This window comes from Xiphophorus maculatus, chromosome 21 (genome assembly GCF_002775205.1).
Source record: "Xiphophorus maculatus strain JP 163 A chromosome 21, X_maculatus-5.0-male, whole genome shotgun sequence".
In the NCBI taxonomy this organism is placed as follows: Eukaryota; Metazoa; Chordata; class Actinopteri; order Cyprinodontiformes; family Poeciliidae; genus Xiphophorus; species Xiphophorus maculatus.
Genome location: NC_036463.1, coordinates 13641302 through 13711141, shown reverse-complemented (window position 1 = coordinate 13711141; position 69840 = coordinate 13641302). Strand labels below are relative to the sequence as shown.

Here is a 69840-nt window from a genome sequence, read left to right as displayed (position 1 = left end):
CAGGGGTCTGTTGGAGTCTGGGAGGCCAAAGGGAACGCAGCAGTTTCTAAACGGTGTTACTGACTTTCTTTGTGTTTCAAAATTTCTTTTTAGTTTCTGTTCATTCCGAGAGGTTTGGCTTCTGTTTCTGAAAGCATGTAAGCACTGACGGTTTTTAAATAAAGCTGAAAATGATGGTGGCTTTCTGCACCAACGCTCAGACGAGACTCCTTGTGGTGATGAATTGAAACAAGAGGTTGTTTTTGTAGAAATTTTAAATGAAGAGACTGGAAGTGCATACAGCTCAGGAAAGAATCACATTTTAAAAATCACGGTTTTAAACATCATCACAAATGGCTGCATCTTGAAACTAGCTTAAAAACACTCAGACTGTACCCTGATCTTGATTATGGAGCTTCATGTTAATCCTGTATTCACCTAACATATTAAATTAAGACATAATCATTAAGCATCAAAACATTTTCCAGGGGAGGGTGGGGGGGGATGCTTCTGTAACTATGGCTCAAAGATCAAACATAATCCAGATAGTTCTGGCTGTGTGGTGCTAAAAAGTGCTTCATGTACAGATGTTTAAAACATCTTCATATGGTGTTCATAGAAAAGTCTCTGTTTAACAAAACATCAAAGGTTTTTGAGGTTCTGGCCGGGTACTGTAGAGCTGCTGCCTCATTCACTCAAAGGCACTTGAGATACTGGCACTTGATGCGTTGGTTCATGAACAGCAGCGGAAAAGGTGAGGGGGGAACGTTAGGAAAACTCGTTGGTAAATCGCAAGTGGAAGTCACGGATCTTCTGCAGCACCACCTTCAGCTTCTCGGTAGGAGGTAAGATGGTCATCCTGGATGGAGGAGAGAACAAAAACCTATAAATAGTGCAGATGTTGAAGGAATGTGTTTGTGATGCGCAGCAGAGTTTTTCGTGATTTTTGTAATTATGCTCTAATTTATGTTGAGCTATGATGTACAAAACCATGAAATACACTGAAGTTTGTGGTTGTAACAAGACAAAATGGGAAAAACGTTCAAGCTGTCTGAATACTTCTGTAATATTAACATGAAGTGCAAACCTGAAGTGGAAGGTTCCATCTTTCTGACCGAAGCCACTTCCTGGCACCAAGCAGATTCCCTCCTCCTCCAGCAGCTTCATACAGTAAAACATGTCCGGGACTTTGCCTTCCGCCTGCAGGTAAGCACACACATGCATGACTGCTAACATGTTGGCGTTGGGTCACCAGTCAACCAGGGGAATGTAAGAGCAGACCTTGGCCTTGTCGATGGCTTTCTGTGGGAGAGTGATGCGGGGGAAGGTGTACATGGCACCCTGCACCGGATTGCAGGTGATCCCTGGTACTTCGTTGAAGATCTCCTCCGTCAGCCTGGCCTTCTCTGCCAGCGTGGCCAGCACTGCTGTCCGCTCCTGGAAGGGAAGCAACCGGGAAGAATGAGTAGGAGTTAACCGATGACCTGAAACTGAATCCATCTTTTCCCACAATAACTATTCTGCGCTGGCATCTCGCTGGCTGTAATAGATCCTGTAAAATGTGAGGCTGAAACTCGGTGGATCAGAGTCGTTTGTTCTGAAGGTTTCACAGATGCTCGGTTGGATAAAGTCAGGAGATCTTTGAGTTTTTCCATCAAAACGGTGCTGTTCCAGTTTGCTTTGTGCCATCAATGTATGTTAATCCACTGAGCCACTCTAACATGAAAATAAAACCTATTTTAAATTGCTCCACTTGATCCCTGAAAATAAAAACAATCCTTCCCATTTCAGACTCATGCACTGTTTTGCAAATTGACAATTTCTGGCAAGACTTAAAAAGAGAAGTTTGCAGATGCCCTCTTTCAAAACTGAACAGGCTAGAGATGTTTCATAAGGAAGAACGGGCCAATGGTTTAGTCTCTGTGTGCAGGCAGAATGGATCAGAGGCTGAATAGAAATGCTCACCACAATTTTCAGATTTTTATTTTTTCCAAATGTTTAAAACCAGATTCAACCTCATAATATTATTTGTGTTGGTCTATCACTAAAATCACCAGAAATACAGTGGGTAGCATAATTGTACCTTAAGAAAATGTACTGAAAATATTTAAACATTTCTGCCACTGTGAAAAACGCAAGTTAGTCTTCGGTGTTATTCAACAAGGAACAAAAACAGAAAGTGTTTTTTTTTTCTTTTTAAGAGAAATTACTGACTGACTGTCTGGCCACGATACTTTAATCGGGTCACTTGGTGGCATCATTCCCCCACTGAGTGAACGCTGGTGATTGTTGGCCCTTAAGTCATATAACTTTGCTAGGGAGAAATATGTTTTCACTTTACACCAATACTGTAACCGTATGTTACCAATTAATGATTCTGAATACCAAAGAGCAACAAAGTTCCAACATTTCTCTCTGTAAAAGTATGAACAGCTCTTCCACAGTCTTCACAATAAAAACTACACTTGGTTTAACTTTAACTCTTCCTGCAGCAGTCATATGTCTACAGAAAATATGGCACGACTGTCCTCAATGATTTAACAGCTCTCAAGCCCAGCTGAAATGTGCAAAGCATGTTTTCTTCTCCTTTTTTGCTTTATTGTAAGAGGAAGCAGAGAAATGCAGAGGTTTTTAAATGCAGAGTCATAAATATACTGTTTCCCTCTTGGAAAATTGCTGAAATATGCAGGATTTCAATGCTAGCACAAAAAATCCCTCCAGTCTGAGTCACGTTGCCAGTGAACTCAGCAATGGCCACATAATGAATGACTTCCTCTCACTGTGAACAACCCCTCCGCCTGTGTGAGTTCAGCAGGAACAGGTTAGCATCATTACTACACTGTACATTATATAATGTGCTGCACATAATCCACTTTGCAAAGCTCAGGCTGCTGCTTGAAACCAACAGCAAGAAGCAAAACTCCCGCACAACGAAGCCGATTACTGCCTTGTAAAGACTTCAGCTCACTCAATGCAAGCTTTGTGTGCGCAGATTATACCCGTCAGTTCTTGTGCGTATTTACATAAGTGAAATGTGTTTGCTGAAATGTTTGCTGCTGCATCCGGGTGTGCAACGTGTGACTAGGAGACTTTGTTTTTTTTTTTTCACCTTCGTAAACAAAGTGTAGGACGGTTCATCGGGCTGTGGGGGGTTCACCACCAGGTCCAGGAGGGCCTGTCCCGGAACGGGGGGGCACAGACGCACCGACACCAGTTTGGTGAGCTGGGCCTTCACCTCCGGGTCCATGTTGATCACCTCCATGTAGCCGCCACGGAACCCACACCTCATGGAGGCAAACAGAGAGAAGGCAAACACGAGGATGACTACACGACACATCTGCGTGGAGGAATCACTCCACCACCTGTAGACCAGCAGGAATACGTCTAACAACAAGAACAACAGAGGATGCACCAAGCACAGCAATACTGGAGATAGTACTCTACAGCAGGGACAAGGAAAACTAAAATATAAAAAGATTTTGTTTGGAAATGTCTCTCTATCACACAGACACTATACACCAGACAGGTCTGAAAAGAAAATGCAAATTTAACAAAAAAGATAACCCAATTTTAGGTTTAACGTCCAAAATATAAGCCAACCTTTATTTCAATTACACAGATCAATAGGTCGTTGAGGCAATGTGAATAGGAACTATTCAAATGTAAAGTACAAAATATTTTTGCTAATTTTGTTTTTGGCATTTAGCAAATAAAAACAACCTAAAACAAGAAACGTTCAGTCTGAGAAAATTTTTGCCTGTTATCTTTTTTCTAAGTGTGTAAAAATCTCTGGTTTCAGCAGCAGCTAACTGCTGATAACCAAATACATTTAGGCATTTAATAAAACATTAGATTGCACTTTATTACAAAACGGTACAGCTAGAATGTTAAACACTTTGGAGTGTTTAATATTCAAGATTCATTTCATATACAGAAATGAATTTAAAACCTTGAAAACACCAAGCATTTTCAAGGATTTCAAGCATCTGAACGAACCCTGACTATAAAGACAGAAAAGCTAGAGAATTCCTACGTATAATAATTCATAAATGTTGTCGCTTACTCTCCCATGTAGCACTTAGAGGTGGAGTGGAAGGAGGCCATCTCCACGGTGCTGGAATACTCCGGTCCCATCTCAAACAGAACCTTTTTGAAGGAGTGAAACTTGCAGCCCTCAGCGTACACGTTATCCTGGTAGACCTGACAGAGGAAAATGGTTTCAGAACAAACTCTGTTTACACAGGAATTAAATGAACTGGAAATAAATTAATACAGATGCGTGAATGGGGCCCAGATATAGGCAGAAAATAAATGTCTTTCCTCTAAATCGATGCTGAGCTCCTTGATTTTCCACCTAACAGTTGAGATCATTTAAAACTTTGTTTGTGCTTTTAGATGAATTAAACTTTTTTTCTTTTACCTCATCGGCCATGAGGAAGAGATGTTCCTCTTTAGCGAATTGGATCACATCCTCAATACACTGTCTGCTCTGCACTTGACCTAAAATTAAAAAAAAAACCCAGAACATTACGTTTAGAGTAAAGACAGTAGAAGAGTGAATTAAGATGTTTGGAATATTTCTATTGCCAGATAGATGTATTTTTTTTCTTCACAAAATAAGTATATGCAAAACAAAGTTTTCTGCCAGTAAATGTGCAGGGTTCTGTGTATATGTACCTGTGGGGTTCCCGGGGTTGATGATGCAGAGCACGCGGGGCTTGCAGTGCTGCTTGGCTTCATTTAGCGCTCTCTTGAGCTCTGCCACGTTCAGACTCCAACAGTTGTCCTCGTCCAGATAGTAGTTGATCTGCACAGCGGCCAGGTCCGCCAGGGCGGCCGAGTACAGAGGGTACTGAGGGATTGAGATCATCACCCCGGTGCGGTCTCGACCCTCGCCGCACACCAGCAGCTTCAGAATGGTCTGAGATTTTGGAGAAGTGTTTTACCGACTTGATTTTGGATGCCATTACAAGCAGATCATTTATGAAGGAACCTGGAGTCGGTGTAGACACTGAGAAGCTCATGTCGATCTACGGCTGTTCAAACCCGAAACAATTTTCCAAAGATTTCACAAATACAATAAAGCCTTTATACATTTCAAATTGTGTTTGAGATTTTTGCCAGTGGTGCCCCAGCTATTCATGCTACCCTGGATGGTGAGCCCTATGGCCCACACCAAAAACTTTCACTATTCAGAATGTAGAGAGGAGTTGCAGCACCAGAAAATACCAGAATATCTGCAGATTTCAACAAGTCAAATGTGAGGCTTTTCAAGACTTTCTGATGCCACTTTGGATGAAATTGAAGCCACCCCCCAAAAAACTATAAATATAAAGAAATGTTTGGGGAATCCTGCTGTATTACAATAATAGCAGCATATATTATAAAATTTCTGCAGTCTGTTTGTAGTTTTTGGTAGTCACTATGTGCTTTTAACACTGAATGGCTCTCTACAGCTGCCATAGCTGCAAGCTTAAAAGTTAGGGTTTTTTTGCACAGAATCCACCGAGCCTCGTACGGGTCGGCTACAGAAGTGACTGGAAATAAATTTGCACTTATCTATGATAGTCACCAAAAGGTTAGCTAGTTAGCAAGGGCCTATTAGCAGCTAGTCATCGGCAGCATCAACCGCATTGAGTCACAGAACACAATGAGGCACGAGACTCAAACTTATGCCTGACAGAAATGTTCTGTGAGAGGAAAAACGATGTAGAATATACAAGATTTAAATAGTGATTAACATAATTAAGATAATTGTAAACATGAATTTAAGACCTTTTAAGGACATGTGGACACCCTGCATACCATCCTAGGGGTGTTTGAGTCAGTGAAATAATTTAAAACCTGACACCGCTGCCTGAACACTCTGCGCCAGATATGCCAGTGTTTATTTCTGCATGGGCTGGTTGTTATCTCTTTGTGCTAGATTATATCTTAAAGTTACTCAGCTGTGTGAAATGGTTACATAAAAGTGAGGGTGATAAAGGTCTGTGTGTGGATTAAAGTCGAAGATGTGCAAAGTACAGCTCTGTAAATATATAATTAACAGGCGTTCAATGTATGCCAGTTCTGTGAAATCCGTGTCGCTTTCGCAGGATTAGAGGAACAATACGTCTATTAAGTCAGCTCCGCAGCATGCCACCAGTCTGTGAAGGAGGAGGTGTCAAAGGCGTGACAGATACCACAATAGCATCGCTGGCCCCGGTGGAGAGGTAGATGTTGTCGGGATTGGAGGGGATGCCGCCGTCTCTCCTCTCGATGTAACGTGCCACATCCTGCCGAATGCACTCGATTCCCTGGCTGGCGCTGTAGGCCCCTGCAGGACAGCAGAGTGAACTTTGAAAGTTCTGCACAGATAAGCTGACACTGTTTAACACACAGAGACTGACTGTGACGGTACAGAGCAGCTCGAAGACGTGACCGACTGGACGGAGCACAGGGGTGGGCGGGGAGTTGTCTGACCTATACTGTGACCCCCGCAGGCGTCGAGAATACGCCGAGCTCTCTTCTTGGCGTCCTCTGGAAACTTGTTGTCTTCCAAAAGCTCCGGGTAAGAACAAAGAACCAACACCTGAGAGAGAGATGAGGATATGTGGTTTAGCTCCGGGCTTTGCAACAAATGTTGTTTTTTTTGTCCGTCAATGAGCGCTCCACATTATCAGCCAAAGTGCAAACACAGCAAACAATTAGAGGATGAATCCAGCCAGTGAGTCTAACCTGTCTGAAAAATGTGATTGGTCTCTGACCCATAGCTTGGGCATCGCCTATGTTCGCCTTGATGACTTCTGTGAAAGGTTTCTTCACACCCTGCAGCAACAAAACCAGAAAGTGTAAAAGTCAAATTAATGAGGCGGACCTTTGTGGATGCAAAATTCAAATCTGTAGAAACTTGTACTGTATTCATACTTGTACTTGTTATGACTGAGTGGCTTGGAAAAGTTTTGACACCATTAGAACTTTTTCTTCCTTTTGCCACATTACATTGAGAAACCTTATTGCATTTTATTGAAGCTTCATGTGACATGCTAACACAAAGCTAGCAAGCTGTGTTTGTCTAACCTTCCGACAGGACTTCAGCCCTAAACGAGCCACGGTTACGACAGCATGGACTAGATCAAAGCATGTTCATGCAGTAAAATGGCCCAGTTAAAATCCATATCTTAATCTAACTGGGAATTTACGCCAGGATTTAAAAAACAGACTTCACAGGTGCTCTTCGTCCAATCTGGACTCAGGGAGTTGTTCAAAGAAGAATGGGGGACTTTTTTAGTATCATGTGAAAAGCTGGTGGAGACAAAGTCCAAAAGTTTTGCAACTGCAATTTAATGTAACCTGATACATTAAATTGCAGTTGGTGGTCCTACAAAAGACTGAATCAGGAGAGCTCATGACAAAAGCCCACCACACTTTTTATTTGTAAAATTTATGTTTTTTCTATCGTAATTATGCACAAATAAAATGCTAGTGGTGCACAAAATAAAATAAAAATAAAAACAAAATAAAAGGCACAGCTTATTTTCAACCTGCATCGACCCGTCGCTCCCCCATTAGAACGCCCCCTCTTATACTTTACAGTCTGGTTTGATGTGTGTTAAATGACTGCTGAGTCTTACAAAAACACAATCCACCCACAGTTGGTGGGTTGCATGTTCACCAAGACATGCTGGCTTAATCTAATCACAAGACAGGCTTCTGTCTTTTCTTCGCTTCCTCTGGCCATCTTCTATTCATCAGCACACCGGCTCTCTTCGTCTCTTTGACTTAAACGACACGCCCAAACTCAGGGTCTGTTTGCTGGTTCCGGCACGCTGCAGCTGCTGCCGTTTCTCAGATGACGTCAACCAAATCAAACCGACAGCACACTTTATGGTAACCGGACCAAAAAGGTCAGAGTGTCAATCAGAAACGTTCGAAGTCAATCAGGCGGTCAGAAGAACTTTGATCATCATGGATGTTTACACAAGTCCAGCTCCAGCCGGGTGTAGAGTACAGGACTTGAAATACATGCAATGTTGTCAGTTCATGTCCAGGTCATGCAAAGTTTAGAAAAAAGAAAAGAAAAGAAAAAGTGTTTGGCTCTTTTTGAAAGGATTCTGTGATCACAGAGAATCTTCCTCACCAAATAATGTTTTCTTTTATCTTTTTAAAAAAAAAAAAAAAAAAAAAACTATGGCAAGGCTAGCTTCACACCAAATCAGATCTAAGTAGCTGGGTGCACCTCGTTTGCTTTTTAGTCTCTATCAACAAAGTGTCTGGTTGTTCTCCGAGCCGGTTACTTCCTGCGCTCTCCTGCTCAGTCAGCACCAGGCACTGACTACACAGGCCTGACCAGCACAGCCAGACCAAGTGGCCCAGAGGACAGAGTAGAGCTCACGAACAGAAACCTTTTTCTTCCTTGCAGAAGTATTCACAACCCCCTTCCTTTTTTTCACATTTTGTCCTTTTACAACCACAAACCGCTGCGTACTTTATTTGGATTTCTTCAGAATTGGTTGAAGTGTAAAGCCTAACGTGTTTTTAACCAAATATATATATATATAAAGTGTTCCATGCATATGAATAAAAATAAAATTCTTATAAAATTTCTACTGTTTATTTATCTTTCCAAAACAGCTGGAGCTCTGTCAGATTGAATGAAGAGCATTTGTTCACATCAGTTTTCAAGCTTTGCTTTCTTCGTAGGATTTCAGTCTAAACTTTTACACTTTGGTCTGAGCCATTCCACTTTTATTATCATTGTCCTGCAGAGAGGTAAACCTCAACCTTGATCAGGTTTCCTCCCAGAACCTCCTGTAAAAAAAAAACATCCACACACCATGATGTTGCCATCAAAATGCAAAATTTATTTGCATTTTGCAAATAGTCCAAAACTTTGCAACATTTGTGGCAACGTGGTGTAACGCTCCAAGAGCTCCGAATACTTTTCCAAGGCATGACGTAAAACTAGTTCTCAAAGAGAAACTAGACTTGCGTATGCAAACTGGAAAATACGCATTGCTAATTTTCTCATGTGATTCTCCAAGGACAATGCAATCATTAAGATGGTAATGAAATGAAGCGGAATTAGGCATCAGGTCACTCAAAGAAATGAAAACAGAGACGTGTGGAGTCGTACGGATACCAGAAAAGTTTACGTTTCCCATGCTCCTGCTTGGATGACACCCAGCTATTGTGGCAGAAAACACCAGACTTGCCAGAAGCTGAGATCCAAGCCTGAATCAGCTCATCAGTGTCATGCCAGATGTCTGCGTAAGGATTTATAAGGGTCATCAGCACAAATGCATTCAATCTGCTGAGCCACCGGTAAAAGTGTTCCAGTAGCAGATCTGACAGGAAGCAAATCCGACTGCTGCAATACAAACCCTCCGACCCCTCTGGAAAACAAAAAACAAACAAAAAAAAACGCTTTAGATTTAGATTTTAAGATATCTGACACAACCCACTTTGCTTCTGAGGTAATTATTTTGTCAGCTGTGCGGGACATGATTCGTCCCAGTTATGAGCATAGAAAAACAAGTGGACAGCCGAGAAGCGCAACACTTTCATCAGAGCTGCTTGTTTTGAACCTCCAGAGCCCAGAGGGCCCCAGCAGGCTCTTTCTTCTGAGTGGGTCAGCCCAAAGACACAAAAGAGGACAGAGAATGCTCATCTTATGTAACAAAGCTCTACAATATACACGTCCTCGGAATCCTGCAGGCAACTCAGACAAAAGGAGAGCTAAATGCACTCAAGGCCAGTCAGAGCTGTCCACTACAGCTGATCATGTGTCTCAAGAAAGAGGAGAGAGAGAAGGCGTGTAAAAAACACAATCACTTTTAACCTGCTTATCTTTCCTCCAGTAGATCAATAACGTCCCTGTTGGAATGTAATATAAACAAAACACAACAGGGGAAAAAAACGACCTGCTGTCCCAGTCCTGTCGCTAATCGCAGAGGAAATCGGCAAAAACTAAACTGTCTAAAAAACGAATGATAGGTTTTCACATTTTAATCAGATATGGAACAGAACATGGACATTATGGTTTGTTATGTTTGTCCACGATCTTCAGAAGTTGTTTTTTATTTAAAGCTACAAGCCAAACGTCTGTAAATTCAATCTAACTCAACTGAGAGGTACTTTGCCACAACAAGCCGTCATCATGTTTTTTTTTCTATTTGTTATGCTTTTTGGTTGTAAATAAGGATGGGAGGTCCACACAAAACAAGTTTTCACACCAACGTGACTCTGGTGACATCGCTTAAAAGGCATAAGACAGCCAACTATATATGTTTGTATGTTTCATTGTTTTTTAGTTGCAGTTTTACTTTAAATTCCTCTTTCAGATGTGTTTACTTGTCTTCTGTGGAACTGCAGTAAAATGAGGCAAGTGCTAAATAAAATCAAGCAAAAATAACAGGCTGATATGTTTCATGCAGATTATACGTGTCATTATTTTTTCCACCAAAAAAAAACAAAACAAACGTGCAAACAGACATATAATGACGTCAGTCCTATCCGTTAACACCACCATGGGCACACCAGCATACTATGGAGGGTAGGAAGTGCCACGATTTTGTACATAAATGAAACAGAACACTACAAAGAAATATGTTACTACTTAGTGAAAAGGGATTTTAAAAAAATACACATTCATAAGTAAAATATGACATGTCATTATTTAAATGTGAAAAAACAGATGAACTATGCCACTATTAAAATAGTTATTTCATGGTCAAATGCTCCGGTACATTATGAAATTGATTTCATCTGTCAGCTTTATAGTGCTGCTCCAGTCAAGATGATTGGTCTATAGTAATAGTTACTGTTAGAGAAACAATTATATACATAGTTTTTTACATTTGGAAAACTACACTTTGAATATCAAACTTTATTTCAAGTTGAACAATTATGTGGGGATATTATTTATTTATTTATTTTTTATGTCTTGTAAAAATAATTCTAGAATTGTACAATTATATTACTATATATGTATAATTGTAAAATTATATAACAATTTCTCGGATAGGTGGCACTTTTTGCCTTCCGTACTTACAGCCCACACAACCACCATCATTCCAGTCAAACCCAGAAGGAAGAAATAAGGGGAAAAAAAGCATTGCTTGGTCCAAAGGAGAGAGATCATTCATAAAAACTGAAGTAAGGTGATTTTCCAAGTGCATGTAGGACCATTACTCTGGATAAAAACATGTTATGGCTTTCTCTAATTTCACAAGTTGCAAATATACACAGAAAAAAAACAGTTAAATAATTAAATAAACAGATGTGTAAGGGTTAAAAGTTGTTAAGAAGATCATTATTGTCACTGCTTAGTTTCCGTATTGACAGCATAATCTCTAATGCTATAATAATCAATTAGTAAGTAAAAAAAACAGACCTGCAATACATCAGAATGTACATCGAGTCACTCAGAAGTCTCTCCACTGCTGCAGCGTTTTCCATTACTTTTTTTTTTTTTTTTCGTCTGCGCAACCGAAGAAAAGCTTTTTATATATATAATTATTTTTGGTAAAACACTGCACTGAAAGTGCATATTTTATCACTGTGAGTGAGTGAGTGAGTGAGTGAGTGAGTGAGTGGTTGGTTGATGGAAACCATGCTGGATAATATCTTCACATGTGAAGGTGGAATTCCCAACAGGTGTGTAAGAGGCAGTCAGTTGTAGAAAAGCCTGAGCATTATAAAAACACTCAAACGCTGCATTATGTAAATGAAACCCACTTTTATAGTGGGTTTCCTTTGTTTCTGTCGGACACTTCGGCTCTGTTGTCAGTTTACCTCTCGGAGCTCCTTCTCTATCTGCACCGCCCGCTGGACGATGGGGCCGCGGACCGCGTACTCCACCCGCTTCACGTTGGGGTTCATGTTCTCCACGGTCAGCACCTTCCCCCGACACGACACCCCGTTCACTGCCTGCTGGGACATCCTGGCTGCTTTGTGCTCAGCCCGCTTTCTGCCAGTGCCTCAAACTGGAAGGCTTTTTCTAAAATTGTTTTTTTTTTTTTTTTTTTTTTTTTTAGAAGTAGAAGAAGAAGAAGAAGAAGAAGAAGAACAAATGAAAGTTATCAACAATTTAACAGAAGTCGGTCGCAGCAGAAGAGGAGATAAAATTATCGGTCGCTGCAGAGGAAGAGATAAAAAGAAAATTATCTTTTGTTACCAGCTGCTCTGCGGGGAAAACAAAGTTCAAGTCAGCTCGGACTCTTGGAGAGACTTCGGAGCCTCCCGGTGCTCATATTCCCAACCGGACCGCCACGCCTCCGTCCGCGGGTTGGCTGGACTTTCCTCCCTTCAGTTTCTGAACGGAGCCTGCCAATGGTGCGTCCAAAGGGCTTTAGGAAAATCTAACTTTACAGACGTAACGTTGACAAAGTCAAGGAAAAAGAAGCAAGTTATATATCCACGCCCGCGGACAAACACCGATGCTTACAACATAAGTTGTTTTTAAGTCACCCGAACAAGGACGAAGGCTTTCCGTTTCAACGTCTCCATGCCGTCCCAGCGCATTGAACGCGGCATGAGATCTGCTACAGAAAAACATCATTTTCACATGCAGGGTGAACGCTTTGCTGCGTTGTTCGGTAACCTAGAACATTTGGTGTCGTGAATACAGGGGTGACATTTAAGGACAGCCTGTGTATTTTAATGAAAGGTGGAGCAGCTTATTCCGAACAATGATTTGAATGCATCGTCCATTTGCTTCATTTGAATACATTTGCATGGCAGTTGCTTTTTTTATATATATATAATAAAAGAAATATACATTATTTAACAGATAAAAATAAAATCTATACTTTTTAAATAAAAAAACAGCTGATTTTAAGTTCCATCAGCCAGCAGCCTTAATGTGCTACAGATGGCTCTCTAGAGTTACATTATCTACACTGAGTCACATGAGGTGATTTGGTCATCTGGTTAGGATGCCTCCACAATAAGGCCACGCTTTCCGTTCTTTTTAACAGAATGGATTCTAATAGAAATGAATTGAAAGAAAGAAGTCAATAAATGACACTCTGACCAGCTTTTCCGGCGAGATAACAGAATCAGACGGGGTCGATATGTTACAAAATGGATTTATAATGTACTCATTATTTATATTTAAGCATCCATCCATTTTCTTACACCCTTGTCCCTAGTGCTGGTGCCTATCTCCAGCGGGCGAGAGGCCATTTTTAATCAAATTTGATGAAATGTAATTAGTGTGACTATTACATTTTATTCCTTATTAGATAAAAAAAACTGAAGATGATACTTTTCAGTAAGGGATTTGCTTGGACCATGACCAACGTTCTCCCTGTGTTCTATAATAAGCAGAGTTGTTAATTAAAACTCATTGCAATGGTATGGCAGCATCTCATACATAAAGTTACATGCAGTCTATAGCAGGGTTGGAGTTTAGCCAGTTGTTTATAAAGCAATAATTTTATCCAACCCTTATTTTACATAATCTTGCTGTATTTGCACCAAAGCTACTTTCACATGTATGATTTGAACAATGTATTTGTCTGTTTAAATTTTGTAAAGTGCAAGTGTTCAATGTAAGACACTGCATTTAAAAAAATGTTACTTATTAAACTATATATGTGTAACCCAAGTAAATATAACACCAGTTCCTGTAGATACAATATTCCAGAAAAACCCAGCAATGTTTGACCTCTCTGTAGTTCAGGATGAAACTTCTGTTCTTCATTAACATCCCTGGCAGAAACAAGTCAGTACTGGATCTTCCTCTCTGTTAGTTCTCCACCACATGATTTTAAAAATCTTATTGGAGAAAAATAAATAAACAAATAAATAAAATACCCTACTTCTTGTCCATTCACTTTCCTTGAAATACCACATATAGCTGTAAAGAAGCATCACAACAAAGGTAGTTTATCCATTTCTGTACTGTAGTGACACAAATTGTCACCACAGTACAGAAATGGATACAGAAACAATACTAAATATTTTAGAGGTTTTGAGAAAAGACCTAATTTTAAATACTTTTAAATTGCAGTCCTCAATTTACCGAACCCTGAAATAACTGTTAGCCATATATAGCATGAGCACATGAATAGTGACTTTAGAGCTATAAAACAAAACTAAAACCAGAAAAACAAGTTGCTATAATAATCACATTATCAAATCGGCATTTGTGCGAGAAGGACCCTGCAGAGACATCTTGGAGAAGTCTAGGGAAAGACATTTGATATCGCCAACTAAAACAGGGCACGTCCTAGCATGTGATGTCCGGCTGACGTTTGAGTGTCACGCAGCAGGCATTCTGGTAGCATCAAATACCAAGTTAACATAATAGGTTATGGTCAAGGTCAGCTGTATGAAAAGAAAAGTAACAACTGAGCAGCGGTAAGGAGCTCAGAAGCCAAAATTGAGCATAAACTGGTTTCCATTATGACTCAAAACCAAGCAGGACTGCTGAAAGCCATGTTGCAGTTCTACAATCTGAGTGTTTACGATTCTGGTGCAAAATATTTCAAGTTGAGGCTAAAACTAAAGCTGTTTCAATTACATGTAATGCTTTCAAAGTCCTATTTTCTTCATGTCTATCTATGGCTACGCTGGCAGGCACTTCAAAACAGACTGAAGTGTGACATCTGAGCTGTACTCACTAAGTGTGATGAAAGAGTAAAATGAAAAGAGGAGGAGGGGTCGAGGGGGCTCATGAGGAGCTGAACTGCAGCAGAAACCAGGTGTTTAAATACACTTTATCAGAAGACACAGAATGTTTTTGTGCGATTTATACTTTTCCTGTTTGCAGGAGTCTCCATCAGACTCGCTACCATCAATTAGCTGCTGCGCATCTGCTGAGTTCGTTCTACAAACTGCTTCTCAGTGCAATCCTGGTAAAAGCAAAAAAACAAAACAAAAACGGTGTTAAAGGGTTAATAGTGACGTTGTGATGACTTCCTGAAGGTGTAGTTTCAGAAAGAGTCGGCGTTTATAAAGAGACAGAGGCCCAATTCCATGTCCTTAAATCAGGACGTAAAGTTTCTGTTAAGTCATATTTGATATGTAGCTTTTTTATGAAAACTGAAGGTAACATTACATTACTTGACTATGCTATGAAATTGCATTATGTGCCTGGAAAACACACAATACTGCCCGCCTCAGATGACTAAGATTGTATATAATCTTAGTAATCTGTAGGAACGCTATCCAGATATTTTTTTTCCCAATTGTTTGAAAAAAAAAAATCTTTAAAAATTCACCAAAAATTCCAGATATCCAGAAGATATCTGAGGAACTCCATATCGGGGTTCATCCTTGGCTGCCAAGATTGGTACCAGCCTGCCTTAAAATACTATGTACTCAGCAAGGAAGAAGCTGTTTATCCAAAATAACATAAAAACATATTCATTCGTAAGCAAAGTCAAAAACTAAAACAAAACAAAAAAAAAAGAGATAAAAAAAGAAGGAAGTCTCGTGGTGCGTGGTTTGATGAAACTAGACATTGTGACCATTTGGAGAGACAAAAACATAAGCGTGCAAGTCAGAGAATACCATCTCTACTGTGAAGCATGGGTTTTGCTGCAAGAGGAATTGGTGCACATCACAAAATAGAAGGTGAGGAAAGAATCAAAACATGAAAATATTGACATTACAAGACATTAAATAGATGTCTAAGGAAACCATCAAGATACAAAATGGGTTAAGGACGACAAGGTCAGTGATTTCAAGTGGCCAACACAATATTGGGCACATAGAAAATTATGGGCAGAGAAAATTGAGTTACACAATTACAACAATCTGCTGTATTTAGAGAAGAAACAAATGGTATAATAATTATAAAAGTGAGAAAAAGAAGGAATTTTTGTACAGTGTATTTAGTTCCTGGGATGAAGTGTGTATAATCTTAGTAATCTGGAGGAACGCTATCCAGATGGGCTAAGTGGGTTTGCAATATTGAAATACAAAATGAATTTGTGAAAACAATGTATTTAAGTCTTTATTTCCCCAACAGGAATCAATAAAAATAAAACAGTGATGTTTTACAGTAAACGCAGTACATTAAAATGTTCAAGTCCATCACATTTCATCTCAAAGCTCACCGACGTCATTTGTGGGTCATTGTGCACCAATTGCAATCCAATGTTAAAACCAGCCACAAAATGAAGGCACAGAACTCTGATTATCAATGTGACAATTAAATAACTCTTTGATCATTATGTGAATGCAAAAATATTTTTCTTTCAGTTTTTCCTTCATGTCATCTTTTAAAGATGTTCTTTTCCCCCCCTCCAAAGTAAGACAAATAAATAAATGTGATTCAATTCTGAGAGTAGAAAAACAAATACTGACAGAAGAACGGAGATCAGGTTTTGACAAATGTAAATTGTACATTGATTTAAAGAGAAATAATTTCATATCAAAGGAAAATAAATGTACAAATTGCGCCATTACAATATTGAAGTGTACATTTTTTGAATGGTAAAGAACAAACATTTTTCTAAATTCAAAATACAAAGCTGTAAATCATTCAGAAATCCAAACATAAAAAAAAAACTCTTTAATGTATCCACATACATTAAAGAAAACCTCTTTCCGTATCAAGAGAAATTATTAGATGAAGTAGACAACTTCATGTTCATGCCGACTCACATTTCTAGGCAAACTGGACACTGGAGTTCTCCTGAGCTCAAGTGAAAACGTTACATTCAACAGAAATGATTGCCTCCCAGCAGGGGGCAAAGCTGGAGTGTGTAGGTGACTGGAGAAGAAGAAACATGGGTGAACTAAACAAACTGGACATCAAACCACTATTGGCACGGGGCAGCCCAGTCTCACCAGACAACGTGCAATGAGAACGTTCCTCCGTATTTCGAATGTTTTGGAATAAAAATCTGAGAAGGAAATGTGTCACCAGGCCAGGCTGTAGCCGTGCATGGCCTGGTGGGACATTAGGCCATTAGGCATGATGGGCATTAAACTGTGTTTAATGCTTAACAGTGCAAACATGTTTAGAAGTAGAAGTAGACTATATGCGAGTATCTCAAACTAAAATGTAAACCAAATCATGATTTTAAAGATGTACTTTAATTCTCCTTTCCCAATTATTTATGAATGAGGGTAAAGTATTTAAGAAAGCACAAACAAATGGGGGGAGGGGGATTAAAATATGGTGAAAAGCGCCCACCAATGAGTTTTTACATCACATATTACAGTAGTTTTGGCCAACTACCGTTGATACTGTCACCATTTATTAAAGCCTTGTCCGGCGCCCTACAAAGGTACTTAAACCTGTTAACATTTTGTCACATTAAAACCACAAACAAATGCATTTTGATAGGATTTTATGTGATTTACAACAGAAACTGAATGAAAACGATGAACGTCTTTAATGTGTGTACAAATAAAGTGTGGTGTGATTTTGTGCTCAGCTGCTTTTAATCTAATAGCCTTACACAAAATTCAGTGCAGCCAAGTGCTTTCAGTCACCTGTTGAATAATGGGACTTAATAAGAGAATATTAGATAAGAAACAGCATCATGAAGATGAAGTTGGGAGAATCTGTTGACAAGGCAGCTGTAAGTGGTGCTCTCAACTAATCTTTTCTTTTATGAAAGACTGGTAAGAAACTGTTATTGAAAGAATGTCCTTGAATTTTGGACATGGCACTAACATGTGTCATGTTAGTGCCACCACTAACATGACACATAGTGGTGGCAGCATAATGCTTTGGGGATAGTTTTTGTCAGCCGGGATAGAAAAGCTGGTCAGATTGATGGGGAGATGAACGAGCCTAAACACAGAAAAATGTGGGAAAAAATATATATATATACATATATATCAATGCCATGAAACCCGAGTCTGAGGTCGAAAATCAACTTCTGAACACACAGCCAGAGCAACAAACCAGTAACTCCGAAAAAGCATCTGCATGTGTCAGAATAACTGAACTCGAGCTAATTCGTAATGAAAAATGTGAAAAAGACTAATCTCTAGATGAGCAAAGCTGGTAAGAGATAAAAGCGGCAACAACAGCAAAAGCTGGTTCTACAAAGTGTACAAATATGAGCCAAAGGTCAGATCTGCATTTGTATATAATAAAGAAAAAAATGAAACATTGGCAACCATTTCTCCTTTTCTATCCACTACATAGTTAGGCCAACACAAGGTAGTGGACATCAGATGAAATCCCCATAAAATATAGTAAAGTTTGTGGTTTGATAAAAGATGAAAAAAAAAAATGTAGTAAATAATTTTGCAAGGCACTTTAATTCCTTAGTGAGTCAGAAGCTTTATCTCTGTGGTTTATTACTTTTAGAGAATCTACGTATTGAATTTCTAAACCAACGTAGTCATTACACGTTCTGTTGTGAGATCAGATTGCATGAGGCCTAAACTGACAGTCTTCAGTGATGCATTGCAATCAAGTCTGTTTTTAAATGTGTTTTGTCACTTTGGAGTGCTTCTGCCCCCTGCAGGCAGCAGAGCGCAGCTACATGAGACCACAGCATGGCTCCTTGTTGTTGGTCTGCTCCTCCTCAGGGGCCCGCAGTTTCAGCAAGGGAGGATCTCCGCTGGCTGGGGTGAAGAACACCTGACTGGGAGACGACGACTGCTCTGGAGTCGGGATCGTTTGGATTTGTGGTTGAGGCTGAGGGGTCGTCGCGGCGACAGGAGGCTCCTCCACCTCGGCGGTGGAGGGCAGCGGGGGAGGAGGTGCAGGATACTTATTGAGCTTGGCAGCCGCGCGCTGGCGCTTCAGGTCGGCCAGGGTGTGGTGCGATTTCTCCCGAGTCATGCTGTCCGCGCCCTCGCCCTCCGCTTGCCCGGACGCAGGACTGAGCTCGTAGGTGCCGCTGCGATCCATGCGGCCCCCGCCGCTCCACAGCTCGCCAGGCACAGAGGAAGCCAGAGACACGGACGTCTCCCCGTTCCCCACGCTAGATGACGCGATCTTTCTGTCGGCAACCTCCAGTTCCTCCAAGCGTGTCGTTGCTGCTCCGGTAGCGACCTGAGAAAACAAGAGAAACCTTTAGTAAACTTTAAAAAAAACCAACTAGTTCATCAAGTCAAACGGGGCTTAATCTGAATCATTGTGACGAATCTATTATTGGAATAATCATCGACTAATTTAGTAATCGATCAATAGTTATCTGGAGTTTACAGAATCAGAGTATTTCAGTGCTGGATACTCGTCTTTGCAGTTTGTTAAAAGAACATCTTAGATGTACAAAATCAATTTTGCATTTAAGATAAAAAACAAAAACCTTTAAAAAAAAATTTGCTCTACGCAGAGCTCCTTAAATGACATAGCTTTAGCTTCACTCGGTTCAAATAATGTAAAAAGAGATCTCTTATTAAGCACCGTTTGCTACCCAATTATTAACCAATTAATCCAAATAATAGTCACCAGATCACCTCTGCAACGTATTGATGTTAAGTTGAGCGGAAATGGCTGAGTTTTTCATGTTGTTGGGAGAATTTCTTAGCTTCAGATGCACATTTTCCTCCAGATTATCAAGCGTTCACTAAAGGAATGCTGTTATGTTATTGTACTTCAGGCAATACGATATTTATTTTCTTATTTAACAAAAGAATTAAGTTATTTATGTTTACTTTTAAATGGATTTCTGTTGAGCAAATAAGATGGAGTGGTTAAATTAAAAATCTGCAGAATGTACCAATTTTTAAATTTGATTAATCATCAGAATAATCGACAGATTAATCGATTACTAAAGTAATTGTTAGCTGCCGCCCTAACGTCAAACTCTGTATGAGATAAAGGAGCCATTTTCGGTCACCATGTGAGCATGCTGAAGCAGCTCAATGTCAGTCTGTCTGTCCTCGTCGTCGTCCTGCGGTTCAGGTGTGGTCGCCGGCTCCTGCCAGACGATGGCCTCCCTGTGGTGCTCCCGGCGGTACAGACTGGAGCGTTCATTCACGCTGACCCGACGCACAACCTTCCTGTGCGGGCAAATGTTACGGGAATCAGGTAAAACACCTAACTGCTCCCACTTCTGAAATAAATCCCTGCTCTCTGAATTCCCTTGTTTACCCTCTGCTTCCAGTGCTGGACACTCGTCTTTGCAGCGTGCCCTTCTGCTTGTCCTGACTTTTCATGATGGCGTCGTGTTTGTTCTTCAAGTCCGTCAGTTTGGCTCTGACCTCCTCATCAATACACACATCTGCAGACGGAGCAACACGTCACACATCTAGCATCAAGTTATTTCAGAGAAATATAACAAAATGACCACAAAAAGCCTCTGATCTCACCGAGCGGCGTCTCATCTAAAACAGACTTGGAGTTCAGATTGGCTCCGTGAGCCACCAGCAGCTCCACCACTTGGATCTGGAAACAAGTGAAAACAAATGACACCCATAAGACGGGTCAAAACAAAGTTACTCAAGGTCGACGGCCGAACGAACCTGTCCCCAGCAGGCGGCAGCGTGAAGCGGCGTCCATCCGTCAGAGTCTTTCAGCTCCAGCTGAGCCCTTTGGTCGACTAGCAGCTCTGCTACAGACATGTAGCCATTGGCAGATGCTATGTGGAGCTGAAATGGAAGGAAATAATTAAAAAAACAAAGCTACTGCAGTGCTGGATGCTTCTTTTTTGACTGAATCTGCAGATCATGGATGTTTCACATTTTGTTGAAACAGTCCAGTTTGTTTAAACCCTCTTTTACTCTTGTTACATGGCTTCTGTCTAATTTAATTTGAGTTACTTTACAAAAAGGTTCGAACATCGAGTATAATTTTTCCTTTTCAGAATAGCACTTTGTGTGATTAACCTAATTATTAATGTAATGCTTTCCTGTAAATGACTGAGTTATGCATTCTGTATGACTGATTATTTTCACATCCATTTGTTTTACCTTCTGTTGTCTAATCCTACTGATTCTCTACAGGTTCAGGGCGCATGTGCAGTGAACGATTGTCTAGACTACACATTTGTGGACTATCACTTGTGTGCCATGTCTTATAATTATTTTCATCTGCATCTCACCAGCGTCGCCCCATTGTTGTCTTGTGCACTTAAATCTGCTCCGGTGTTAATCAAAGCCTCCACGTCAGCAAGCATGGCCAGCTCTTTCGCTCCTCTGCATTCATCTATCCGCTTCTGAGTTATCCCTGTGAAGGAAAAAAAAATTGCCAAAATGTTGTGCTTAGCAGTGATTTAGCATAAATTATGTGAAACTTTCTCTGTCTCCCCTGCATTGCAAAAGATTTGACATTTTACGGACCCTGCTCAGCCATAACCATCTCTAGCAGCTCCAGCGTAGCCTCATCCTCACAGAGGTCATAGGCCATGTTGCCGTCTGCGTTGACGGCCAGCAGGTTGGCTCCACTACAAGGAAATAGACATGCAAATTGTTCAGGGTTAGAGTGGCACACCCTCGTGTATAAAGCAATGCTTTCAAAGTCAAACTGCACCCATATTTGCATTGGTTTTGCATACTGCATATTTTAGGTCTCTCAATCTGTTTATCCTTTGAAAATGAAGAATAAATAAATACAGAAGAGAAAGAGAGAGGAGTAAAAGGCTCAAAGAAATTGGAAAGAAAAAACATTTTTCAGAACGGAAGGGAAAACTGACGCACGCCTGAACGAGGAGCTGCACTAGTCCAGTGTGTCCACAGGTGGCAGCAGCGTGCAGCGGCGTCCACAGCTCACTGTCGCAGGCGTTCACAGAGGCACCAGCATCTAGCAGGCACTGAACTATCTCCACAAAGTCGTCAATGCAGCACTGAGAAGAAAAAAAGCACACAGAAATCCTAAGAATGGTAGCTCCATGACGATTAAAAAAAAGATACAAAAAATAAAGCACTGGGATAAAAAGCAAACAAGAAAATACATGCATGGATAAATCATTGCTAGATTTTGAATGAAGATTAAGCTTACTTCAGAGGAAAGATTTGCATGAATGGCTCAGTCTTCTGCTGTGCAAATACAAAGTTTTTCCTAAAAACTCAGCTGTGACTGATTTTATAAAGAGTTCTCTGTACTGACAAACACTCCTTTCATGAGTGAGAAGAGGCCGAAATTTACATCAACTTATAGGGAGAATAAATTACAAATGGTTTAAATTGTTAAACACACGCCATTGGAGTTAAAAATCACAGAAATCCCTTGACGTCCTCTAAATCTGGCTATTAAAGTCCCCAGCCTGCTAAAATTTCTGGCCTTTGAACCAAAGTGGAGTTGAATAATCTGTCATTATATAAACAAAGTTATCTGAAGATTTAGATATAATAAAAACTTAAAAAAGGACATGATGGGTGCAAACATCACAGAGAGACACAACACTGGAAAGTCACAAACATTTCGAAAACATGCAATTTTTGTTTGTTACAGAACCTTTACTGTTACCCTAAAGCAAAGTAGATCTGTGTGCATATTTGGTGGTTTGAGGAAAATTTATGAACTGAATTACCCACTTAAGCATGATTTTAAGTTTTTAAGTTTTGACAATTCCAGCAAACTCCTGAACCAGCTGCCTCTGTACCTGATGCAGGGCTGTCAGTCCGTCCTCATTGACCAGATCTGGGCTGACACCGCTGTTGAGCAGCTCTCTCACTAGAAAAAGCAAAGGCACACATAAAAACACACACACACACAAGATCCCACTGGAAGAAAGCCTGTACTTAATCAGGGTGGATTTATTTAAGGTATGTCTGTGGGTCCTACACAGAAACAAATTTGTTCCTGGATAGAGATCAATACCTTATTCCAAGCAGCCAACAATAAATCTCTTGAAAACAAAATTTGGAGATATTGCAAAAAATATTGCAAAAAGGGAAATGATCTTGATTTATTGTGAGGTAGAATCCCTCAAATAACCAATAGGGCTTGTATGTGACAGACCAAAACAAACTAATGCAAAACCGGGAAAAAGGAACAAAAAATACACCCAGTTTTCAATCTTTTACACAAATATAAAACTGGTATTTGTGTAAAACCAATGTTATTTTGGTTCCCCTGACTAAATACCATTGAGAACCATCATTAGCTACAATTAAACCTCCTAGCATGTTGGAGCATGTTCATCTACTTTGTACTTTCAGAGATTGAAATGTTTAAACATTCTACTTTGCAGAATAGCTGAGTCCAGTCTGAATTGATTTGCGAGCATTTGTAAACATCAATTTTCAAGTCCTAAGAAGCTTTTTTCAATCAATTTAGGTCTGGACTTTGATTAGGAGACACTTGGAGATACTTTGATGTAATGAGTTAGTATTCCAACCAAGATACTTATTTGCATGTTTTCCAAGAATTATTTTTAAGCTATAGTATTACATAAAATCCTTGTTAGATACATTAAAGGATATGCAGAGTTTCGCAAGGCAGTGTGTGTGTCTTGACTTCTCACCCTCCTCAACGTCATTGCGGGCCGCTGCTTCCAGCAACGTGATAGAGTTGGGAAACTTTACTTTTGTAGTGCGTTTCTTCTTCTTGTCCGCTTTGGCCCTGGATCCTCGGGACGCGTCCTTTTCCATCTGCGCCCACGCCTTCAGCTGCTGGGCGCGGCGTTTCTGGGCGTGCTTCAGGCGCTCCGTGGCACTCAGACGCCCGACCGTGGCCATCTCAGCCAGCAGTTCGCCGTGGTCTGCTGCCATGGCGACCAGGGTTCTGGCTATTTCGTGCCTGTGTTCGGCTCGTTCTCCGAGATTAGTTTCTTTTAGTGATTTCAAAACTTTGTATTAGTCTTCTCTTAGGTCAAAGAACTACATCACAATGTTTAGCAGAACATAAAAAAGGGGTTAGATTTTTAGTACATAAATAAATAAATTACAAAAAAAGGAAGTGATGAAAAATAAATTAAGTCAAGTTGCTTTTTCTCTAAATATCTCCATGATTACAATTGGGGTTTTTATCAATGTTTTATATAAAAACTTTTATTGGACCAAAATGAAATGCTGTTGACTTATTACCGAAAGGAAAAAGTGCTAGCTTCTGCAAACTTTCAGTCCTTTCCATTTCACCTGTAAATGATCTTGCAATAATACAATCAAGGAGACAAAAAGAGAAGAGAGATGGAACACAAACTCTCAGCTTTGTGGACTCGCTCTCTTCCCCAAAGGGTTTAATTTGGGGCTGATAATGTCCAAGAACTGGACTCAACAGGGGGCGGTGATGTCAGAATCCACTGGCGATGAACAAACATGTGCATTATGCAGACAGAACTGGGACGCTCACTGACAACAGATGCAGGATTCAGACCATGTCCTCTCCAGTACCAGATTATTTCATAAATCCAATTGAGGTGCTCAGTAAACACTGCATGGCTTTTTCTTGTTGATGAACATTCTTCAGGTGAAGTGTTGACAGTAGAGAGGCTGTAGTTAGCTGCTCCTTTGTGATCCAGTCTGTGGGCAGGGAGAAAAAATGTGAGTGCTACGTTACAGTAGAATGCATGAGTTCTCCACTTCTAACATTGTTATCTTTAACCCCTGAGTTCCCTCATCTCCCTTGTCTCTCCTAAAGAAACTTGATAAGGTGGGATGCTTTTCATTAATGATTGACACTAGCTGAAGCTTGCTTGCGATGGCTGTCCCCACAGGGACGAGATCAAGACACACAAAGTGGTTAAAATCTGCATAGCAACACTCCGTTTCAGTGCAAGTTCTAGCAACGCCGGACATTAATATCTCTCCCGTTGCCTTTCGTTAACTTCCAGTAGAGATACACGACTCACGCTCGGCTCTTTCCAGGCTACTCATATATTATTCAGGCTTTGGCCTGTACACACTGAGAGGAAGGTCAACTAGAGGCACTCACTAAGATAGAGAGAGTGAACGGTAAGACACTAGTGCGAGGACACAGAGCTACCGCAGCAAGCAAGCAACACCTGAAATGTGAGTGAAATAGTGCGCTTAAACCACACTAGCTCAATAAATCAGTTGAATAGCAGACAAATAGGTGTACTGATAATGATAAGATATATCAGTTACAAACTTCCTCTCAGATGCTCGTCTTCCCGAGGTTTATCATTCCTGCAATGTTTTTCCTGAACGTTATAATTCATAAAGTTTGGAGTGATTTACAGCTAAAAGCTCCAATGATATTTTCAGTGCATAGAGATTTACCAACACGCCGTCTCCTTCACCGTTTTGGTTGGCCTTGTGAATAGTCTATTTTAAAGTATTCAGAGTCATAAATCACTCTGCAAGGATTTCCTTATGTTAAAGGTCAAAACACTCGAACCAGCCACTTCAAAAAAGCACAAATAAGAGTGAACTGGCAACAGGTTACAAATGAAACGAGCTGAGAGGAAACAGTTGTGCTCATAAGTTTAAATACCTTGGCTGAATTTGAGATTTTGTCCATTATTCAGAGAACATGCAACAAACTCAACAATATACAAGAACTGGAGGTTTTTTTGGCAAGAAGATAAACTGTTCCACCAACTATCTTATAAACTTGGTGTTCAGTTAAGTTGAAATGGGTAATACCCAGCATTAAGAAATGAGTTATGTAAACATTTGATGAGAGTAATTTGGGGTTTTTTCTGCTGTCAGTATGATTTAAAGATTTTAAACACTAATGTTGATTAGAGAGGGTTTTACCCAACCAGTAACCAGGAGTCAGAAAAATATTTTGAACATATAAATCTTCTGGAAACTGAGCAAAACTGTACTTCCTGGCAGCTAACTAAATGCATTCAAAATTTTTAAAAAATGTTAGATGTTAATAAATCAAAGTAAGTGTTTGTTTTTTTAATTGGAAAACTCATGTGCAGTTAGATGTTAGGATTTTTCAAAGAAACTTGATTAAATGCCCCTAAATCTCCATGCACTGAGAATGTGCCTATCTGCCCAGACCATAGTCCATTTTATTTATATTTTTAATTTCATGTTATCCAGGTGAGAAATTCAAAGTCCAGTCCCTAGAATGACAAGGTGAATTACAAATTTTGCAATCAAGAGTCTTTCCACTAAAGCTGACTCGAGTTAATTGAGTGTGTATCTAAACAAGGCTCCAACCAACCAAATGTCCACAAAAAGGTTTAAAATTGATCAGTGGTTAAAAGTGTATCATAATTTCCTCCTTTCTAAATGTATTTGCTTTTGTTTGGAAATGTAAGGGATGTAAACAACACTACTGCAAGACTTTCTCTTGACAAAGCAAAGCACTGCGATAAAACTGTTGTTTCACGGCAACCTGTGGTCAAAAGAACTGTCAGGTGGTGACCACAGCAGGAAGAAGCTCTGTGGCGACGATTTGAGACAACAGACTGGTTTCACCCTACTTACCAACTATTTAAAGTTCTGAGTGAACAATATCAGCCACACCAGAACAGTGATGGGCTTCACCCATTTGTTTTCACAAATAAACACATGTTCTTCTATCTAACTTAGCATTCTGAATTGCAACATGTCATACCGCTGTTAAAATATCTCAACTTTCATCTTTTAAAAAATGATTATTAATAATTCATAAGTATATCGCTGTTTGATTACCTTTTTTTTTTGGGCTAACTTCTTTATGAAACATTTCAATAAAACTATGCTAAATGACAAGATTTCAGACCGAAACCTAAAAGAAACAGCACGTTGGACTATCTGTTTATTATACCTTTAATCTGTTTCATTTTGTTACTTTTTGTTCATTTGAACAGCAGTGTCACAAAAAACACAATTTAGAATATTTTTGACAGTAGTGAAAACACAAAACAGCTACCAAAATTACTCTAATAATGCATCAGTGACTTACCCAGGACGCCATATTTGAACTAAAAGAAAAATCTAACACACTAAAGGTTTCCTCAGTAAAAGACTAGTGACCAAAAACAACTTGTACAGCCTGTCTGACCAAAATAAACAAAAACATTTTTGTTCTGTTTCTTTTGTCTATCAACCAGTTTATTGCATTTTTGCCCTTGGCACAGCCAATGATTAGGTTTACTACTCTTACACTGTCAGGTTGGACTTGATGGCTATTCATTTAATAAATGAAGTCATCTGAAAACTACAACTTGTATTTTCTCAGGCTCTCGTTGTCTGATGCTTGATTTTTTTTTGATGAGCTGAAACATTGAAGTGTGACTTTTCCAGACTTCACAAAGGATAAAAAGTGATTAATTAATAGAAATGTGTTTACAATTTGTTCAAGCACAATGAAAAGAGGGCCTACACCACACAGGGATTTGTCCAGGTGAGTTTAGAATCCAATACCTTCTTAGCATTTAAAGGGCATAGAGCAAGGCTCCAAATGCAACACAGCTCTATCTGCGTGAGCTGGTCTCAGCCAACATCTCTAAATCACTGTTAACCAAACAGTCTCTAGAGTGACAACAATCTCATTAACAACTTAAACGTCTTCTGGGCAAAAGGGAATTGTCTCTTTAAAATCTCCTAACCGTTTGCTAGGAAGCTTAGCTGTTGCTGTTATGTCTTATCTAATGAGCACCTCTAATAAATCTCTAATGGAATTGTCCACCATATGTTGAAAGAATGGAAAGCTAAAATTTATTGAACACAAACACTAACTTTGACACAAGAACTAACAGTATCAGTCTCCTACAATCCTTTCATTACCACAAACACGCAGTCTGGGCACAAGAGGACAACGTTTGCAGATTAGCGACCTTGGCAGAGTGAGATGGACAAGTCAGATCTCAGCCAAAGCCAATCAGTGGAGGGTATCAGAGGAATGAAGCTCAGCCACAACATTGCAATGTTTACTGTTGAGCTGACTGAGAAATAAATCTTATCCCAAAAAGAGCAAACATTCATGGTTTAATTTACAGATCCTACTCATACTGCAAATTAATGCGAACAGCGTAGAAACTTAGGAGAGCCGTTTGCAAATTAAAGCACAACCTTTCCTAAACTGAGGAAAACCCTTTCCCCACACCCACATACGTTTTTGTTGAGCCTTTCACTCAGCAGCACCATCAACACAAAAACTGAAGAAAGTTTGTGTCAGAATACCTTGGTAAGTATAGTGGCTTTATTTGTGACCAGAAATACATGGATTTTTGAGTTTCTGATTGACCAGGAGATAGCCATCCAATTATATTCACATCCTATGCTCAGTTTGACTGATGTAATGAATTTGGAAGGATAAATTCAAAGTGTTTCTACTTATCCACTACCCCACTCAGCTCCAGACCGTCACAGAAGCTGGACAGAAATCAAAGGTTTTGTTCCAGTGTGTAAACATTAGCATGACAGAGCAACACTGTTTAAAATCAAGTTTCAGTAACAAACTTTATTCCAGTTATTATTTATGCGTTTGCCTGCCAAAAGAAAAAAGAAAGATAACGCAGTTAATAAAACAGAGAAGAAGGAAAAAAATCCTGATTCTCCATGACTCATGGATTTAGGGATATTTAGGTTCTTTCATAACACTTGTGGAATTTGTTGTTGGTAAGATTATAGGAACCTTGTGAGTTTCTGAGTCAGGCAAAGACCAGTCAGAAGGAAAATATAAGGTTCAGTCATAACAAAAACTCCCAAGAAAAGAATTTCATACATGCAGAAAAAAAAGTGTATTTAATGTGTTTGGAAACATTCTGCAGCATCACTCTGACATTTATAGTCTTCCGACCTTTTTTAATTAGATGACCTAACAGGAAGGGGCTGTCGGAGAACACAAAGTTTCTCTGAACAGCTATAATGAATAGAGTAGCATAAACACACACACACATAAAAGCTCTTATGTCCTTCTGTTAGGTGGTACCTACCTCAGTGCAACAACTTGATCACTCTTCCAAGAACACGGCTGAAAATACAGCCGACACCTTTGCTCAAACTTAAAGCCGACTACCCAGAGTGCTAAGAGCTTCATCCGTGGTTTATTGGCACGAAACAAGCCCAAACTGGGCTGTGTGCTGCCAACAACCTAGTGAAGTGATTTGATGAAGCGCACAGACTGAAGCGCAACAATGCTGAGTCAATGTGGCTTGATGGTTCGGGAACGATCCAGCATAAAACCCGAAACAAAGCCAAGTGGCCAGAACGGCCTGCCAAACACACAGAAAGGCTTTTTTGTCACTTACTTTGCAGCACAGACATCAATTACGGAAGAAGTGGAGCTTGAAACAGCTTGCTGAGTAAATAAATAACAATGGGTGTCTCTATTTGCATCAATTTAAACCAAAATTGATGAGACAAAACATATGGGGTTTTTTTTGTTTGTGGTTGCAAAATATCTGTACATGACTTGATTATAATTTTGCTGCCAGGCCTGAATGAAGGAGAGGCACAGAAAGAGCAAGTAAGGAGGATCTACAGTAAGCTCTGTCATGCGTAAAGATTTGGGTTGCACCATATAATCACCCAGAAATCTCAGTAAATCTGCCAAGTAGCCAATGGCATGGTAAGAGAGAGGGAGAGAGGCATTGGATGAAAGGGAAAATAGTCTGACTAAATGTGGACAAAAAAATCTGGAAACGTTACTTCAAAAATGAGATAGAAGTGAGCATCTGGCTTTTACACACCCAACAGAGAATAATGGATACAAAGAGAAATTTGAGCACATGCTTTCTTGAGTCATCTGGACTTTTATCATTACAAACATAAACCATATCAAGATTGCTAAGAAATATCTTTCTAGTAACTACTTCACAGTCACACATTCAGCTACAAACAGGATTTCCTCAAAAACAACCCAGTATTTCCACTATACAACAGCTATTTCCTTTATAAGCTCATGCAGGGTTCAAATCCACTAAATCTCGTGTGTTGATATTTAATCTGGCTATTTCATTATTTCCTTCCAGAGCTGTGTTCCTGTTGTCACATTGTGCATCACAATCTTAGTCTGCATTATAAACCCTACAAATATTTGACTACATTTACCATAGAAATGCTGCTGAAAAAGTACTTTGCCCATACGCTGTAATACTCATGAGCAACACCTCGGTTTAATGTGTACGAGTTAAACAGGGTTAATAAGTCATTGACGCACAGTGAGAGCCAAATACTAAAGAGGCGTGTTCACTTTGATATTATCAATGTTTTGCACAATGATTACTCTCACAATAAGTACATGCTTTCAGGTTTTCCAAAACGTAATCTGATACGCACAGATGTTACGTTTGTGCCTTGCAACAGTATTCATACACCTTTAATGTTTTCACATTTTAATCACAAACTGTAATGTATTCAACTGGGATTTTATGTGAACAGCCAACACTAATTAGTGCACAATTGTGAAGGAACTAATTACTTGCAAATCAGCTCAACCTTAGTAACAGTGGACATCTAGAGTCAGTTCAGAAATACTTGATACCTAAACCTAAATGCTGTAGTGAGTATAATCCAAGTGTCTTCGTGGATTTGTTGTGGATTGTAGTGCTGTCTAGTATTATGATAACTCAGTGTTCAGGCTGCAGAGATGATATTTTACAGTAGCATCTCCTGGACGACACCTTCTGCTGTTGGGAAGCACTGCTAATCCACCTCATTTGTTTTTGCAGCTCCTCTTCAAATCTATTTGTGAAAGCCGGGCAGAGAGACTTTGGAGTCACGGACATGATCTTTGCCTATTATGATCGATGAAAGAGTTGGTTTGAACATCCTCCATGCAGAAGTAATAAAAGCAATCTCTGCTTCATCTGAAAGTTCAGTGGAGAAAACCTCTAAGAATCCCTCTGTGTGAACTGGAGTAGTGATCTGGAACCAGGAACCTGTGCTGGTGGCTACTATATGCTTAGATCTAGAAATGACATCACACTCAAACAAACTGTGTTCCTGTTCCATGTTGGAAACCAGAGAGAACTGGTGACTAGGCTAACTACTGTTAACTTATACAAGGTAATCGTGTTTTTACTTCATTCTTTCATTTTTAAACATTATAGCTACATGTTTACTAAGGAAGGTTGCATAGCACTGTATGGGAAAGATAACTAAGCTGCATCTGTTTGTCCAGTCATTTGTTCCACTGTAGCTCTATGTTTATGTCCTTGTGTTTTATACCCTCTAACCCAGGGGTCCTTAACTCCAGCATCCTGCAACTTTTAGATGCGTCTCTGCTTTAACACACCTAAGTCAAACAATGAGGTTATTAACTCTAGAGACCTTGACCGCCTCCGGAGGAGGTGTGTTGGACAAGAGACACATCTAAAGTTGTAGAGCATTGGCCATAAAGGACTGGAGTTTGGCACCCCTGAACTAATCAGATTCTTTATAAGTATTAAGGTTGATTCATCTTCCCATCAAATGTTACCAGCTTCCTTATCCCACAGCATAACTTCGCCACCACCATGTTTCCCTAAATGCGTAAAAGTTCTGAGGTTGTGACTAAATAGTGGTTGTGATGTGTCCAGAGTCATGTGCCGTGTTATTTTCTTTGTGTGTTGCTGTTGTTTTAAAAGAAATATGTAAAATTTACTTCCCACTTAACAATTGCACACCAATTTCTGTTCCTCTCACATTAAATACCAACAAAACACCCTGAAGTTTATGGCGACAAATTGTGAAAAGGCACAAGTAGTATTAATGTTTTGCAAGACACTGGAAATGGCAATGAAAGTAGAGTTTAGTTAAATTAAAAATACCATTTGAATAAACAAATAACTTTATTTCAACCAGTTTGAAGCTTATTAAATTAAAAAACGTAGCATTGTATGGTAATTTTATAATCTAATTATTTGATTACCAAGCCCACACTCCTAACAATACAGAGGGAACCTTATAAAATTGGAGATGTCTACTGAACTATGACCTGAACTTTTATGTCACTATGCTATGTGAAGTATAGTTCACTAATTTCCGGACGATTTTAATTTTAAGTAGTCGTAGAAATAAATTAAGCATGCTGGGCTTTTGTTTTTGACTTAATTCCACTTTAAACTTTAATTAGAAGCTCTAATAGAAGCAGCAGAGGCTTAACATCAACCTAAACTGTGTTGGAGCAGCAGCAGATTAGCTAACGCTCCGTAGCGGTTCACCTATACTGACTCAACAGGTAGCTGTCGGTCTGACAGGTAGAAAGTAGTTTAACTCACCCGCCTTCATTCACAGCAGAAGGGCTCTAACAGAGTCGACATTTTTCTTTTAATTATGCTATAAAAGCTACTGAAAGCACCTGCTGACTGAGTTTATTGAGTTGACTGTGGAGAGAGGTCACGTAATGCTAGCGTTACCTTAGCTGGCTGCTGCAAAACCAGAAACAAACCGCTGCGGAGATGAAACATTATTTCGTGCTCTCGGCGACGACTTTATTTATTTGAAAAGGCGTGAAATGAAACCGAACGGGACGGGGCCACTTCCACTTGAACTTTACAGAAAACGCAGAGGTGACATCTTACCTGTTGAGGTGGCTGTCAGCAGCGGCGGCGGCGGCTCCTGTTCAGCTTTGCGGCTGTGAAAACCGAGTCAGCTGCTGTCCACCGCTCCAGCTCCTGCCTGCCAGCCCTCAGGGGAAATGCCTCACCATAACAACCTGACCTGCACCCTCTCCTCCCACAGCGCAGCTTCCACTAGAGGGCGGCAGAGTCTTCGGGGGGAAATGTTAAACTTTCATAGAGTTCATCGTACATACAGTTCTATTCACCTCCAACATCCCCATTCAGTTCAAACTTTATCGGCAGACATTTTGTCTGTTTATGAAACATAAAAAACCAAAAACCACACCATATTAACCATTATATTATTTTATCATTACACCTACTGATAAACCAACACAAATTAGTTAATAATTAGTTATTGTATTATAATGACCTTCGAGGTCTTCCATGAACAGCTGTAGTTTTACTGAAATTGAATGACACAAAGGTGTACTCTTAATTGCATATTGGCATCTGAAGGACATTTATTGTACTGGATCTTTAAGATAAAGAGGGGTGCATATGAATGCAAGCCACACTTTCCATATTTGCATTTGTAAAAACAATAATTGAAAACTTTGTGTGGCTCTTCTTCCAATTCACACTTATGCACTACATTGTGGTCAGTATTTAAATACCTTGACGTTTGTGTTTACTAAAGGATCAAGAGCGAAAATGTTCAGTTATTTTGTCGTGCGATTATATGTCTGACATTGAGTATGTATTTCTTTTCTTCTCACATTGTGCAAGAAAGAAATTCTGAGCAGAATTTGACATTTCTGTGTAATCTCTTTCATGTTAGTCTCAAAGTTCCAGGAATGTACACTCAACAAACCTTTTGTAAACAAGTGGGTGTGATAGCCTGACATGCCTCAGAGTAAAAGCACACCACTTGTTCCTCCTCTATCCTCCTGAGACCCGGGCTTTTGTTTGATGTGCATTTTTTATGTCTCCTTACTATTTGGGATTAGTATGACCTAATTTTAGTTGAAATTAAATTTTAGCTTTCTATGTGCTCTTGAACTATGTCAAAACCAATGCCCTCATATGAGGACAATGGGTCTGTTTTTGCATATACATTTCTCCTTGTCATTTGGGATCATAAGGACCCAATTGGCCTAAAAATGAAATTTCAGCTTTCTACAATAAGTGGTTTTCTCAAAACCCAATGTCCTCAGACGAGGACATTGGGTCTATCTGTGTGACGATAAGACCATTCAATCAATGTTATTATTTACATCTGTGTTTACAAAAATGTAATGTCCTCATATGAGGATGCAGGGTCTCAGGAGGCTATACATATAACCTATGTAGAAATGTGTTAATGTGACCTGTAGAGAAGCACACCAAACAGAGGCAGAACAAGAACTAAACATCAATTTCACAAAGACAGTTCTCTTGTGGGATTTATTTATTTATTTTTTTGCTAATTTGCTAGACATTTCTGCTGTTGATTAGGCTCTAAAAATATATAAACAATTTTGATCCTTTATAATTTGACAATGTAGTGAGCCAACCACTCTACTGAAACACAGCAGGAACTATTGCCCGCTGTGGAGCAATCAGTAGAGTTTTCCTATAGGACTTAGAGTGTCATTATCAAAGGTTGTTATACACACAGATCATTAGTTCATCCACCAAACTTCATAGCACTATTTAGCTATCAGGTGCAGCTCAACAGGCGGGTGGACAGCTGTGAAGACTGGATACACTTCCAGCAGATCAGGTTGTCAATATGATAAGAGTCCCAGTATTCCAGCACGGGGTACTAAAGTGTCATCCAGCCTTTCTGGCACTCCTGGTAAAGAAGCGACAAAAGCGTGTTTTGTTTTTTTTTTTGGAGTAGAAAAAGGTTCCATTAAACAGAATATTTCAACCTCTCATTTGTGAACATTTGCTCTGTATGAAGCAAATGCTCACAATTTGCTTCCTACAGAGTAAATTACAGAACAATCTGCTCTGTAGGAAGAAAACTGTTCCTGTAGAACAAAAAGCTTCCTACAAACTACAGCACAAAAGCAAAATGAACTTAATTTTATCAGAATGTCAAAGCTTTATGGACATTTCAATTAGCCTAGTGTCTTGTTTCCTTGGGGGAATAAATATGACATAACAGCGAACATTTCACATAGCCACTGGCCACCAAGAGTGCTAAAAGAAAGAAACTCACTGTTAGAAAAGTGTAGGAAGGACATTCCTTTTGGGCTGAACAACTAGTAGACTCTATCCAGACACCAACTAGTTGATTGGGATTGATGCTAATAAAGAGAACATTTTCTGTCATGGAGAAGAGGATCCGCCGTCATTCATTTTGGATATACTTTTCCACAATGGACGACATTGTGGAAAAGTACATAATTTCCACTGTTAAGTATGGTGGCCGATCTGTGATGCTGTGGGCCTCCTACTCTCCCAAATGCCTTGGGAACCTGCACTGTAAATTCTCTCTAAAATGTACATTTCCCCGTGTTATTCAGATATCAAACATTCCCCAAAGTTGATCTGCAGGTTCATTCTTGTTCCTATTTTTCAGTAGGAAAAGAAAAAGAATGCAGCAACCTGTCGGAGACAGACGACATAATTAAGACTTTCTTTCACTTTCCCCGTCCTCCTCGGCAGGCATTTAAAGCCTGCCGAGGAAGGATTTGTCCCAACACAATCAGCCTAAAGATGAACAGAATTGTCCCTGATGCTGTTCTATTCACAGGGCGTCCCATTCTTCCCCTGCTTCACTCGCTAATCCAGTGAAAACCAATTAGCTCCCACTCCGGCAGACAGGAAGAGAAAGCCTGACAGTTTTTATCAGATAGGTGTTTTTGGAAACGAACACGTCTCTGTTCATGTGTAACACATTCGGTTCTATGAGCACAAAGTCATGTAAGAACAAAGTTTCACCAAGCAACTTGGTCAAAATTGGATGCAGTGAAGATGTAAGATGGCAGTTGAACAATAACCACTAGAGGGGGACAAATTGTCAGCAAAAATGTGACAAACTGAGAGAAGAAAACTGCAGATTGCAGCAGGTGGTTGATGGAAGCTTGTTGCTTATTTTAGCAGCCAAGTTCAAACAGTATGCATATTACTTCAAAGCTGAAATATTAAACGGTGAGTCCTTTTTGCCAGCGTCTCTAAAGAAGACATTTTTCCCCCCCAAATATGTGTAGAGTAAACTAAATTATGGGCAGCTATGGTGCCAGTTCATTTAAAAAAAAAAAAGTCTGTAATTAGCACCTTAAAAAGTAATTGTCAAGTTTATCTCCAGCTAACATTTTAAGTTTTGTTTATTCTCCTGGGGGATTTATAATGTGAGCGAGTTTCCCCATCAACTGGGTGTGGAATCATTGGTTCATGTATAAGGATGAGGGTTCTGCCAAGCACAGCACTTAGCAGCCAGTAAAACATCAGAAACCCCAAACATGCTTTTGAATGGAAGGCCTGCCCAGTAGCCGCTTCCTCTCATGCTAAGAAGCTCTTCCCGGGTGGGAGCAGTCTCCAACCCCCCCATGGGAGCTCCTTGTAATCCAACTTGTTGTCTCTGGCTTGCTGGGAAGCAAGACTTTTACACATTAGCACTACATTAACCTGAACAAAGGACCTGCATTCCCGAAACTTTAGCCTCTGAGCACTGGATGACTTTCTGCACAGTCCTAGAGAGCCCCACCTACCCTCCCTGCTGTGGAAAACAATCCTGCTGGCAGAGTGTTCAGCAATTGGGCCAAATTATGTTCAGATGATCAGGTAGACCACAATTAAAATATATTTTTATATTTAATAACTTTTGAGAGTCTTGCCTTTTCATAATTTGAAACGCGTATAGGGGGAACAAGCTGACTTCTTACTATTAAAATGTGTTAATCCCAACGTTAAAATCTAAAATAATTTCATTCCATTTGAATGAAACGACCATTGAGCTGATAAAGTGTATCAGCTCAGAATATGCATATATTAATTTTAAAAAATGTATGCACCGAAAGACCTACGCACTACATGAATTCCAGGTAAGCAAGAAACACATGGAAGTGGTAGCTGAAGAAGACCAGGATGGACTCTACAGGTCAGATTTTAGTATCAAAGATGTTAAATTTTCATTTTTGCTGTTTGAAGCAAATAAATTTTTCTCTGCCAAAACTCGCCCATCTGCTGAAGTGTTGAATTCTTTTCCCTCCTGTGACGTCACCAACAAAGATAAACAAATCTGTTTTTCTCCCTTAAATGCGTTTTATTTTCCAAATAATTTTGTGATTTCGGGCTGTGGAAATTCTCAGGTCATGCAGTTGTGTTATATTGTCAGTATAAATTTCTAAGTGAGGGGTGAAAAAAAAAAAGAACACGGATAGTCTTTTAATGTGTTGAATCTTTCAGTGTTTGTATATTAGCCAACAATTTTGTATATTGCTCACGGAAAATAGTTGATTAGCTTTAATCGAGATTACTAATCTCTCTACGGAACCTCCCGCTCCTTCCCGCACAATCTGTAATGTTTGACTTCAACAACAAATTAAAGATGCGCCTCTTAAGTTTAAGTCAAAATGAGTCCTTTGCGCACTACCAAAGTTTCTCAATAAACAATGTTTTTGTCCCTTAAAAACACCGCCTTGTTAAGTCATTGGTGCGTAAATGTCCCAGGCGTTGTTCCAAAAGGAATTCTGCCACATCTGTTCTGCAAGTGGCTTGTTGATATTATCATAACGGCATTTTACTGTCTTTCTCTGTACTTTTTTTGTGCGCAAACCCTCCCCAACCCCCCAGGGCGATCAGCCACTCTGCTCTCAGATAACGTGCTATTTCCCCCCAGACCCCCCTCCACTGTTACGCAGCGGGATTTACATGAAACTGTTAATTGTTTGCTCTTCAAATAGAGTCAGCCTGGAGCCAGCAGTGTTCCAGAAGTTAAGGACCGACTCTCCGACCTCCCTTATCCCTCCCCCCTTTCTTTCTCGCTCCTGACCGATCACTCTCCCCCTCTTCTCCGGGGTTGCATCAACATGACAAAGCACTGGCCGGAGCAGAGCCGCCTGGCACCAGCCGCTCTGTGCCACAGTGGAGAACACCGCGACCATCAACTTGACTTCTACAGAAATGTGCAGCGGGGTTTTCCTTCCTGCGGTCTAGCCCAGCAGCGGCCTCAACAACCGGCTGAGATGGCCCCCCAGCAGCAGCAGCCCTCTGCACGCACCGAGCACCGTGGCGGTGCCACTGGACTCGTGGATCAAACCATTCCAGCCCACTCTTCGTACCAGGACGGCGACGACGCCAACGCGAAGCTTCGGGAAGTGACGCGGGAGACGTGGAGGACTGAACGGGAGAAAAGCGGTTCTAGCAGTGGGAAGAAGAAGAACTACCAGCGGTACCCGAAGCCACCCTATTCCTACTTGGCTATGATCGCCATGGTTATCCAGCGGTCCCCAGAGAAGAAGCTTACACTATCAGAGGTAAATGGTCTTAAATATTAAAAAAAGGGAATTATTTTAGATTGGCATAGCGCACAATGTCTTTTACGCACGGCTCCAAACCTTTTACGCTTAAAGATTACTGGCTACTTCTTTTGGTTACACTAAAAAAAAAACATGCAGGCATCTCGTTTACATTGAAAGATCTGACACTAAACAGTCACCTCTCTGTGACACTTGGGTGACCACCATTCCTGCCACTCATGGTTTGCTTTGATAAGCTTGGGCCCTGTAAAGCCAGACACTGATCTGCATCAGTACAGAGATAAGATATACAGTACAACCTTAAAAAACACACACACACACACACACAATTATTTTTGACTTTTCTGACTGCAAATTAGTAATTTTCATTATTAGTATTTCTATTTGTACGTCATTATTTTTGGGGGGTGGAGAACGGAGAGACATTCCTGTGCTGCATCAAACATGAAATGAGATGGTTTTTGTTATTATTCCAGATCCTGAAGGAGATCAGTACCCTGTTTCCATTTTTCAAAGGGAACTACAAAGGGTGGCGAGATTCTGTGCGACACAACCTCTCCTCCTACAGCTGCTTTGTTAAGGTTTGTATATGTAAGACTCTCATACTTCCACTTTCAGAGACTTCAAGGGGCCATTCTAGAAGCTGATGTCATTATGTTTCCCTTTAAGGAAACTTTGTTCCATTTGCAGGAGGTCAATATGTGTGAAAAGCCTTTAAATAATTGCTATATTGCTGCAGCAACAGAAACCCACACTTAGAAGTATTATCTCCTAATTTGGAGGCATTTGTTCAGCGTTAAGAGATAACTAAACAAAATTCACAGTGACACAATTAGAGCCACCTACAAAAATAAATGTAGCAGTAAACATTACATTTTGTCAAATGCCATCATCAAGAAGGATCATATAAGCATATATGATGTTTAGATATCATATACAAAGGTTGGAGTGAGGTGGAGCTTTTGAAACAATATATGGGAAAACACTTTGTAGCTTTTGTTGAGCGGTTATATCTGGAAAATCATGCTAATTCAATAAGTGGCACACAGCTCTTACACAACTTCACCAGAGGAGCCAATAAAAATGGTTGACATTGTTTGACTGGTTTATGTATTTTGCGGCCATTGTGATGAGTTTCTTTTGTTGAAACTAAGCCCATCGTGCCAGACTGGGTAGTCAGGTCAAACAGTCAGCAATGCATCTTTCTTTTGAACTGCAGGTGCTGAAGGATCCAGGCAAACCTCAGGGTAAAGGGAACTTCTGGGCTGTGGACCTGAACCGTATTCCTCTGGATCTCCTGAAGAGGCAGAACACAGCTGTGTCGCGCCAAGATGAGACTATCTTCGCTCAGGATCTGGCACCCTACATCCTGCAGGGACACAAGCCGGAATCTGAGCCGCCCCCTCCTCCAACTGAGTGTGTGACCTCTCTCCCGCCCGTGTCATCAGGAAATCCTTCACCGTCGCAGGGCGACTCATTCAGGCCCAAGCTGGACTCGTCCTTTGCCATTGATTCCTTACTGCAGAGCCTGCGGCCGACGAGCGCTACTGGGGATGTGGTCCGAGACTGCTGGGGTGAGGTGGAGTGCCCTAGGCCCTCGCCGCCTCCACGCTCTCGTTACGCCTCCTCTGCCAGCTCGGTAAGCCCTGCCTCGACCTCTTCCTCCTCCTCTGATGAGGAATGGAAAGGCTTGTCCCACAGTGGGAAGCGTGTTCCTCCCAATGGTGAAGCAGGATCTGAGGGTTATGAGGACTACAGACCGCCATTGCACAAATCTGCCAGACGGGAGAGTGTTGCTCCTCCGTGGGAGCTTCCAACCTCCTATGCCAAGTATGCTCCCCCAAATGCAGTCGCCCCACCTAGCATGCGGTTTAACGGAGGCCCCTTAATGCCGCTGCACGGCGGACTACCACTTTACAGCTACAGTAGCTCTCCCATGGCGCCTGCCCACTTCATAGGTCAGTCCTATTGGCCGATTCTCCCCAGCAGGCGAGTCTCGGTTCAGCCCCCTCCTCTGCTCATGGACTTGGACAACATGCTGCAGTCGGTTCCTCCAAATAAGAGCGTGTTCGATGCACTGCTGCCCGTTAATCAGAACACTTACTCACATCACCAACCGCAGAGCCAGTACACCCTGCAGAACGGGACTCATCTCAACAGGTATCACCAATACTGAGAGTCATTCACACACCAAACAAGGAATCCAAACAGGAAGTTAACAATAAGCTCCAGACAATCTCTTTGATAGTTTCTTGCTGGCCAGAAGCTGGTTTTTCTTGTTTTTTTATTTACATGTTGGTGTGTTTTAAAACAAATTGCAATTCTGCCTTCAGCATTGAGTTTCATTGAAGCAAAACTACCTAAAAAAAAAGCTATGCAACGCAACAGATATCTACCTCAGTGTTTCAATGAAACGTTGTGCTGCTACAGACTCTTTGCACTGCAGATCTTGTTTGCACAGTTGTTTAATACAATGTCTTGAGGATTGTTTTTAATGCTGTCTATCCATTGTGACTATTGAATGTATTACATGGTGACTCGTGGAAAAAAACCAGCTGCGAAGTCCAAAATGGCAAGTAGTTCGTTACTGATGGCTATCAGGTTTTTTCCACGTTGCATTACACTCAGGCTGATTTTAGGATGTATGTAAAGGTTGTACCTTCTTTGTTTACAGATGTCTCTCTTTTTTTTACTGTTTGCAAGAGAAAACAAAAAAAAATTCAACACATTTTGAATCACATGAGCTCACTTTTAGAACACTCAGCATCAGTGTGGCTCTAATAATGGAAAATTTAGCTTTAACAATTAAATTTTTTTCTAGATTTTTACTTGCACTATTTACCTGATGATCTTCCAAAGGACACCACTTTTAGATGTTTCCCTACCTCGACTGAAGAATGTAATACAAGCTTCCCATCATCTTTAACTACTGACCAATATGTAACTATGCATCCGTAGAGATCTCTTGAAGTCTAACGGGTTTCTAAAAAGTTTATTTTAACAGTGCTGCTCAGGACAAATAAAATTTACATTTGAACAAAACTGACTTAGGTTCATTGCATTGTTTCTGTTATTTTTCATTTTTTTTCAAAGACTGGGTAAAGTAATCCTATATGCTTCCGGTAAAGGATTTTTGTGTTGACAATTTAAACCACGAAAATTGTTGAAGCTGTAATTATGAAGGCAACATAAAGAAAAAAAGAAGTAATATTTTGAAAGGGCACTGATTTTAAATATGTGGCTGACTAAGCAAAAAAAATGCTGGCCTAAAAATTTTTTGTAACTTTGTCCGGCTGGTGAATATAAATCTGAAAAAGTGTACAACTTAAAATACGTTCTTCCAGAAGTATATTTATTTACCAGAACTGGAATTTCTTAGTGGAGCGGCGATATTAACGTGGCAACAAAACACTCCAAAAGGACTCCATCGAAACGAAATGAAGACATTTTAGCACTGGGGTCAATATTAAAGCTCATGCATATTTTGAATTTAGAAAAGACGAAGTGTAACATGTACTCTATTCACATTTTTTTTAATCATCTCCAGTTGACCATTTTGCTACAGGCACTTGAGTTCAGAAATTGGGAGTTTCCAGCGATCCTCTTTCTCTTGCAGCACTCTGATTTACATCAGCAGTCCAGCAGTCGTCAGCCTCCCGCTGATTCCCCCGCCCCCTGCTGTGACCACTATCTCTGTATCAGCTGCCTACGCATGCATGCCTGCCTGCATGCACTCCCTCCCTCACCATCCTTCCTCCCTCTGCTCATGATCATTCCTGACACCAAAGGTGGGAGGAGGGGGACATTGCTTTTACCCATCACAACCATTCTAACCATTCTGGGTGCTGCTACCTGTCACGCATCAAGTTTGCAGTTGTGGAAATTGTTTTTTATGTTTCAAAACATGGAATTTAAACTATTTTCTGTTAACAAATAGGATTTATTTATCAAACTTTTTTTTTTACAAGAGGTATAAAGAACAGATTGTTGGCTTGAGAAAAGTGCTTGCTCAATTCACATATCACTTAAGTTCATCTTGACATTTGCTAAAAATAGCATTCAGAAAAATACACACTGTGCGATGCTTTTTGCAAACTCAGAGGTTTGCAAAAACGTGATAGATTCAGGAATATACATCCAACAAAAAGTGAAATTTCACAGAGAAACATTCATAATTCAGGAGGTTGATCCATTATTCTGGTCTGATTCAAAAATTCTTGTCAAACCTTTAGTATGTGCCTTTTTTTTTTCACACTATAATGCTAGAAAGCATGCCTGTCACAGTTTTACCTGTTAACTTTCTTTTTGTATCTTTTGGTAATTCCATTTGATGAAGAGTCTGACTCTTGTTTCCCACGATTTTCTCTTCTCTGGCCTTGCAGTTCTTCATCATTTCTCTTTACACTCCCTCTTGAGCCATTCTGTATTCAAACACACTGCCCCTCTCAGTGAACACCTCATTCAGACGCCTTCGCTTGCGCTGAGGTCCGCCGCTCTTCAGGTCTCCCTCGCTGCCAAACCCCCCTCCTCCAGGGGTGTAAAGGCAGAACATGTCCTGCAGGGGGAGACAAGGAGTGGATGTGTTATTTAATTTAATGTCGAACAAAATTAAGTACACAAAACTGGGTATAATGAATAACTTGCAGTACACCTTGCGATATAGTATAACATTTCTATGTTTGTAGAAGCAAAAGAGCTATAATCTGTCTGGCACAGGACAGATTGTAGCAGGTCATAGATGCTTCATGCCATTTTTGTGGAGTTTCAATGTAAAGATCTTTTCCTCTTTCCCAGCAAACAGCAGGATTTTCCTGCCACATTTGCAGTCCAAAGAGCCATTTCTGCCCTGAGCACAGCGAAACAAAACTGGAAAATCTGTTGTGTGTGTGTGTTTTTTTTAAGAAAAACTATTTTATTCCTATTTTTAGGTTTACAAAATGAGAAAATTGGCCACAAAATCTCTGACTGGTGTGTCTCTCTTCTTACTCCTGGCTCAAGGCTGACACTGGTCTTTGCTCCCAAGTTGAGGATTCGACCGTCAGCTCTGTGCAGCAGGTTGAGCCCTGCGGCTCCATCCTCGCCCCCTAAGCGTCAGAGAGAAACATGACCAAAATGATATTTAGACTATAAGAAAAGGAAGAGGAGGGAATAAATGAACACACAGAGGAGACCTGGAGCAGGTTTCAGTGATTACCTTCAAGGCCGTAGGGGCGGATGGCCCGTCTCTCCGTCAGGACGGACAGGACCACCTTGTTCCTGAACAGAAGTTTGCGGACGACGCCGTCGCCTCCCCGGCACTTCCCCGCGCCTCCTGAGCCGGGTCGCAGAGAGAAATGCTCTAAAATCACTGGATACCTGGACAGCAGACGGATCAACAGCTGCAGCCACAATAGCAGAAGAAAACAAAAACGACAAACTGACACGTCTTCAGCAAACTGTCTCACCTTTTCTCCAAAATCTCTGGATCGGTGATGCGGGTGTTGGTCATGTGAGAGTGGACGCCGCTCCGGCCGTGCCAGCCGGGCCCCGCCCCCGCGCCCCCAGCGACCGTCTCGTAATAGCCGACTCGCTCGCTGCCGAAGGAAATGTTGTTCATGCAGCCCTGATCGGAGGAAGACAGCGCAGCGTTAAGGAAGCGTAAAAATATGCAAACAAAGTCAAAGCTGTAGCAGGGTGTCTGCAGGTCTCACCAACTCACATTTAAGACCTTTATGACTGGAATTTAAGAGCCATATCTCCAAAGAAATGTACAAAAAAAATAAAAAAAAGCTGGCTAATTTATGAGTATTCACTGTCAAGACAAGTATTAGGGTGATGCTATGAAAAAGAAATTACGAGAAAAAATTCATAAAATTACAAAATTTTACAAGAATAAACTCACAGTGTTAAGCGAATAAAGTTGTATAAAAATACAGTCAAAATAATATGAGAATAAAGTTATGGTATTACGAGAATAGTCATAATATTACAACTTTATTCTCGTAATATTATAGCTTTATTTTCATAATATTACAATGTTACCCTTGTATTATTCTGACTGTATTCTCTTAATATTGAAACTTTGTTTGTAATTTTATGACTTCTCATAATTTTATGTCTCTATTTTTTATTAATGTGGCTCTAATTCTCCGTCATAATTAAAAAGTTCTGCCAAGACAAAATTTAAGACCTCTGATTAATGTATTTAAAGTCGACTTACTTTAAACAACAAACAAACAAAAGAACGCAAGATTTTTTTTTTAAGGCCTTAATTTTGGATGCGTGAATTTAAGACCGTTTAAGGATCCGGTGAAAATGAGAATTGACGTTTGTCTCACCTGGGAGGCGGCGCACACCTCAAACGCCTTAAATATGACATCCACCACTCTCTGAGACGTGAGCACGTTTCCTCCGACCACAGCTGCATTCTGGGACGGCTGGAGGATGGAGCCGGGGGGGACGATCACTTTGATCGGCTTCAGGCAACCCTTCGTGAGCGAAAAGAGTAAGCTGTCTTTAAAATCGTCAGTTTAGGATTAGAAAAACTTTCAAGGAGCCCAAAGGTTGGACGTTTCCTACCTGATTGAGAGGGATGTCCTGGCCGACCATGCAGCGCAGGCAGTAGATGAGCGCTGACAGGGTGATGGCCCGCGGAGCGTTGCAGTTCCCCCACACCTCGGTTCCAGTTCCTGTGAAGTCAAACACGGCACTGCCCTGTAACGGAAAAGATTTATTCAATTGGCCGCCGTCTCTTCATGTCTTCAGATTATCCTGACAGAACGCTCAGAGTTCACCTCTTCTTCATTAATCTGAACCCGGAGTCTGATCGGTGTCCCGTCGTCCATAAAATCTTCTGATTCCACATCCAAGGAGCCGCTGGTCTGACGGCGCCGGCGCTGTGCGAACTCTCTGAGCATGTCCCTAACAGCCAGCTCAGCGTTACTCTGGAACACAAACGCCACACGGGATTTCTTCAGGTATTGTCTTATATTTAGCCTCAGATATTTTACCATCAACTCTGCTACAGTCAAGGTAGCAGAGTTTGATAGTACACTGCTACACTGAACATTACTTCAACTTTAGGTCGGGGAGGGCCAACAATTGCTTTTTTGTTCTTGTTTTCTACAAAAGAAATAACAAATGACAGAAAATATTTTCACAAAGTGGCTTTAATTCTAATCGTCTGTTTTGTGAGTTGAATAATGGGCCAGGCTACAAGGATTTTTGTGTATTTTTGCTGGCACTCTTTTTTTGTAATGTTAGCAGTCAGTCAAAATCAAATATGACTAGCTTAGATCAATGTCTATTCATGTGTTGGGCCGGCCCAGTCAAAGTCCACACTTGAATTAAACTGGCAATCTGTTGAACTGAGTTTAGAAGTGACCACTGGACTCAATATAAAGTCCACAAAAGTGCCAAGCTGGTAAAGACATTCGACTTGCGGCTCCCTGTGAAAAGGTTGCTTTACAAGGTGTTGATTTATTGAAGCAGAATCCAGATAAGACAACACAAGAAATGTTTAGTTTTTCTTTTCGCTTCCAAATTAATTTCTGTTTGGCCAGTCAGATTAAATCCTGATCAAATACACTAAAACTTGTGACAAAATGAAAAAAAGGGGAAACCTTTCAGGGAATTCTGAACTAGAACTGAGTGATAAATAATTTTGATCCATTAATCAATTTTCCTGTTTTTGATGATTTAAAAAAAAAAATCCCAATTTTCCCAAAGATTTAACCAGTTTTACAGTTTCTATTTATTTGTTCTTTAAATTCAGGTCAACTCACAGAATGAATGACTGAAATAAAAAACAATTTTTGAAAATATTTTCTATTCTTAGCAATTAAGTAAGTGAGAAATTACGAGAATCGGATTTGGTAAGATAAAATCATGAATTTTATGCTTCAGTGCTATCTACTCTGAACCTTTCTATTGACTTGCAGGAATGTTTACCTGGATGTATCCCATGTAGGCCTGGACCACGTCTAACCCGTAGCAGTCAATCAGCTCCCCCACTAACTGGCTGCCCCTCTGGTTGGCTGCCACCTGAGCCCGCAGGTCTGACAGGTTGTCGTGGAGATTACGAGTCCCAGAGCAGCCGGGGTGCTGAGCCGGAGCCATCAGAGCTTCGGTGACGGCTGGCATGGAGACAAGTGGAAGAGAGAGGGCCGGAGATAAACTCTGCAGGAAAACATCTGTGTTCTAACGGGCTGCGGAAGACGAGTTGGTCTTTTTACCTTCTTCCTGGAAGACTCCCCCATTGACGAGCTTAAATGAAACAAAGACTGCCCCCTCCTGCTGAAGGGAAGTGGAGTGGGGGGGCATAGAGCCCGGAGTGACGCCTCCGATGTCGGCATGATGCCCCCTGCTGGCCACAAAGAACACAGGCCTGTTGACTCCTTTTCGAAACACCTTTGGGTTGAGAGACAGAAGAAAGACAACAGTGAAGACAGGACAGACATGGGGACAGATGAGGACATTAGAGAAGAACCGAAAGCCTGACCGGTGTGATGACGGTCAAGTCCGGGAGGTGGCTGCCGCCGGCGCATGGGTGGTTACTCAGAATCACGTCTCCTTCTCTCAGCTCGTTTCCCAGTGATCTGATCTTCACAAACAGAAGGAAAAAAACTGGACATAAAACACTCAGACTTGGTGTCAGTTTCTGCACTCAGGAGTGGTCTTGCTAATCACCTGGTACTGGACGGTCTCCTGCATGGCCCCCAGGTGGACAGGGATGTGAGGCGCATTCGACACCAGGCCTCCGTCGGGCCCGAACACGGCGCAGGAGAAGTCCAGACGCTCCTTGATGTTCGTGGAGATGGAGGTCCTCTGGAGGACTCTGCCCATCTGCTCTGCAACGGTCCGCAGGACAAACATACTGGTCAGCAGCTTTCCTTCACAATCGCATCTCTAATCCCTCTGAACATTTTTTTGAAAGTGCCGTCCCACCCGCTATGCTCATGAAGCGGTGGGAGAAGATGGAGAGCTGCACGGTGTTGAGCTCAGTGCCGATGGCGCACTGAGAGTCTGAGCCGACAGCCAGGCAGACGTCGCCGTCCTCCGTCAGGCAGGCCTCGCAGGACGGCTCCACCAGGATGGTGCTGACGGGGATGAAAGAAGAGATGGTAAACTTGCAGCAAACTAGCTTAATTATTAATGAATTTAACCCACAAGCGTAAAGATTTTAATGTTCTGAACTCAAGAGCAGAAAAAGAAAAACAGATTTAGGCATGAAGTATTTACGCCATCCTCACAGTAAGAGATTATTCTCACAGCACTTGAAAACTTTTTTCCACATTGTCATAATGGAGATTTTGTGTGTCTTAATTAATACTAATTAAGAAAAAATAGATTTCAACCATTTTTACTTTTGCAAAATTTACCAACTGTAAATTGCTTGTGTCAAAGCAGATAAACAGTATTTCAAAAGAGCTTATGTTTTATAAACAATAATGTTACTTGTTATTAACATTGCTTAACATTTAAAATACGACCCAACCTTTTATTTCAGTTACACAAATCAATTAGGAATAATAAACATTCTAAAATAAATAAAAAAAAAATATTCTCACTATATTTTCTGGCATTTACCAAACAGAAATACATTTGGTAATCCTAATTGACCTAAAACAAAAAAAACATTTAGTCAAATTTAACTTCAGACAGTGAAAACAAATATGACTGTCTTTTTACTAGGTGAATGATATCTGGTTTCAACCGTCTTTATAGCAAAAATGTGCAGTTTGAATATCAAGAAATTTCAAGGACTTTATACAGAAATCAAGAACTTTACAAACTTTGAAAACACCTAATTGACGTTCCTAATTGAAATTCCTAATTGAAGTTCAAGCATTGTCAGGGCTTTCAAGCACCTGAACAAACCCTGGTTTTAGGCTCAAAAACTTCACTTCAACTAACACCTCAGTGAACCTTGATGGAGGGCAACCAGTCCATCTCTAGAGAAAGGCTTGCCTGTTTTTGTCGATGATGATGGCCGGTCCTTGGATGCTTTTGCCACATGGGAGTTCCTCCCACAGAAACACACTGGTGTCCATGTACCCATCTTCAAAGAAACACTTGGTCATCTACAGAGGAAGACAACAGAACACCTTTGGTGTGAGATGCAAGGATGGCTACTATTATGTGTGTGTATGTTCTTGACTACCATGACAGGTTTGGCTTGTTTGTGTCCCTTCTTTGATTTATGCATGGAGTTGATCCCAGATTTTCCACAGCCTCTCACTCTGATGTCGTCCACCATGATGGCTCTGTCTGGGATGGTGAACCCAAACTCCTTCAAATAACTGCAACAAAAACAAAACATGACTTATTCCCATGAAGAAAAGTTAGCTGATTTACACTAAAACAGGCATGAATAAAGGGACTCGGCAGACCGTTTGGCGAAGGCGCTGCCGAAGTCGCCGGCTCGACAGGAGTGGGCGTTTCCGGGGTAACCGTCAGCCGTAACCATGAGGGCGCAGTCGGTGCCTTCGTAACGCAGGTGGAGGAAAACCTCAGTAGATATCTGACCACTGGGGACGACAAGAGAAGTCCCAGAGAGTTGGATCATGTTACTGTCAACAGTCAATGTTAATCAGAGGTAGGTAACATTTAAAAATTAGGATTCAATCATTCACATAGCAAAGAGGTAAAGCAGTGGTTGAAGGTACTTCTACATGAGTTACATTGGTTGTCACAAAATGGTAAAAACAAGAACATATTGTGTCTCTTAAAAACATGCATATTTTTCAAATTGATGCCAATTTTTTTGATTTATTGAGAAAAATATTCTTAGAAAAACCATAGCTGCATTTTGAATCATTAGCTAATGAAGGTTTAGAATAAGGAAAATGAAGTAATAGGCTCTTCCAGTGAACATACCAAAGTACAGCTCACAAACCTTAAAACTGTTTATCGGCTTGAGTCGTAATTAATCATAAATGTGACATTTTGATTCATCTTTAAAATATATTTTACATTTTTACCCTAATTTATAATGAAAGAAAGAAATCATATATTACATTTCTATGCAATAATGCAACCAAATGTGGAAGAGATTCTCAATTTAGTCCTCCACAGTAGCTTTGCTACTAGTGGTTAAAGTTGTGATATCATGAAAATGTTAGAAAAAATAAGTCAAATCTCTATAAACAGGCTCTGATTGCAGGTGTGACAGTAGACTATGATGAAAAGTGATGAACGCTTTAACCTTTGGTGCCTGGAGGGTTAAAGCACTCGTCCAATGGCCAATTAAAGGCGACATCCCTCTTTTTTAGGAAGAAAATCTATCAGTTACTTTCGCTTGCTGAGTTTTGTTGGCTCTGACCTCGAAAAACCGCGCGCGGACAGCGTGTCGCGGCAGCGTCTGCAGAGTTGCTCCATCCTGCGGTCCAGCTCGCTGAAACACCGCTGCTCGTACTTAAGGGAGCACGGCTCCTGCACCTCTTCCACAACGTCTGCCAGGGCAAGGCCGTATGCTGACAGGACGCCGCTGTACCTGAGAGCAGTACACACACTCTAACAAACCAGTTTAAGCAACAAAATATTCTTGTACAGCAACTTAACCCTCCTTTTCCCCTTATCAATCTTACTTATGGATGAAGACGGTCTTCATTCCCAGAGCTCGGGCTATAGAGCAGGCATGCTGGCCTCCTGCACCGCCGAAACACGCCAGCACATGCTGAGACGTGTCATGACCTTTGGCCTGTTAGGTTTTTAGAAGAAGAAAGTTAACACAAAATTGCTTAAAGTCAGTAATCCTAAAATCCCGCAGCGCTGTAATAACATACTTGCGTCAAAGCCCTAATTGGTCGACACATCGCCTCGTTAGCAACACGAATGAATCCCATCGCGACGTCTTCCACGCTCATCGTTGATTGGCTGCCTGCCACCATTTTGTTCTGGGAGTTTGTGGCCCCATTGGCCTTTATTTGAAAACATAAATAATAAGTCTCTTATATCCCTGTTTGCCATTAGCGTTACTAAAATGAAAACCTTTAAGTAGCGGCACCTGGGTTTGACTTGCAGACAGGAAGCTGTTGATCTCCTCAGTGAGATGACGGAAATGCGTCATGGTGTCTTCCAACGACAACGGTTCGTTCTCAGCGGGGCCGAAGATTTTTGGAAAGAAGGGAGGAAGAATGCGACCCAGAGCTAAGTTGGCATCGGTCACAGTCAGAGGGCCACCTGCAAAATACATTTAAAATAAAAAAAACAAAAAGGGAAAAAAAAATCTGACCAGAAAATGGTTACAAAAAGGCATTGTTACAAAAATGTAAGATTTTTGTTTGCGTTATGTTCTCAGCTTCAGCCTTGTTTTTCTCTTTTTACTTTTACTTATTCTGCAATACGAAAGTGGAAATCGGTCGTTGATCATGAATCTATTTGGTTTCTGAAAGACATCCTCTTTATTCCTGCTTTATAGCTTTCGCTTGACACAAGCTTGAGTTATGCAAGCAGAACTTGAGTCCATTTTTTTCCCTTCATGTATATTAAGCGGATTATTAACTCAGAGGAGGCTGGTGGGACGAAACCGAAAACCCCAGCTCTGTTACTGTGGATTATTGCCTAACGTCATGGAGATTAAAAGGGTGAGGTATAAAAGGAAGATTCAATAAAGCCAAAAAATGAAACGCACTCATGTTTATTAACCGAGCGTGGAGGTGAGAGAGCAGTCTGTAATCTCACCTTTCCTGTAACAGGCCGGTCCTGGATGTGCACCTGCAGATTCTGGTCCTACGACAAACATCCCTGATCTGGGGAGAGGGGGCGGAAAAAGCAAAAAAATCATAAACACGCCAGGGAAATGCAAACAAGAATTTGTAAGAGTTCATTTGAAGGAGGAATAAATTCCTCTTTCAAGAGTAAGTTCACCTGAAAAAGAGTCGGGACCCCCCGCCCGCAGCCACGGTGTTGATGTCCAGCTGAGGTGCTTGCAGGGTGACTCCAGCCGTCGTGGCCTCAAACACATGTTCGTACTGGCCAGCATAGCGGCTCACATCGGTGGAGGTTCCTGGCGGGAAACACAAAACATCCATCCATCCATTTTCTAACACCCTTGTCCCTAGTGGGGTCAGGAGGGGTGCTGGTACCCATCTCCAGCTAATGTTCCGAGCGAGAGGCGGGGTACACCCTGGACAGGTCGCCAGTCTGTCGCAGGGAAACATGCAGACAGACAGGACAAACAGCCATGCACACACACACACACACACACACACCTAGGGAGAATTTAGAGAGACCAATTAACCTAACAGTCATGTTTTTGGACTGTGGGAGGAAGCCGGAGAACCCACGCATGCACAGAGAGGACACACAAACTCCGTGCAGAAAGACCCCAGGCTGGCACAAAACATGAAGATTAAAAAAAAAAATAAAAAAATAACGGAATAGAAAGTCTCGAGTGGTATATTTGTACTTCACTAAATTCTTTTGAAGCCTTGAACCTTCTGGGATGTTACTGCATAAACATTCCAGAAGTTTATGCTTCTGGGATGTTTTCTATTTTTTCGCTTAGATGTACTGTGAAAGAAACAAAGTTAACATGTAATTGGAAGGTGGAAGAAAAAGGACATAATCTGACACACTCACCGCCCATATCAAAGCCAATCACGGGCTTCTTCTCCATTTGGCTGTAGGAGGTGACGGCGTATCCCACCACGCCCCCTGCTGGGCCAGAGAGAATGGCTCTTGAGCCGCAGAACTGCTCCATGGGGGTCAGACCTCCATCTGACTGCATGAACAACACATCTACATCCTAAAGAAAAGATTCAATTAGGGAATTCAGGCCTAGGAAGTTTAAATTGAAATACAAAAATAAGTTTTTTGGTGCCCAAAATTAATTAAAAAAAAGTATAATAATAACAATAATAATTAAAAGAAAAACTTACCTTCAGGCCACCTTTGAAGCCGGCAGTGAATCCTTTTAAATACTGATGAATTTTGGGTGTCAGATAGGTGTCTGCGCAGACCGTGTAGCCCCGAGGGACCGCCCGCACCATTGGCATGACCTCGCTGGAGAGAGACACCTGAGTGAAACCCAGGCGACGGGCGAGGGAGCCCACCGCTTTCTCATGATCGGACCAGCTGAAACGAGCAGAAAATAAAACCTGAGTCAAACATCTGGCCCTGCTGTGTTTGTTTGATCACACTTTCAGACATATTTGGGAGAAGAATGAGATAAAAGCAAAGAGTGTCTCACCCATTCTACTCTTTTACGTCAAAAACTTTTAGATAAATCAGACTGTCTCCTCAAGAGCAAAGAGATTTCTAGGAATAATTGGGTGTGACGACTACATGAAGAAGGAGAGGCAGGAGAGCAAAACATGACCTCTCACCCAGAAGGTTGTATAAGCTTTACAGACAATAGACGAGAGCTTACTGGACAGACAGAGCAACTCCCCCACAAAAGACAGAGAGATCCCGGGATCTCAGGGAGTTATATAATCACATATCAGCTGTTAAGAAAATAGCAAGCTAGAAGCAGGGAAAATGTGGTGAGATAGTAAAAAAGAATTTAGTTACAAAAGAACAAGAGCTCAGTCTGAAATCTAAAAGAGGACGATGGCCTTGTTGATGTACTGACGTGTACGAGTGGAGGAGGAGGACGGCGACGCTGGAGATACCGCGGGACAGAACTCCTCTCAGGTCCTTTTCCACTTTTTCCAGATCCAGTTCCTGCCACACCTCCAGAGAATCACCTGTACTGCCTAAAGAGAAAAACAAAACCAAACAGGCTGTTGGCATGTTTCGTGTACCGATCACAGTTTTGTTTGATTTTTAGCTGGGTTTTAGCCTCCAGTGTTATTAGCTAGCAATATTAGCACAAAAAACCTGCAAACATCAGCCTCTGTGTGAGAATGGAAACATTTATATTAACTCCAAGATCTTCAGAAAGATGGCAACATTTACAAATCAAGCGTGTCATCATGACAGAAACGAGATGAAAGCTCAAAACGATGTTCGAGCACCTCTGACGTAATATGTCAAACCTTCCTGTTTATAAATATAAACATAAATATAATTATGATGGTTTTAAATACTACTACAACCATTAGCCACACAACAAAAAAGCAACAACTGTCTCCACATAACGAGATTTTTAAATTCACAACCATTTTCCTTTCCAGAACTTAATAACTCTAACCCCTGATCAGTTTCTGACAGAAAACAATCACTAACATTTTTTTTTTTATAACCTGTTAATATGTAACTTTCATTTGGCCCACAGGAGAACTTGTTAATGTTTGCAAACGTAACATTCAAACTTGATCATTCAGATCAGAAGGCGTAAACTGGTGAAGCAGCTGAGGATAGGAAACAAGTGAAATCAGACCACAAAGGCTTTGGTTTCAGATTGGAACAAAGCACTGGTTCTCAAAACCATGAAAATATAGTTGATGATTCTTCTAATGAGGTTTCAATCTAAAATGTATGGCAACTCATTCAAAATATCTCCCTCCACAATGGCCAACCCACAGGTTTAGGGTGATCTAAAAAGTACCAGCAACATTTTCGGGAGTCGTTTCTTATCCTGATAGATGCAGTAAAAGTATAATTGTTAAAGAAATCGGTTCATTAAATGGAAATGCCTCCTAAATTAAAGCAGAAAGAGTAGTAAACATTGACTTTATGAATGCTTCATCCTTTGCAAAACACTCTCATGTGCAAATATGTCCAACTTTGATGTCATTAAGTTGGACATCAACTTAATGACATCATATTTCATTGTGGATCCAACAATTAGATCCACAGTGAAATATATGAAGTACTGATGAAAAAAGAGGAATATTTGAACTTTGCAAACACCTGTTACAATACGTTTGGGATCTTTCCTGGGCAGCTGGCAGTCGTCTCGACAGAGGACGACTCGCTCATCGACCTCTATGACCTCCTCATAAAGCACATCAGGGACGGCGACCTCCTGCATGTAAAGGTCAAGCAGATGTACTGAAGAGAGGAACCAGACAAGTCCTGCAAAACACTGAGAACACAGGACGGACCATTTCCTGGACAGTATTTAAGATTTTCATACGCAGTTTTGCAACAAGGCTTAGTAGATAAGTCACCCCGACAGTTAATGGTGCAAAGGGTCATGGGGGCAAACTCCAGGGGCTGCCACGGTGCTCTGCAACATAATACCTAAACCTCATGCTGCAGAAACAGAAGTCTAACTTAGTAAAAGAGTTTAAAGAGTGAATATCATACGACAAGAAGACAAACGTTACCAAATCAAAAAGTTTGGGCCTGGCCTGTGTGCCAATGTGCAGCAGGTCCTTAAAGCCTTTTGTGACCAGCAGTGCGGTCCGTTCTCCTTCCCTCTCCAGCAGGGCATTGGTTGCCACGGTAGTCCCCATTCGGATCCAGCCAATCAGGGCGGTGTCAACAGGCTGGTCACGAGGGAAGAGCTGCCCTGATTCCTGCAGTTAAAGCCATGCAAATATATTAATCGCAGTTGCTAAGAATGTTGCTCAGTGCTTTGCAAAATAATAGTATTTCATAAGCAAGCTTACATTTTGGCAGATTAAATCCACATAATTTAATGTTTTGAAAAAATAACCTATTCTGGTCTGATGGAGGCAAAATTAAACGGTTTGCTCTACATCCAAAGCAAAACTTCACCCTCATTGTTCTATGCATACGGTAAAACATGGTGGCTCAACATTATGAGCAGGAACAGGACAGTTTGTACTGAGAAGGTGGATGAAGCTCAACACAAAACAGTTTTGAAAAAAAAAAAAAAACTCCAATTAGTGGAAAAGACTTAACTTGAAACTGGGGTGAAGATTTAACTTCCAGTAGGACAATGACCAAAACAACAGAATGGCTTAGGTCAAAATTTATTCATGTTTGAGAATGGCCCAGTCAAAGTTAGGACCTAAATTTGATTGAGAATTTGTTCACATTCAATCTGGGTGAGCTTTTGCAACGAATAATAAAGCTTAAGTATCAAGATGTGACAAACGATTCCCCCAAAATGAGCTGAAGCTAAGATTACAATGAAAGGTGGTAACAAAATGTGAAAAGGTCCAAGGATTGTAAGCATCTTTGGAAGCCGCTGCATGTTTACGTAAAACTTTCTAAGTCTAGTTCAAAGTTGCAGAATATTTAGAACTTTCACCACAAGACAATTATTGAGGAAATATAATAATAATAATACTAATAATACTAATAACAAAATGCATCGCCTTCATCTTACCTCCTCCAAGACCCGGCGGATGCCCTCGGTAGGAGCGTCTTTGTAGTTCTGTGGGTCTCTGGACAGCAGTTTAAGGACTCTCTCACGGCCATCAGGCAGACGTGCAAACACATCAGTGAAGGTGCCACCTCTGTCTATGGCGAAGTCAAACTTCCCCTTAGTCTCAGCCATAGTGAGGAAAATGAAAAATGCACCTGCTGACCCTTAAGGAGCTGAAAAAGGAAAACAAAATTAGACTTAGACATGTTTCATTCACACGCCCAGGCTTCATCTGTATTTGCACTCAATTACTACTAAGTTTACACAGCAATCATGTTGGTTATCTTGTTTGTTTTTCTTGACACTGTATTTCCTGGTTTTTGACCTCTGACACATAAACATTCCTGCACTTTGCCTGCGTGCGTCTAAACCCAATTCAACACAAAATCCACACACTTTTTTCGCACGCAGGCTCTTCTTTGAAGCGTGAAGAATCGGGTGGCAAGGCTGCTGCTGCTGCTGCCTCTTTAAAAACTGTGTGACTGTGAATTATGCATGCAGTTAACATTCGACAAAAACCAGAAATTCAGCAGATTATGCGTGACGCTTTGTGACGCCACAGCACAGGAAAGCCTGCAAACCACATGCACATTCATGCACAGAGCGCACGAAGAGCTTCTGTCGCGTACTTCCAAAACAACAACCTCTACACTAAATCCTCTGTTTATCTCAGCTGATGTTTTTGCATGCTGCTGCTGCTGCGATCATTTCAGTTCATAGGCGGATTCGGAAACAACAAACCCAAACAGCACCGGGTATTTTTTACTCACCTGTGTCCGTCGGTCGCTGCAGGATCTGCTCCTGTGGTAATCTTCGGTAATCCGGTGACGATCCGATCCGATCCTCCCTGGCCCTCTCTGCGATCGGTTCCAAAAGACACGTTTGAGGGAGTCGGAGCAGTTTCGGAGGTTTAACTCCGCCTCCCTGGGAGAGGAGCTCCAGGATCTGAAACCCGACCTGCTCTAAGAGGGAGCACTGCGATGAGAAATCACTCCTAACAGGATCCTACATTTCAGCTGCTGAAAACAAAAATCCTTTGATGATACATGTGTATCACAGAAAAACAGCACAAACCAAATAGTGGCTGGGAGACCACACCTAAAGAACAATAGAGGAATGCGTCGGTATGTGGCAATAAAAAGATGATGAAAAAATGAGAAACATTTTTGGAACATAACCAGAAATATGCAAATTACCCCAAATTTAATTTCATTTTTGAGTTAGCATGAATGTATAATCCACATATTTAGTTCCAAAATGTTATCTGAAATATGTCGAAGGAAGCACTGTTGTCAATTTATCCAAATTGCCCCAACATAGTATATCGACTTTTAAGATCCCTTAATCGACTTTTTTTTAATCCCCAAAACCCAATAAATCTAGTGATGTCTAGTTCATAAATGAAATTAATTTTGCTTTCGCAATTTGACGCCTTCAAATTAGCCTCTGTCTCTTTAAGAAGCTCCAGGGACTAGCCTTGTTAAATAGGCAGTCCTGAGTTTAGGCGCTCCTGAATGGCTGCTACAGGAGATTGAACAATTTCTCATACATGCATAAAAGAATGAACATTCCTGGTGTGCTTTTGATTAACGCAAAGCTAAAAAAAAAAGTAAATTTTACTATAAAAGGTTGGAACAGGAGTGAAATGATCTCCATTATTGAGATGCTGAAGGAAAATCATTTATGTTAACATTTTCAGCCCCTTATACTCTGATACCCTTAAAATTCAGAGTAATCAACTGCACCAGAAGTCATCTTATGCAAACACTGTTTGTACTGAGGAACTCTGCAAGTGTCAGGAGGCCAAGTAACAGAGTCAGTGTGTTCCAGTATTTTTGGCGCTCAGTACAGGCTACTCTCAGTGCAAGGTCATGTTGAAGCCAGTTTGATAACGCTGGCGGGAGGCGTTAACATCTTTCACACATACACAGAGCCTAGGGGAATCTCTGACACTCTGCCTTTCTCATATGTAGTTAATTATCTTAATAGATAATGTAACTAAAAGAAGTTACCTCATCACATGATCCAGCCGATCGCAATCTTGTTTACACCCCACTGTATAAAATCTGTATAAAATTTGTTAAAGACTTGATGTTTGTTAGAGTCAGAGAAGAACAGATCAAATTTGAATTCTTTATGTTTCACCGAGTTTGGCAGGTTGTAACATGAGAAAACGGAAGAGATGTTTAAGAGTTACAGATGCTTCTGCACGGCAACTTCTAATTTTGCAATAAAGCAGGCATTCTACCAAACCTAAGATCACGCTCTAGAGAGAAATCAAGGTTGCAAAGACAAAAAAAAAAAAAAATCTGGATCATTTTGAGGAGCAGCGTTGCACCTTCTGAAACGTCTGCTGCCACCCAGAGGACGTAACACCATCAAGTGGACCAACACAGTACGCAGACTGAGTTTAATGCATATTTATTCACAATTAAGGCACAAGCATACATCAGAGTGCTGACATGTAACGACAGAGCTTGTCAGTTCCAGACAGTAGTGTAGTAGAGACAATAGGCAGTGCATTCATGCATGAGAATTAGATTTAGAGAATAATGAAAAAAAAATCCAAAAATAAAGCTGTAAAACGAGTATGCACTCTACTACATCTAAGCTGTCCATTGGGAATATTAGCTTATCAATAGAAGGTGTGTAGATTGACTCTCTTATTGAACATAATAAGTTAATAGTAACATATTTTGATCACCGCTTTTTCTCAGGTTTTGTAATAATGCAACAACCAACCAACAAAGATCAGTGTGAAAGGAGGAGGAACTTAAATACAGACAGCCTGAAATCTCTCAGGTGAACCATGAACTACATATAATTCAGCCAGTATTCCACACAGACACGCACAAGCATACTGATGACTGGTTTGTAACACTTCACGCTCTTAATGCAAAAAAAAAAAAAAAAAAAAAATTACACATCCACAACAAAACAACAACAAAAAACCCAGATTCTTTCACATTTTCTGGAAAACCTCAATCAGTGTCAGCCTGCTACGACTTTCGGCGCGGAAGAATAAGGCCACTTCAGTTTAATACGAAGCATCCCAGAGTGTAGCATCCAAAACAAACTCGAGTGCACTTGAGGCCTGTACTATGAAGCAGGATCATCAAACCTAGAGTTTCTTTAAATAAACATGTTAAGTTAACCCCAAATTTTCTGACTCTAGGTGTGAGTGGTTTCATGCAAATCGGGAGTCTGAAATTAATTGACCAATCACAGTAAAGAGGTGAGCTATAGAGATGTTTTTGAATGCTTCCATTAATAGGCTGAACTGATAACATGTCCAGAAATTATTGCCAAAGCATATAAAGGCTCATAAGCTCCAAAAGTTGTCAAGAAAAAAAACCTTGATGAGTGTAAAGCTAGAGAAGCATCAATTTTATTGACCTATAAAATGGAAAAGCTTCCTTAGCAGCAAAACATGGAGAGAAAAAAAACACACTCCTTCACTTTCAAAGCCTCAGTTTTGTTGAATCTGCAGCTGTAAGATCACTTCTGCATTTGTTTCCCGGGAAACAGACCAGGAAAGAAGAGCCATAGCCTTGTAACACAAAAACTCCCAAACTCAGCATGGAGCTACCTTTAAAAAAATTGGCAAGCCTTTTGGGGGCCAGCCCGCATACCCAACACTGAAAAGGCACCATGGGCATTCAAAGCTACAACTCCTTTGTGCTGCACTTAACCTCACTCACCGACTTACTTTCGGGTAAGCCAGGGAATGCTTACTAGTTAGAGATGTGCGGAGAGAGAAGCAAATATGAATTCAGGCGCAACACGGGTTATCTTGTACAGTTTTGGTTTAAGTGTGACTCAGTTGTACGCTTGAACTCTTCCTCCTTGTGTTATGAAACTGGTGTACTTCCAGAAATTTCCAAGAATCCCCATCCTGAGTGTTAGTGACAGTTTTGGCATTTAGGATGACATTTCTGATTGTTGACATTGCAGCGACATCCTCCACTGGTGTCTCCAGGACCCTTTAAGAGTAAAATTGTAAAGTTAAAATGATTGCTATATTGCAAGCAACCACAAAAAAGCAGCGTCATGCAACTTTTAGGACTTTTATCACAGAACAGGGGAAAGTAATAATTTCTTACCTTGGGTCCCCAACGAGGCCCTCTGGTTACCCAGCAGATCTCAGTGTGACAGACAGTGCAGCGCAGCCAATCACATCCATCTCTCTTTTGCACAATGATGCCACACTGAGGACAGTGCATGGCCTCCCCTGACTGCACAAGGGTCTGATTGTGGAGCAGACAACGAGAGCAGAGGAAAACAAAGCCAGAATCAGAAACGAGGATGTGGTTGGTGGAAGCCGATACCAATTACTTTCTTTGTTTACAAAGCCAGTGTTTCATTCTTTAACAGTGACGCTACAAATTGATTACTCTCATGTTAGGCAGTTTGTTGAAAAAAACAAACAAAAAACAACTAAATATGAGAGTGATTTCAAAAGCTTTAAAGTGTTATTTTGCCGCTAACCTTTAGCAGATGTGTCGTTCTTCTGGCAGCAGAGTCGTTTATGGCTCGGGCTGCGAGGTCGTCTTGGTATTGTTTACAATTCATTCCCTCATGGATGGCCTGACGAGGAAAAAAATGTGAGAGTCTAAGTCAAATTATGATTTTTAGAGGCTATAAGAGTAAAGTTTTGTCAAACAAGACAAAGATTGAACTATTTGGCTACAATGGGAAGAAGAATTCATAGGGAATTTGTGTGGACATCTTGACATAATAGTGGTTGTTTGTGTATATCTATATATATTTCAGCCTTTATGTTTAAATTTCACCAAGTATGGACAACCCCCGCCCCCCCCCCCCCACTGCCCCCCACTAATATATAGCCTTATTGCATAATTATTCTTTCTTAATAAGACAAACCCAGTTCAAATTCATTCGTGATTCCCATAAATTGACAATAACATTAGTGCTTGACTGGCATTGTCACTTCTAGTTTGAAGATTTACTACTTGTAAGTGTGACCTGTGTGTTTCTCACCTTGCAAATGAGACAGTTGTGTTTCCGACAGATGGGACAGTGGAAGACATTGACAGTGTCCTCGTACACACACCATCCTGGGCAATCCGGAGTTGCACAGTGATAGCTGCCCTCGCAACGAGACTCTGCTACAGAAAGGCTTCTCTGTAGCCAGCGCTCATATTCCTCTAGAGGCACCAACTAGAAAGACATATAGTGGGAGATCATGAAGGAATATAATTAAAAAAGTGTGCTGTCGAGAATGCTCTGAAGAAGTGCCTTGGTGCAACTCACAGCTCGGATCTCTCGCTCCTGCAGGGCCCAAGGACAGGCGTACGTATCGTCTCTGTATGGACAGGAAACCTCAGGCTCCTCGCACAGCATGATGATGGAGCGCAAGCACTCTCTAAGCACCCGCATACAGAAACAGACAGGGTTCAGTTATACAGAAAAAATACTGGGTAGTGTTACATCCACATCTTCCCACTCCCACATCTCACTTGCAGAAACAGTGGAGACACTCTCTCAGCAGGACACCTTCTCCCGACTGCAGGTCCACGAAGCAGATCTTACAATCCACGGGCTCAGGATTGGGCACCAGGTCCTGACCGTCCATCTTCACCAGCCGGTCAAAGTTCTCTCTTCGCTCCTGCTCTTTTGCCTGAAGGAATTGTAGTTTACATTAGCACTATTTTTAATCACACTACAAAGCAATTTAATAGGCGAATCAAGTCACATGCATCTATCCACCCATCAATCTGGCAAGAACTATTGACCGATCTATTATTAAATATTCATAAGATGAGGAGTTAATTGATTTTTCAGGAAAATTGGAAACATCACCACAAGCTACTGCTATTGCCCCTCAAAGAAGTGTGTAGTTAGTCGAAGATAAGGTCCTTTTGGCTCCAAGTAACCCAAAAATAAGGGTTCAAGTGCGCAGGTCACAAGTGTGCAAACATTGGAGAATTGGAACGGTACAAGTTACATCGACTTGTGCATCTGTGTCGTAACTGTGACATCCAAAATGGTGAGTCTGGTCGCTGTTCAAATTTGTTTTGTTGTGACCTTTTGAATCCAGAGCAAAATTTAATAGCATGCACACATGCATAGTATAGTGAAACAAAAATTATTTAAATCCTTCCCGCCTTATAACTCAAAATGTCACATGAATCGATAAATTGTGGGTAATACACTTCGTTGAAGTCCACTTGGATGTGGGCTTAACTGAAGTGTGGATCACAGGTGCAAAGAGAGCAGTGTGAAAGTCCACTCCGGAAAACTGCTAGGCACTCGAACCGTTTGAGGGACACAAGGGTGGAAGTGAAAGTTTTGGGACAAAACCTAAAGCTCCAACTAACATGGACGTGTCTTTGAACTTGCCAACTGCAAAAAGTCTCTTCTTCTGGAAGTCCATATGACTCCAGCAAGAATGCATTAACTCGTAACTGATAAATACAAGGCATCTGTTTTAAAGGGTTGGAGTACTGCAAGAGACTTTTGTTTTTTAAATCAGGAAAAATATCCTCTAAAGTCCTAATATATAATATTGTGGCATAAAGGATTAATTCTATGCTCCGTAAATTATAAACTTCCAGTTTTCTTGTATAGGGAACTTAATAGACGAATTAAGAACATGTTATTGTTAATCCTCTCATTCACACATCAAGTCCAAACACACTCAAACAATTAAAACCTTTTATTTTCAGATGTATCACAAGATAAATACAACCACAGTGCAAAATCTGGTTAATACATTCAACATTCTGGCAACAACAGGTGCCATGGAGCTCATAAAAATATCACTTGATGTTACTCGTCAGCATCACCGGTCAAGTCCGACTTTAAGGCAGACAAATTGTTTGCACATTTTTTAACACATTTTCATTCTTCATTACATCACCTGCACTACTTTCTAAGAACATTAAAACAAAATAAAGTTTAGATATACTTTTGTTGGTAACAAACTACTTAAAAGTTATTAAACTTCAGCAAAAGCAACAACAACAAAACAGGATTTTTACTCAAGTATGTATTCATATGTACATTAACCAAGTTCGGCGTGATTACTGTTTTGCTGTTAAGTTGCTAGTCTGTTATCTGCAGAGGAGTGTGCATGTGTCAGTATGTTCAGTAGTCCTGGTCCAGGTTAAACAGCAGTGAGTTGTTATGAGGCCCAGCACTCCTCGGCATCTCTCTTCTCCCTTTCTCCTTCAGAAAAACAGAGACAAAAGAGAAGAGAGTCAACCTGAGTGAGTCTGAATGTTTCAGTTCCACTGGCAGCCTTCAATCAATTTCAACTTTTTGCATGTCTTTTGGATTAGTTTGAAAGGTATGTTTGTTTGCTTATATATTAATCAGAAAGGCATCTATCTGCGTAGCCGTTGACAACCACACACAGCCGTTACAACATGTTTCTGCACGCAGACGACTGCAAGAAAACACCACTAGAGCTATTAGTGAATTGTAAGAGGAGTTATATTTAAAGAGTGTAATTGTCCTACCTGCTGATACTGTCTGATTGACTCCTTCTCCTGCAGGATCCTTCTGAGCTCCAGAGGGTCAGGCTGGTGTCCTCCAGGGATAATGTAGTTCTCAGGCCGGTTTGTACTGCAGATCTCGCAGCCCGGCCGCGTTGGCTTGTTGATGTATGTGCAAGATGGACAAGACCAACCCTGAAGCAAAACAATTAAAACTGTATTTTTAAAGCAGAAAACGTATAAAGACACAACTACACTACAATGACAATATTTAAAGCTGAGACGATTCACTTTGGTTTTGAAAAGTCCACTGTGCTAGCTTTTAAATTGCTTTATTTCCCAAACTCTGTCAGCTGCTAATGTTAACATTTAGTCTGAAACAGATTACAGATTCTTTAAAAACAAAAATTTAGGAAACATTGATGTCATTACCTAATATATATATATATATATATATATATATATATATATATATATATATATATATATATATATAAAGAAAGCTTTTTCAATGTTTTTAATTGTATCTGTACCACAACATAACAAGACCACAGTAAAAACCATGAGGACTAATATTCTATACATAATACAGATTCTTTAAAATAATTTAAATAACTAAAATATTCTAAATGTAAAAACAAATATGTGGCTAAATTCTCATCCTCTGATGCCAATACTGTGCCATCTTGAAGATTGTTTTTCAAAATCCATAAGCTGATAAAGTTAATGGGCCCAATAGTATTAAGTCTCTTGGTGTCTTGAGCATTGAAGCCTATGATACTGAACAATATAATTCTCTTAAATGTGTATCGTCTCTTCTATTACTTTTTACTTAATAAGTACAACAAGATTCCTTCACTAATTGTATGCAAGTCACTCAGTCACAATTAATATGTTAAATCATCTGGTCACATGGCCAGATGCAAAATGCTGCAGACTATGACAGGTTTAGATTTTACAGGAACTGGGAATACTTTCGATCAGAAGTGTCCAAGCCTCCTTGTGTCTTACCTGGGAAGAAGGTGTATTGTGATTGAGTCGAGACATTTCGAAAATGATCGGATCTCTAATATTGCCGATGTTCGGTCTCTCCGAGCCACCTGCAGGAGAGAGAGAGAAAAAGATTTAGCAAATTTCAAATTTTTAAATAACCTTAACAATAAAACTTCTCAATTACTGCTCAATTAAGCATGACAAAATAAAATTAGCTCAGATGATTAATACTTTTTGATGGGCAATTTGGTTTACAAAATAGTAAACTAAATTGTAAGTAGTAAAATAGTATTCCGTTTTATTTATGGTTTTGCTTTATTTATGGTGTGTGCTTTTTATTTCTGGTTGTATTTATTTTTCGTGGTTGTTGTGTTTTATTTTAAATACTTAAATTTCCAGCTGCAGTGTTCTTTACAAAATGAAAATTTATTGGTCTTTGGGAGGATGAACTTGACTTATTACGCCATTATTAATACATTACTTGAAAATAGTCTCAAAACAACAATATTAATGTTCATCACAATAATTTCTGGAACATTTTATCATCTAGCAATGCAGTGATTATGAGTCTACTTTAATGGCACATTAAAACTTCTCTGTCCATTATAAAGAAAATATAACATTAACACATATAACTATACTAATTCATAATCTAGTGTAAGTGAAGATTATGTGAAGTGAAGTCCTGACCAAACAAAAAAAGCCCAGGTTTTCACAACAGTCTCTTGTTTTCACCCTTTAAAATAATGCTAAATAATAAATAATGCTGTAAAAGAGAGACCGTATTGGCTGCTGCACGTCCTTGTCTATTTCACAGAGCCTTCTTTCATCTCATATTAGACTGGATCTTAGCTTGCCTAATCATCATGATCAGGCGATCCATATCTAGTGTAGCAGAGACCTGTTCTTACCATTATTGCTGGTCCTGTGGAGTCTTGGAGGTAGAGTGGAAAATGGCCGCCCGTCATGGGAGAGGGGGCCGTTTGTGAAGGCAGCAGGGAGCGAGGGGTTTTGAAAAGACGACGGAGGGCTGAAAAGGAGGGCGCTCTCCTGGTCCTTCTGCAGGACCTGGAGGGTCAGGCGAGAGTGGCGGGCTGACAAGAGGTACAAGAAGGCCGTGTCACCATCCTGACGGACGCCGTACGATGCGAGAGTTCGGAGGTCAGCGCACAAACACTGGCCGATCACCCAACGCTGGACCCGAGGGTGGAAGCCATATTCGAGAAACATCTGGAAAGGAGCCAAAGCCAACAGAAAACTGTTATTATTAACCATTAGATAGAGAGAGACATGGTGTACCAGGGGAATGTGATGAGTATAATACAAACCTGCTGCTTCAACGACGCAGTAGTCATGTGAGGGAAAACTTTCACAGTGATGCAACAAGACGAGGAGGAATCCTCGACAATAACAGCTAAACTGTTTTTGAAACAAAAGACAGATAACTGATTAATAACTGTGGTTTGATATATCAAATTATGATCACAGTCGTCTTACTTTATTTCAGTTTCTTCATAGGTTTTGGTGGAGGGCTGGATCTTCAGGGCTGCCTGTCTGCGGGCGAGAGAGGCGGCGAAGACAGAAGCGCTCTGCATGTCCCCTGCCTCGATGGCTTTTTTCAGCTCTATGCAAGCGTCCTCTAAACATGTAACGCAGACATGCAGAGTGAAATGAATAAAGGAGCAGATGAACAGATATTTACACAAACTGGACACGTTTCACTTTGGCACACCTGTTTGCTGTAAAGCCGAGGTATTCCGGAGATGGAGGCCATCAAAGAGGTGCTGTAGACCGTTTTCCTGAGGTGTGGCTGAAAGCATGGACAATGTGTTGAGGAGACAGTCAGAACAAAGTAAAGACAACTAAAAAGAGGCAACAAATACATGAAAGCACAAAAGTCAAATAATGAACATCTGGTCATCAGATTTTTATCTGTATAAAAATGTTCCAATCCTGTGTCATTTTCCTTCCCTTCTAACTGTGCGCTGGTTTATCACATCAAATTTAGAGATCAGGGGATTTGAACACTTTTAAAAGCCACCATTTAATATTTACTACAACAAATGTAGCATCTAATTTTCTACAAAAAGTTTACATGAAATTAATCAACACATCTGACTTTGATACCAGAGTATTGCTTCCAATTCTAGGTATCCTAAACTTGGGCTGCAACAAACAATCATTTTAGTAATCAATTATTCTATTGATTGCCATTTATCCAAAAAAATTTTTTTTGGCACATTCAGCTGATTTTTCATTTAACCACCTACAAATATATTAAAAGATGCCAACAAATTCAATTAATTTTTCAGATAATAAAATAATTACTTTATTGTCGGAAATGCAATGACATAGTATTCATTCAGTGTTCTCTTTATCATTTGCATCATCTGCAGCTAAAAAGAATACATAAAATTAGATTTTCTTTAGGAAGTGACATTTTTTGAGTCTATACATTGTTAACAACTGACTTTGACAAGAGGAGAAAACACCGAGCCCTTGTCAGTCTGTGATTTTCTCGGAAGCTTGGAGCAACAATTATCCACGGAAGAACAGGCTCTTCAAGATGCTTTCAGCAACACAATGGAAAAATGAGAACATGTGCAAACGATGTAGATGCATTCAAAAAGCAACCTGAAATCAATAAATATATTCATATACACAAAAAAAGGTCATTTGTTACTTAAAGGGCAGATTAGAAACGCTTAGGCGAAAACTACATCCCGTCAATGCAATCCCACTGCAGAGAGGGGAAGTTGAAGTCTTTGTTCTGCTCATTCATTTAGCCTTAACTAAAGCAGGCAGCGTGTGCAGAGACGGGCGACTGACCTCGATGTGCTTCTCTCAGCGAGGACATGACCACGGTGGCCCATCCCTCAGCCTCTTGCTCGCTGCTGAAGTTGAAGCTGATGCGGTCGCACGGAGGCGCCACCGATATCAGCTCGTGGCACTTTGGCGACTTCACTTCATAATTTATGGATCTTAAATCAAACTCATTTATGGTCTGCAAACAAGGTGGAAGAGGAAGAGACGATTAGAGATGAACATGTGCGCACAAAAACAAAAAGGGAAGTCATTTCCCTGCAATTTTCTGATCCAGTACGTAAACTAAACGTCATTAAATGACCACCACTTCTTTTTCCATTAAGCAGGCTGCTAGTAAACACTGCATAGCCTGGACACTTTCTTATTAGCCTGTGACTATTACTCTCTCAGAAGAATTTATAAGTCCATTTACTATGCCTTTTTTTTTTTTTTAGAAAAAGAAACTTTTCCAAACCAACATGTTTATTTTCTTGCAAAAATAAAGGCTATGCACAAGTCTTCAGGCAGCAATAACTCCTGAGCAGAGATTTAATAAATGAACTTCAACATAATTAGAGCATGAAATATGAATACATATGAGTTGTAATGGAAAAAAAACAAAACGAAGACAGTTTTTATTATTTGGTAGGATATTACATTTCAGGTGCCATATATTTGGCCTTTTGGATAGACTTTGCCCTAGTTGCCCAGAGTTGATGTTTATTTTTAGAAGTTGAGATGCTAAAGCTGAGGGAGAGTGGTGGTGGGGACCCTGTGATTGGGGGAAAGAAATAAAAGAGCCAGAAAAATATGCTTTAATTAATACTGTAATATTCAGAGACTGTACCGTAATTACAGGCGGTACTGTAATATACTGTAGATCAAAGCACTATAGAGTGTTAGATTGGCTCAGTCAAAGCACAGACGTAAAGGTGGTATCAGTCTCCGTGGGGAGAAACTGTTCGCAGAATTACTTTTCTAGAAAAAAAAAACAGATATGGTTTTAAAACACGGCAGGAAATAGAATACGGGCGGCTAATAGAGTCAGTTAAACAAATAAATATTTTAAATAAAAGTAAGGATATCAATTTGAACATGTATTAATTTACAATTCTGTTTATGTTTAGTGCATATCTGCGGTCATTATACAGTTTTGGTCTCAAACCGGACAGTTTAACTTCTGCTCCACTATGCAATCGTTTGAGTTTTTGTTTTAGCCTGCAATATGTCATAGTGTTAAGACAAAATATAAAACATTACTTTATTTGTACTTATTTCGTGTGAAAACCTTTCCCAGTCAAAACAAAACCCAAAAGTCCCTCAGCGTCACCGTGAACTCACCACACTCTGGCCCGTCCCGCTGGTGCTCTGTATCGCCAGCCGGAATTCCCCGGATTTCCCCGGGTCCATGCTCAGCTGCAGGCGGAGTGACTCATCACCAGCTCCCGGAAGACACAGCGGACGAACGCCGGAATGGCACACCGAGACCCGAACCGACATGAGGACGGTCTGGCAGCCAGGCTGTGCCTGCGAGGCTTCATAGCTGCTGGTGAGGGCGGTGGACTGGTCCGGCGTGAGGCCGGGGCTGTGAGTCCAGCCGCCTGAACTTAGCGACATCACGCCGACAGACTCATGTAGCAAACACAAAAACACGCAGGAGTCCCGTGGGTGTGTAGCCTCCTGTTCCGCGTAGCGAAGCGCTCCTTTCACATTTCTCAGCGTACCTTTTTTTGCCGAGTATTTAACAGGAAACAAGTGTGTACAGGCACTTCCAAAAAAGTAGAAAAACAAGGTCGACGTTCACTTCTGTGTTCTTCTTCTCTTCCGCCGAAACTCCGTCCAGGCAGATATTGTATCTTTCTATTATTCAACTGGATACTTTCACACTAAACCGTCCTAACAAAGAGTACAGCGATAGTTTGCTACTTCTGAAGCTGTTTTGTTATTGCGTTTGCTTTCTCTTCCACTGCGCATGCTCGACAGGATGTGTGGTTTTTTTTTTCAACACAAGGAGGCAGCAAAACACCCAATTTATAAAACGTTTATGCAAGTAGTATGGAGGTCCAAAAGGGACATATTTAATAAGTCATCGTGTAAATATTTATGAAGATGCTAATTTAAATAAAATTTGAACTAAATATCCCAGATAAATAAACCAATTAATAAATAATTAATTATTATATCAACAATTATACATTTGTGATGATTTACTACTTACATAATTAGATTTATTAAAATTTATATGCAGTTAATGTTAAAACCAAATACAATGGTTTAGCTATTTACCTTTACTGAATTAGTTTATGGCCTTGTGTTTCAGCAAATCATAAATCAATTGTCAGTCATACCCATCAAAGTCACTCAGTAAGGTTAACTCCTGAAAAGGTAATTGGTCTGCAATGACGTGAATAAGTACATAAAGTTTATCTATATCGGATTAAATAAATGATAAAAAGATTTTAGGTTTAGGACCTGAGGGCCCATATTGAATTATGTCCTTATGCCTTTTACTAAGCAAGTTGACCAGTCAAATATGTATTTATTTTATTTCATGAGTAATACCATGATTTGATAATTAACTAAACAATTAAATAATTATCGATAATGTGAACAATAAAGAATGCAAACGTTATCAATGATTTTTTCATTTGAATATTTATATGTAATATAAATACTTTTACGTAAGTACTAGACATAATCTTCATTAAGCTCACATTTCTGCATTAAAATTGTTTTCTACTGGTCAGATGTAATATTCTAATTTTCAATACCCAATTTACATGAGTTGTAAGGAGAAAATCATCAGCCTGTACACCTGTAAAGACTCATCAAACAATGAGTAAACCTAAGGTTTTTCCAAGTAATGCATTGCATGCAACATTCTATTTGCAATGTTTTGTGTTTGTCACTCACTTTCCTACGATTGGATTTAAGAAAGTAAGTGCACCACAAAATGTGGTTAGTGAACATCCCCACCCACACGCTGTGGGAGCCGTGACGTATGAGGCTGTTAACAAAATACACTGTAGTATGAAAGGGGAATGCTTTAACTCATACAGGTTTAAAAAGGTCAAGTTGTTAATCCTCCTGCAGGCATGTTTATTAATCAACATTGTGTTCCTCAAGGCTCTCATGGCCCCTCAATAAGATGCTTAAGTTAGGAAGAAACAAGACAATGTTATAAATTAAGTGCATTTACTCTATGCATTCAAAACATTCCTGAAACAGCCTTCTTTTATCCTGAATCGCTGTTTAAATGTTTTAGCAGTAAGTACGGACCTTATCAGATTTCTGTGCCAGTCTGAAGATGTCACACCTGTTCATGACAATGAACCAATCAGGTATGACCTTTTGTTGTTCCAATAAGCACTGCCAGCCTTAAATCAAATCAGCTTTATTATTCAGAGACGTGTGTATGCTGCACATCCCCAAAGATATGCAATAATATCTTTGGATTATTGCATCTCTGCTTTGCATATGTTTTATTGCAATATGTACATGACAAATATACGTCTGTAAAGGAGACAAAGCACTGCCCTGCAGTGGAGCTGAGATGTAAAAGTTCCTTGAAGCTGGTTTGCCGACATTCTTTAAATGTCTGGAGTACACACCCTACAATATGTGTAATTGTTGTTTTAAGACAACAAATTAAGTCTTCCAAGCTTTTCCATAACCCAGGTGGGACTTGAACCCACAACCGCCAGCTCTGGAGGCTGATGCCTTTTCCAGTAGGCTGC

The 69840-nt window shown here is 40.5% G+C and overlaps 6 protein-coding genes across 8 annotated transcripts in view; 2 read left to right on the top strand and 4 right to left on the bottom strand.

Moving 5' to 3' along the window:
- Window positions 1-199, top strand: part of pdia4 (protein disulfide isomerase family A member 4) — a 4303-nt gene extending 4104 nt beyond the window's left edge. For both annotated transcript variants that reach the window (XM_014472833.2, XM_005809845.3), the window contains exon 10: window positions 1-199. This exon is cut by the window's left edge and continues 454 nt beyond it. The gene's annotated coding sequence lies outside the window, so the exon portion shown is untranslated.
- Window positions 200-283: 84 nt separating this feature from the next.
- On the bottom strand, window positions 284-12253 carry gpt (glutamic--pyruvic transaminase). Its single transcript, XM_005809846.3, has 12 exons — window positions 12137-12253; window positions 11755-11959; window positions 6697-6786; window positions 6442-6550; window positions 6162-6295; window positions 4657-4900; window positions 4400-4479; window positions 4043-4179; window positions 3089-3263; window positions 1261-1416; window positions 1067-1179; window positions 284-838 (listed from the first exon to the last, which is right to left on the bottom strand). The coding sequence occupies exons 2-12, from the start codon at window positions 11899-11901 to the stop codon at window positions 748-750; spliced, it is 1476 nt and encodes a 491-aa protein (XP_005809903.1). The 5' UTR covers window positions 11902-11959; window positions 12137-12253; the 3' UTR covers window positions 284-747.
- Window positions 12254-15912: 3659 nt separating this feature from the next.
- ppp1r16a (protein phosphatase 1 regulatory subunit 16A) lies at window positions 15913-32329 on the bottom strand. Its single transcript, XM_005809847.2, has 11 exons — window positions 32184-32329; window positions 23295-24291; window positions 22431-22501; window positions 21526-21671; window positions 21169-21272; window positions 20931-21055; window positions 20353-20478; window positions 20200-20275; window positions 19982-20111; window positions 19728-19890; window positions 15913-18937 (listed from the first exon to the last, which is right to left on the bottom strand). Exons 2-11 carry the CDS (start codon window positions 23539-23541, stop codon window positions 18419-18421), a joined length of 1707 nt encoding a protein of 568 aa, XP_005809904.1. The 5' UTR covers window positions 23542-24291; window positions 32184-32329; the 3' UTR covers window positions 15913-18418.
- Window positions 32330-37186: 4857 nt separating this feature from the next.
- foxh1 (forkhead box H1) lies at window positions 37187-41544 on the top strand. Its single transcript, XM_005809865.2, has 3 exons — window positions 37187-37633; window positions 38113-38217; window positions 38856-41544. The coding sequence occupies exons 1-3, from the start codon at window positions 37187-37189 to the stop codon at window positions 39810-39812; spliced, it is 1509 nt and encodes a 502-aa protein (XP_005809922.1). The 3' UTR covers window positions 39813-41544.
- A 435-nt stretch (window positions 41545-41979) lies between these two features.
- oplah (5-oxoprolinase, ATP-hydrolysing) lies at window positions 41980-55746 on the bottom strand. 2 transcript variants are annotated; one of them, XM_014472836.2, is made up of 28 exons: window positions 55616-55744; window positions 54807-55018; window positions 53836-54027; window positions 53417-53531; window positions 52194-52317; window positions 51499-51694; window positions 51200-51365; window positions 50486-50624; window positions 50300-50367; window positions 49623-49798; window positions 49402-49536; window positions 49204-49316; window positions 48939-49109; window positions 48007-48144; window positions 47778-47916; window positions 47585-47697; window positions 46562-46713; window positions 46304-46464; window positions 46116-46217; window positions 45850-46024; window positions 45566-45750; window positions 44410-44559; window positions 44195-44329; window positions 43954-44103; window positions 43081-43238; window positions 42831-42991; window positions 42623-42720; window positions 41980-42191 (listed from the first exon to the last, which is right to left on the bottom strand). In XM_014472836.2, the coding sequence occupies exons 2-28, from the start codon at window positions 54975-54977 to the stop codon at window positions 42036-42038; spliced, it is 3939 nt and encodes a 1312-aa protein (XP_014328322.2). In that variant the 5' UTR covers window positions 54978-55018; window positions 55616-55744; the 3' UTR covers window positions 41980-42035. The 2 variants fall into 2 exon arrangements, with proteins under 2 accessions (XP_014328322.2, XP_023182132.1); XM_023326364.1 differs by lacking the exon at window positions 41980-42191 and having other exon boundaries at window positions 42628-42720; window positions 42831-42947; window positions 55616-55746.
- Window positions 55747-57250: 1504 nt separating this feature from the next.
- Window positions 57251-68080, bottom strand: LOC102226939 (ranBP-type and C3HC4-type zinc finger-containing protein 1-like). The gene is made up of 14 exons (XM_014472840.2): window positions 67445-68080; window positions 66128-66302; window positions 65031-65108; window positions 64796-64937; window positions 64627-64717; window positions 64210-64528; window positions 63317-63405; window positions 62330-62500; window positions 60326-60486; window positions 60120-60231; window positions 59847-60026; window positions 59334-59432; window positions 58949-59092; window positions 57251-58828 (listed from the first exon to the last, which is right to left on the bottom strand). Exons 1-14 carry the CDS (start codon window positions 67718-67720, stop codon window positions 58748-58750), a joined length of 2118 nt encoding a protein of 705 aa, XP_014328326.1. The 5' UTR covers window positions 67721-68080; the 3' UTR covers window positions 57251-58747.
- Between the last annotated feature and the right edge of the window lie 1760 nt (window positions 68081-69840).

Bases quoted from the DNA above. Each gene is read 5' to 3' on its own strand.
- LOC102226939 (XM_014472840.2), bottom strand. From the start codon at position 67,720: ATGTCGCTAAGTTCAGGCGGCTGGACTCACAGCCCCGGCCTCACGCCG. The intron at 65,109-66,127 runs GTCAGTCGCCCG...CCATGCTTTCAG, and splicing joins GCTGAGAGAAGCACATCGAG to CCACACCTCAGGAAAACGGT. The intron at 64,938-65,030 runs GTGTGCCAAAGT...TTACATGTTTAG, and splicing joins CTCGGCTTTACAGCAAACAG to AGGACGCTTGCATAGAGCTG.
- ppp1r16a (XM_005809847.2), bottom strand. From the start codon at position 23,541: ATGGCAGCAGACCACGGCGAACTGCTGGCTGAGATGGCCACGGTCGGG. The intron at 20,479-20,930 runs GTGAGATGCAGA...CTTCCATTTCAG, and splicing joins ACAACAATGGGGCGACGCTG to CTCCACATAGCATCTGCCAA. The intron at 19,891-19,981 runs GTAAACAAGGGA...TTGCCCGCACAG, and splicing joins TCCAGCACTGGAAGCAGAGG to GAAGGTTGTGCGTCGGGTCA.
- foxh1 (XM_005809865.2), top strand. From the start codon at position 37,187: ATGACAAAGCACTGGCCGGAGCAGAGCCGCCTGGCACCAGCCGCTCTG. The intron at 37,634-38,112 runs GTAAATGGTCTT...TTATTATTCCAG, and splicing joins AGAAGCTTACACTATCAGAG to ATCCTGAAGGAGATCAGTAC. The intron at 38,218-38,855 runs GTTTGTATATGT...TTTGAACTGCAG, and splicing joins CCTACAGCTGCTTTGTTAAG to GTGCTGAAGGATCCAGGCAA.
- gpt (XM_005809846.3), bottom strand. From the start codon at position 11,901: ATGTCCCAGCAGGCAGTGAACGGGGTGTCGTGTCGGGGGAAGGTGCTG. The intron at 3,264-4,042 runs GTAAGCGACAAC...TGCCTCCATGAG, and splicing joins TCTAAGTGCTACATGGGAGA to GTGTGGGTTCCGTGGCGGCT. The intron at 839-1,066 runs GTTTGCACTTCA...TCCTCCATCCAG, and splicing joins GATGGAACCTTCCACTTCAG to GATGACCATCTTACCTCCTA.
- oplah (XM_014472836.2), bottom strand. From the start codon at position 54,977: ATGGCTGAGACTAAGGGGAAGTTTGACTTCGCCATAGACAGAGGTGGC. The intron at 48,145-48,938 runs GTCAGAGCCAAC...TGTCGTCCCCAG, and splicing joins TCCGCGCGCGGTTTTTCGAG to TGGTCAGATATCTACTGAGG. The intron at 43,239-43,953 runs GTGAGACAAACG...TCCTCCGATCAG, and splicing joins AGGTGTGCGCCGCCTCCCAG to GGCTGCATGAACAACATTTC.